The sequence below is a fragment of the Chrysemys picta genome, chromosome 22 (assembly GCF_011386835.1).
Source record: "Chrysemys picta bellii isolate R12L10 chromosome 22, ASM1138683v2, whole genome shotgun sequence".
In the NCBI taxonomy this organism is placed as follows: Eukaryota; Metazoa; Chordata; order Testudines; family Emydidae; genus Chrysemys; species Chrysemys picta.
In genome coordinates, this window is record NC_088812.1 from 3,854,533 (window position 1) to 3,909,545 (window position 55,013).

Sequence of the window (55,013 nt, forward strand, 5' to 3'; positions counted from 1 at the left end):
CCGTCACCCCGGGCGCTGCCAAGCCCTTGACTGAGATCGGGCCCACAGTGTACTGGGCGAGATCAGGGCCCCGTCACCCCGGGCGCTGCCAAGCCCCTACACCAGCTCGCCCTGGCTAGGAAACCTGCCGAGTCCAAAGGTTCTGGGCTCTGATGACAAGCGAGATCTTGTTCTCCAGGGATCAGACCTTTCTCTGCTCTCTCCCCCATCCTTCTCCTTCCCTGCCCCCCTCCCCTCGTTCGCTTTCAGCACCAAGGCCAGCTCCCCCGGTTCGCATTGTCCCAGGAAGCCATGATCCGCCCTAATAATTTCCACACACACACAGGCCCAGAACTCAGGATCGCCGAGCAGTGGCGGAGGCGACAGAAAATGGGGGTTCGAGGGTGGATTTGGGCAGGGCCCCAGATCTCCCCGCTGTCCTGGTATTTGGAGAGTCCAGCCCAGGCCGGGGGAGGGGGGGTTCTTTTAGGGGGTGGATAAACAAGTGGAAGCCTGCAACTTTTAGGGCAAGGCTAAGCATCCGAGATGCCTGGGGCCCGTGGCCCACGCCCGGGGCCATTTAAATGCTCTTTGATGGCTCATCTGTTCCCCCCCCCCAATCAACTGACGCAGTTCTTCGCAAAGGGTTTGGGGGGACTCCGGATCGGTGTCAGTCTGAACCCCAGGCCCCCTTCTGCCATGGGCTGGGGAGCAACTGACAAACTAGCGAGAAGAATAAAAACGGGACGGTTTTTGGATGGGGGGGTTACACATTTTTGCTCACTAAAAAAAGGGGGGGGCAGGAATCAACGAGAAAAGCCACAACGCAGAGAAGGGCGCAGCTAAGTGGGATGCAGTAACTGACTGTGAAAACGCAAGGGGAGGGTGGATTTTGCCAGAGAGGGGGGAACATTCTCGGAGATGCTTTGGAAAAGAAAACACCCTAAAAATAAAAAAGGACCAGAGCGGGCTCCCCAACCAGAAAATAACCCCGGGGCTTCATCTTCGTTCCGTGTGTCTGGCTGGGGAAGAGCCCACAAACCGGTGCTGGCGGGTTAGGAAAATGACACTTGAGGCTGGCTGGTCCCCACCCGCGGGAGTAGCAGTGTGGGCTGGAGACGCTGGGGTGGGAGAGGCGCTGCCCCTAGGGGCTGGGGCAGTGAGAGCAGAGGAGGGGCTGGAGGGGGGGGGAATGGGGCTCTGGCCCTAGGAAAGGATGGGGCGGAATGGAAGCATGGGTGGGGTGGGTGGAAAAAACCCAGTGGGGTTTTCTTAGCATGTTGCCCCACCTTAGCTGATCTCTCTCTCTCTCTCACACACACACTCACACACGCACACACACACTGATACACACACTAATTGACACTAACACACTCACTCACTAGCACTCTCACACACTAACACACACTGAAACACACTCACTAACACACACACTCATTGACACTAACGCACACACTCATCGACACATACACTCACTAACACACACACTGACACACACTCACTGACACACTCACTAGCATTCACACTCACTAGCACACACTCACTGACACACACTCACTGACTGACACACACACATTGACATTAACACACTCACTCACTAGCACTCACACTCACTAACACATTCACTGACACTAACACACTCACTGACACTAACACACACAGACACACACACATTGACATTAACACACTCACTCACTAGCACTCACACTCACTAACACACACGCTGACTAACACACACACACACTGACACTAACACACACACACCACCAAGCGGATCCGGTCCTGGGCACGCAAAGAAACAGCAAAAGGCTCCCGGGGGGCAGGGACGCGACCCGAGAGCCCGGGACTCACCCCGCTTTTGTCCGGCAGCTCCTGCGGGGGGGCGGTAGCGCGGAGGGGGGGGGGCAGCGGCTCGCCTCGCCTCGTGTCTGTCTGTCCGTCCTCAGCCCAGGCTCCTTCTCGATCTTTTCTCTCGGCGGAGGAAATCCCCGGATTTCTGGTGGAATTCCAGCCGGATGTGTCTTTAAAATCACGCCCCCCCCCCCAATTCCCTCTCTGCCCCCATCCCCGGATCGCCCCCCCCCAGTCCAGAAACCTCCATGGCTCCGGGAAAAGCAGCCCCCCCTCAGATCTCCACGCTGTAAACACGCCTGGGAAAAGGAAAGAGGCGAGGCGGGGGCTGGATTTGCCCCCCCCCCCCGCCGTCACTGCAGCCAGCCGCCCCCTCTGCCCCCCCCCCCAGGAGCGAAGGGGTCACGCGATGGGGGGAAGGAGCCGTGTGGCGAGCGCAGGACCCGCAGCAGGCCGGTGGATGCCAGCCACGCCCTGTGCCCCGGGCTGGGGGAAGCGCTGCCCGCCGGGGGGGCGGGGTGCCCGCTGCCTGCCCGGGGCGGGGAGGGGCAAAGCCCCGGCGTGGGGTGGGGCCTGCCCGCGGGTGACAGTCACGCGAGTGGGGTGGGACTGAGCGGGGCGGGGGATCGTGGTTGTAAAGGAGGCGACGCCCCGGTATGGGGGGGAGGGTCTGAAGAGAGGGGCCGGGAGGGGGAGCGGGGACTCTGGCGGGGGGAGCTGGGGAGGGCCCCGCCCCACTTGTGAAACTGACCCCCCCCCCCCGTGTGAGTGCGGGGCCCCCGCGCGGCTGGACCAGGGGTATGGGAGGCGCGGTTGGGAGGGGTTCAAAGAGGATGTGGGGGGGAGCAACACGCCGGTGCCGGACAGACAGACTCCCCCCGTCCCCCGCCCCAGAGCCAGGCTCGGTTCTGGCCCCCATGCCCCGATTCGCGCCTCACTGGGGCCTCCGGCTGCAGGGCGGGGCCTGGGGCTCTGCGGACACGTGTGTGTGTGTGTGTGGGGGGGTGTGGGGTGGGCACCAGCTGCATTTCCAGCCTCCCGCTGTGGGCTGCCCTGGGCCTAGCAGGGAGTCTGCCAAGCCCCAGCTGGGTTTGCCCTGGTGCCCCCCATTGCCCCCCCGCCCTGTGCCCACCACTGGTTCCCCCCCAGCCCTGTGCCCCCCATTGCCCCCCCCCAGCCCTGTGCCCACCACTGCCCCCCGCCCTGTGCCCCCCATTGCCCCCCCAGCCCTGTGCCTCCCAGCCCCCCCCCAGCCTTCTGCCCCCCACTGCCCCCCCAGCTCTGTGCCCACCACTGCCCCACCAGCACTGTGCCCACCACTGGCTCCCCCCCACAGCCCTGGTGCCCACCACTGCCCCCCCACAGCCTTGTGCCCCCCACTGGCTCCCCCACAGCCCTGTGCCCACCACTGGCTCAGCCCCGCCCCCACATGGCCCTGGTGCCTGGCACTGGCTCAGTCTCGCCCCCCCAGCCCTTTGCCCAGTGCCGACTCAGTCCCTCCCCTCGCCACATAGCCTTGGTGCCCAGGGCTGCTTCAGTCCCCTCGTGGCAGGACCCTGGTGCCTGGCGCTGGCTCAGTTCCCCCCCATGGCACAAGGCCCAGCTGAGAGCAAGACAGCCCATGCACCCTGTCGGGGTCTGACAGCTTCAGTGCCTCCCTCCCTGAGGCGGCCTGTCTCAGTGCCCCGGGGTCAGGGTCTGGGGCAAATTTCTCAGAGCCCCCTGAGCCCTCCAGGGAGCTGAGATCACTCAGCTGCCAGCCCTGCCCTGCCACCCCCATCACTCAAAGCCCCTCCCCCCACACCTCCAGACCTGGGACTGGGGGGGTGCGGGGGACAGCTGAAAGGCAGAGAATGACTGACAGGCCTCTCTCTCTCTCTCTCTCTCTCTCTCTCTCTCTCTCTCTCTCTCACACACACACACACACACGCGCGCGCTCCCTTGCAGCCCCGATCCCTGCTCTTCTTGTAGGCTTCACCCTGGGCCCCACCAGGCCCCTCATCCCACTGCTCCCCCCACTTCACTGACCCCTTCAGCCTCCCCCAGCTCCCCAACATGAAACACGGGTGCCAGTCTCATCGGGAGAGCCCCCCCCACTAACGGTGGGATTGGATCCTGGCCTGCCCCAGCCACCAACCCCAGCTAATGGGGGACATAGCTGATGGGAGGGAGAAACGCCCCCTCTTACAGCGAGGGGCTCAGGCTCTCTGCAGACTCAGGCAGCATTGCTGTGTCCGTCACACCCAGCCCTGAGGGCGGGAAGCATCTCTCTTGTTTCCAGCCAGAGCTGTGATCTGCCATGGGGGCAGAGCTGGGCCCCACTGGTTCTGTCTCAGGGGCTCAGACCCCCCGCCCCAGGGACGAGCTTGGCATAAATACACCCAGCCAGTGCAACGCCATGCCCCGCCTCTGTGCCTTCTGCCCAATAAGCTCAGAGCACCTCATGAATAGTCATTAAGCCATGCCCCAGATACCTTTCCTGGATCCCTGCAGGAAGGTAAACTGAGGCATGGGGGAGGGAGTGTGGCTGTAGTGAGGGTCAGGGCCAGGATGACAGAGCCCAGGACTCCCGGCCCTCAGCACCAGGCCTCATTGTGTGCGGCAGCTACAGAGTCAAGGGTCCATCGCGCCTGATGCTGGCGGCTTCAAGGCTCTGGTGTAGCACTGAAAGGGGCAATGCAGGAGATGGGGGGATGGGGCGTTTCCTCGTGGGAAAAGCACAAGCCTGGGATTCAGGTGAGCTGGGTGCTATTCCTGGCTCCATCGCTGGCCTGCTGGGTGTCCCACTCTCTGCCTCAGTTTCCCCTCTCACCCTTTGGCCATACAGACTATGACCTCTTAGGACTGTCTCTTGCTGGGGGTCTGCGCAGCGCCTGACATGATGGGTGCCTTGATTCTGGTCAGGGTCTGGCCAGCGCCCAGCACAACTGGGGCCCTGAGCTCAGCTCTACCAAAATTTACCTAAAAGTGAGTAGTGAAAAATAACCCACCGGGCACCTCCCCATAGCAGCGCCCAGCTAAACAGGTACGTGGCCCCTTTCGGCTGTTCTGTGCCATTCAGATGAAGCCCAAGGCACCAGTTGATGCTAAACCCAGATGGACAAACCGCACGCTGACGGACAGGTAGAGCAAAGAGTGACGTTTCTATAGTAACAAAGGCGTTCCCAGGTGGGCTGTCCGATAATGGAGTCCGCAGCCCGTCGATGGGGATGGGGAGCTGCCTGGGTGTAACCAACACAGTGACTTTGCCTGAGTCTGCCGAGAGCCTGAGTCTGTCGCTCCCAGCGGGAGGAGCTGCCTGGATGCTTCCCAATGAGGTGTTAACTCCCCTCTGCTCTGTGTCAGGTAGGAGGGGAGGGCACAGGGGGCTGAGACGCCCCAGCTGCTGAGACGCATACCGGGGTGTGTGTGTGTCCCTGCTGCCACCCATCTCTCGGCCAGCACGCCCAGGTCAGGGGCTCCCATGCTGCCTGGGAGGTGAGGGTCTTGCCTGCTATTGCCCACAGTGGTGACCATGTCCGGGTGCACCTGGCCCTGGGCACCTGATCCCAGGCCATTGGCACCCCTGGGAACTGGATCGGGGCCCTTAGCATCAGGGCTGGGATCCCCCAAGGGCATCCTGGATTACAGTGAGATTTGGGGCCCAGCGCCCCAGCCCCAGCTCTCCCATTCTGGATCCAAGAAGCTGGGAGAACCAGGAGTGGGGCAGCGGGGCAGGCAGGGGACGAGTGGGCTGAACAGTACAGCAATGAAGTACCAGGAAGGGAACTGCCCTCACCCGTCCGTCACGCCTGCCCCAAGCATTTATCAGGATGCAATAATGCCCATCCTAGACTGGGGTGACGTGCCAGTGATCACACAGACAGTCAGTGGCAGAGCTGATGATAGAACCCAGGAGTTCTGGCTCCCAGAGCCCCCTGCTCTAACCACTAGACCCCACTCTCCCCTGAGAGCTGGAAATCCTGACTTCCGGCTGTCATGGAGCCCCAGGCCTGGTGCTCCCACCCACACGGCTCTGGAACAGGTCCTGAGCAGACCCCTTTCGAATGTAGCCCCCTTAAGGTCACATGGTCTCGCTGGGCTAAGGGCCTCAGCTGCCCCACTTCCTGGGACCGAATCGTGGTGCCCTCAGCACCCCTGGGTCAAGCCGTGAGCTCCCCACCTGGGTTGGACCCAGGGGACGTTTTCACCCCCAAAGGGAGCCATGCCCCCCAACTTCCTGAGACTGGAGTGACTCCCAGCCGGCGGTATAAATAGGAGGGTTTATTGGAGTCTGGAACCGGCACAGCAGGTGCTGGGGTAGCCTAGAGACCAGAAAAGTTACAGCAAATTTGTTCTCATTCCCCGGCAAACCAGGTCACCTGGTCACCTGCCTTAGCGCTTTGTTCTCCCGCTGGCTTCCCGCAGAGCGGGGGCGGCCGGCCCAGGGCGTTAGATGTGAGGCACCAAATGTCCGGTCCATTGTCTTCTGGGTTCGTCACGGGCATGGGGCCCCTGGCAGCCAGGCATCGATCACACCTGGATCGCTACAAAGAATAACCTCCCTTGGTCCACCACCTAGTTAACCAGGCAGCGCAAAAGGGGAAACTGAGGCAGACACCGTATTCATAGAAAATATTAAGAACAATTCCCACTTTGTCACACCAGCCCCCTCCCCACTCTAACCACTAGACCCCACTCCCCTCCCAGAGCTGGGAATAGAACCACCGTGTCCTGGCTCCCAGCCCCTCCCAGCTCTAACCACTAGCCCATAATCCCCTAACCCCAGTTACAACCGGTTTTACGCTAGGTGCAATTGCAGTCACTCAGTGCCGCTGTTCGGGGGCCCTCTCCGGCTGGCAGGGGTACCTGGCCCCCGGTTTCCATTCTCTGTGAGACCAGCCCTGTGACAAAGTGGGGGATTTTCTTGTTTTTTCCTTGGTTTTCCAATGGTTTGCATGCCGAGAGAGTGGGACTCGGTGTTACTGGTTTGACGAGGTGAGGGGAGAGGGCGTTTGTTGGTACAAAGGACCGGAAAGGGAACTTGGGACCCCAGCCAATGGCCTGGAGGATGGACGCCCCAGCGACTGGTGACCTGGAGGCCCAGCCGATTCTGGCCAGTGGGAGGACAATGGGCTGTGAAGAGAGGACCCCGTGACCTAACCAGCCGGTTCCAGCCAGAGGGGCCGGAGGACAGAAGAGGGGAGAGGAGGCCCAGGTGACCCTGTTTCACTGGATCGAAGACAATGGACAGAGGCCGGGCTTGGGGCAGTGATCTCAGATGCCCAGCTAGGAAGCAGGGGGGCTCGGGGCTGGAGAGGGGGAGCAGGCAGAGCCCACCTGGATGCAGGGAGACTGGGATGTGCTGTGTTGAGGGAGGCCAGGCCTGAGGCCCTGAGAGTTTCCTGTGCTGTGTTCAACTCTCAATAACCCTCCTGTTTTACGCTGGCTGAGAGTCACTCCGGTTTAGAGAACAGGGCTGCATCGTCCCCTTCAGGGGGTGGAGGCCTGGGGGTCCAGAGCGAGGGCACCCCCTGGGGGGGACCCACGGCAGAGACAGACGTGCTAAGGCTCAGAGAGGTGCGGCTCCAGGAGGTGGAGGGGCCTGACCCCGGGAGAGAGAAGACCCCCAAGAAGGGCTGTCTCACTGAAAGGGGCACCCCCCATGGACCGCACAGGGCCACGAGTGGGCACGACTTGTGAGTCCGTGACAAGCCCCCACTTTGGAGTAAGGAGGTGTCTCCATGTTGCCCCAGCCCCCGGCCAAGGGGCCCCTTCGCAGGGCAAACGCAAACCAACCCCGAGCGGTTTGCTGCCAGGCGTGAGATTTTTCCACCGGAACCGTCACATGAGCCCCACAGGCCGGTGAGCTGGAGGGAGAGTTGAAAACGGCTCCGAGGTTTGTCCCCGTCTGGGATGTGGGGTGAGGGGGGTGCGCAGCAGGGGCCCCCTCCCAGGGCTGGATCTAGGCCCCATGGGCCTGGGCAGTGCATTTAGTGAATAGCTAAGGCCTCTGCATCCCCCCCATAGCCCCTGTGCACCCACCCCCACACTCAGCCGTACCCCCCCATCCCCACTGCAGCTCATGTCTCCTCCCGTCTCCTCCACTAGGCCATGCAGCTCCATGCACATGCTTTGCCTTCCTGGGGGCGGCTGCCCAGCCCACCAGTGCCCAACTCCGTGGAAGGGCAGGAGCGCAGCCTCACCTGGCCTCGTTAGCTGGAAGGCCGTTAATTAAGGGAGGAGACCCTGGGCCGACCACAAGCTCTGTTGCGGGGGGCTGAGCTGGGCAAATGGGGTAGCCGCTGGCACCTAGCAACGTTAGGATGGGTCAGGCCTGGCCACGGGAGGGCTTGGCTTTGTCTCCGCTGGGCCCTCGTTACGGAAGGGAAACTGAGGCAGGCCGTGCTCAGCCACAAGGAGGTGCTGGTGCCCCTTCTGCAGGCCCATCTATCCCGGCCTCCAGCTGGACCCTTCAAAGGTAGCTATGAGGACCCTGCCCCCCAAGTGGCTCCCAGGGGAGCCGCCCACCTACCCCTGCATCCCCTGCTGCACACCCCAGCTCCCGGCATCCCCCCCACCCCCCGAGGGTTGGTGGGGGCTGTTCTCTTGCTACTGTGAAGCCTCCAGATACTCCTGGGATGTGCCCCCCCCCCGTGATTGTGTTTCCATGGCAATGGAGAATAAACCACCGCAGCAGAAGAAGAGAGATTTGCCCCCAGGACATCGGGGTGGGGGCAGGGACTGCCCTGGCCACAGGGAATTCCAGGCCGCGGGGCCTTTCCCCTCTAGGGGGCGCTGGCTCCAATCCTGCCCCCAGGCAGGGGGCTGGCTGGCTCGGGGGTGGGGAATGGGACATGGGGTCTTTACATTCTAGGGTATGGGGGGTGGGGGTTCACCCTGACAATGAACTGGGCCTGAGACAGTCACTGGGGGAGAGTGTCCCACCCTGGGGGCGCAGGGGGAGGGGGATGCGATGAGCTCCCCCCTGTGAGCAACACGCCCTGTTTCATGCGGCTGATGGGGGGAGTTTGGCCAGGCAGCTGGGGAAGGAGGGTCATGGGGGAGCCCAGGGCTGGGCTAGCAGGGGGCTGCAGGTCGGGAGTGAGGGGCACCGGCAGAGCTGGGGGGGAAAATCCCAGGGCTGGGCTAGCAGGGGCTACGGGTCCAGATTGAGGGCCATCAGTTGCGCTATTTGCTCTGCCCCCCTCCCCACTCACAGTCGCACACACTCACTCTGGGGGGCTGCGACTCGGGGGGCTGCAGACTGACCACTCTCCAGGCCCCCAATGTCTGGTACAAACGTGATTTTTATTAAATCCTCACGGAAACATGTCGGATTTGGCCTGACACCCCCCCCCCCCCCCCGGCACCTGCCCCCCAGATCCCAGCAGGGCGGTTCTCCCCAGCCCTGGCCGGACGACCCAATGGGGAAGAAACGGGTGTGGGGTGTGTTTGATCCCCGCTGGCGGTCGGGGTGTCGCTGCAGCGGCTCCGCACCTCCCCGCTCCGGGGCTCCCCCCGCGCTCCTGGCTTGTGGCGATGGGAACGAGTCCGGCTCTAGGTGTGACAGTGGCGAGTCCGGCCCAGCCGCTCGCAGGCGTGTGAACGGCCCAAACACCCACATAGTTAACGAGTCCAGCCCGGGGCCGGGGGGCATGGATCAGCCATGGCTCGGTTGGTGCCACAAGTGGGGGGGACACTGGGCAACTCCTGTGGGTGGGGCTTGTGGGTGGGGCTTATTTTGTGGGTGGAGCTTGGATGAGCCCCTCCCTTTCCCCCATCTGAGCCCTATGGTTGGACAGCGATAATCTGTGATTGATGGGTGGGGCTGAGCAGCCCTCCAAGGGCTCAGGGTGCCCCTCCCCCACTTCTCTGGGCCCTGACAGCTTTGGGGGGGCGCCCTGGGACCCCCAAGGAGAAGGGGCCTGGCTGTAGGGAGGGGCCAGGCCCCGGGCTGCCAGGATGAATGGGCTCTAGAGACAGAAGCAGCCCCACCACGCCTGCCTCCCCCTGCCCTTGCCCACCCCCACCCCAGCCAGCCCCGCCCCCTCATACCCTTCCCCCGATCTTCTGCTCAATCCAGGCTCAGCAGTGCCCCCCCCCCCCCCCGCCACTTTGCTCCCCTTTTGCTGGTTTCTGCCTTGGCTTTAGCTCCGTCAAGGCCTTTGAAACCAGCCCTCATCCCCCCTCTGACCTTCATCCCCCCCATGGCCCCCAGTGCTCCCCCAGCCCCCCACCCAGCACTGCCCCCGTGTCAGTTTCTATCCCCAGCCCCCCCTCCCCCGCCCTTTGCCAGCTGGGTCTCTCGTTCAAGGGGACGGTTCAGCTCCCGCCCCCACCCCACCCCCAATCAGACTGACATACAACCCCCACGCCCCCATCCCGTCTCCCACCTGCCCAGCCTCAATAGAGGGGAGGCAGCCCTCAGCTGGGGGGCCCTTTGGGGCTCTCAGTGGGGGCCCCTAATTCTGTTCCCATCACCCCAACTTCAGCGGCTGCAGGATGGGCAGGGACTGAACCTCCCACTCATTGCCCTGGCAGCAGGATGGGGGCCATCCGGGGCCAGAGGGGGAGGGAGAAAGCTGGACCCTATAGAAAAGGAGGGTGAGGTTTTAGCCCCCCCACCCGGTGCCACACTTCCGAGTGTGTCATTACGAACCCCACACAAACCAGGGAGGAATTGGTTAAAGGGATGGTGCTGGTTGGGGGGGGGGGCAATAGGCAGAGGGGTGTCCTGGGTGTGGGGGGGCAGCCTCCCGCCTCCCCTCCCCAGGGGGCAGTGCCTCCGTCAGACCTCGCTGGTGACGGAGCGGGAGGGGATGAGCACGTCGGGGGTGGTGGGGAAGAGGCACAGCTGGGGGTCAGGTGATCGCTGGGAGCAGAGCTCTGTGATCCTGGAGGGGAGAGAAACGGGGGCAGAACTTTAAACGTGGCCCCAAAGTGCCTGAAAAAGTTACAGCCCCCCCCCACATTGATCCCACAACCTTTGGTACCAGAGCAGAGCTGAGCTGAGCCCTCTAGTGATACAGCTGAGGGAGCAATGCTGCAAGTGGTCAGCACTGGTAGGTTGTTATCCCCTCTGCAATCTGGCTCGGACAGCACTGGTAGGTTATTATCCCCTCTGCGGTCTGGCTCAGGCAGCGCTAGTAGGTTGTTATCCCCTCTGCAGTCTGGCTCGGACAGCGCTAGTAGGTTGTTATCCCCTCTGCGGTCTGGCTCGGACAGCGCTAGTAGGTTGTTATCCCCTCTGCAGTCTGGCTCGGGCAGCGCTAGTTGGTTGTTATCCCCTCTGCAGTCTGGCTCGGGCAGCGCTAGTTGGTTGTTATCCCCTCTGCAGTCTGGCTCGGGCAGCGCTAATAGGTTGTTATCCCCTCTGCAGTCTGGCTCGGGCAGCGCTAATAGGTTGTTATCCCCTCTGCAGTCTGGCCAGGCAGCGCTAGTAGGTTGTTATCCCCTCTGCAGTCTGGCTCGGGTAGCGCTAGTAGGTTGTTATCCCCTCTGCAGTCTGGCTCGGGCAGCGCTAGTTGGTTGTTATCCCCTCTGCAGTCTGGCTCGGGCAGCGCTAGTTGGTTGTTATCCCCTCTGCAGTCTGGCTCGGGCAGCGCTAGTTGGTTGTTATCCCCTCTGCAGTCTGGCTCGGGCAGCGCTAGTTGGTTGTTATCCCCTCTGCAGTCTGGCTCGGGCAGCGCTAGTTGGTTGTTATCCCCTCTGCAGTCTGGCTCGGGCAGCGCTAGTAGGTTGTTATCCCCTCTGCAGTCTGGCTCGGGCAGCGCTAGTTGGTTGTTATCCCCTCTGCAGTCTGGCTCGGGCAGCGCTAGTTGGTTGTTATCCCCTCTGCAGTTTGGCTCGGGCAGCGCTAGTTGGTTGTTATCCCCTCTGCAATCTGGCTCGGGCAGCACTGGTAGGTTGTTATCCCCTCTGCAGTCTGGCTCGGACAGCGCTAGAAGGTTGTTCCACTTCCAAATCCCCCCATTTTCTCTCCTTTCTCCCCCAAACTCCTGTTTCACTCCCCCCAAATCTGCATATTGTCCCAAAACACATTCCCATAATGCCCCCTCCCTATTCACCCCCTCTCCTGCCCCACATCCCCCCTCCCTGGCACTGGGCTGCACCTGCCTGGGGATGTGGGGAGGGAGCGCTCCCTCGGCAGGTCTCCAGCAGGGCGTGGGGGGGTGGCACTTACTCGTAGGGCCGAGCCGCCCCAGCGTGGCCCCCCGTGCGGAGGGAGCGAGCGAGCTGCCTCTCCAGGCCTCGGGTGAGCAGCGTGGAGAAATCCTGCTCTTCTGGGGGTTCCCTGACCCGCTAGGGCCCCCCCCAGGGAGAGCAGCGCCAGGCGGGGGAAGGGGGGAAATGGGGGGGGGGAGAAACGACAGAGAGATGGAAACAATGTTAGGCCTTTGCTCCTCACTCACCATGGGGGGGTCTTTGGGGTTCACACCGGGGGATCAGGGGGTCACTGGCCTTCACACTGGGGGACGGGGATTCACACCCAGGGCGGATCAGGGGGTCATTGGGGTTTAAACTGGGGGCATTGGGGGTCTCACAGGGGGGAGCCTGCACAGGGGGACTGAGGCTGCTATGGGGTGAGAAAGGGGCTTGGGGCTCATCTCTGGGGGGTCTGGGGGGCATGGAGAATGGGGGGGGGCGGAGGTGTGGGGAGAGAAGGAACCCAGGATGCAGGACTCGGGGTTTTTCCTTGCCCCCCACAGCCCCCACTGGGCCCCACTCCCCCCCCCCCACGTCCCAGCCAGACCCCCCCCCAGTTTGGCACACCACTCCCCCAGACTGGGGTTGGGTGAGAGCCACCCCCACCCTAGACCTAGCTGCGTGGGTGCTGGGGGCCAGACGCCTGGTGAAACATTCCCCCCCCCCCCGTGACACCCCCCCCTGCTCCCAGCATGGCCTGGGGGGCAGGTTGGAGGTGTCGAGGTGTCACGGGGGAGGGGCTATGGGTGGGGGTCTCGGGGGGAGGGGATTGGGGGGGTTATGAAGTTCCCAGCCCCACACGTTTGGGGCCAGGGGTTAAGGCCGCACTGTCCTGGCCCCACTGTCCCTCGTCCTGATCCCACCCCGAAGGGAACCCCCCCCCCCAACACCCGTCCCTAGAACCTGCCCCCCCCCCCGGCTCGCCGCCAGCTCAGAGTGCCAGGTGGGGGAGGGGATCGCAGTGAGGCCACGTGACCCCCACCCCTGGCAGCCCCTCAATCCCACCTGCAGCCCCCCCACCCCGCTCCACCCTGCATTTTCCTGGGGCTCGGGGGGGGGGTGCCCCTGTGGCTGAGCAAAGAGACCCCGGCCCCAGAGACTGCAGCCAGTCACTGCCCTGCGGCTGGCTGGCGGCTCCCCAGAGCTGGGCGCATCCCTGCCCCTCACCTGGGCTACGCTGAACTTCTCCAGGGGGCTCTCGACGCAGGGCAGCCCCACGCCGGGGACGCTGGCCAGGCTCTCGGGGGGCGCCGGCTTCGGGGCCGCGGGCGCCTTGCTCTGGAAGTTATTGACCACGCAGGTGACCTGGGGACGGGGACCAAAGTGAGGAAGGGTCCGGCCCCCCCCGGGAGCCCCTCCCTGCCCGGGTGGGGGGTTGTGTGTTGGGGACTGGGGGAGTTGGGGGTGAGGTGGGGTGTCCTGGGGGGTAGGGATGGGAGGCAGGTGGGTGCTGTGTGGCAGGGGGTGGGGGACTGCGGGGGGGGCTCAAGGGCCAGGTGAGGGGCTGTGGTGAGCTGTGGGGGGTAGGGGCTGGTGACACTTAGGGGAGGTGGGGGGCTGCAGGGGATTTGGGGGGCCAGGTGGGGGATTGGGAAGAGCCATGGGGGTGGGGGCCATGTGGTGCTGAGCTTGGGGGGACGGGGACTCAGGGGGAGGTGGGGGGAGGCAGGGGCGGCGGGGGGGAAAGTGGAGGGCTGTAGAGAGCCATGGGCAGTGGGAGCCATGTGACAGGGGGCACTCAGGGGAGGTGGGGGGGGCTGTGGGGAGCTCGGGGGGGTAGGTGGGGAGTTGGGGGGGCTGTGGAGAGCTGTGGGGGGTGGGGATGCTCAGGGGAGGTGGGGGGCTGTGGGGCGCTTGGGGGGGCAGGTCGGGGACTGGGGGGACTGTGGAGAGGCATGGGGGTGGGTGCCATGTGGCAGGGGGCGCTCAGGGGAGGTGGGGGGCCCTGGGGAGCTGTGGGGGGCAGGTGGGGGGCTGTGGGGCCCGGAGGCGCTCGGGGGTCTCACCAGGAAGGCGGCGATAGCGGCCCCAGTCAGGAAGCCAGCCAGCACGTCGGCCCAGTGGTTCCGGTGCTCGGCCACCCGCACCACCCCCACCAGGGCAGCCGGGCCGGCCAGTGCCAGGCAGAGCGTGGGCTTGGCCAGCCGGGACCCCCGCACCTCCAGCACCAGCGTCACGTACATCTGGGGGGGAGAGATGGTGTGAGGGGGGGCCCAGGAGCCATCAGAAGCCCTCCAAGCCCTGCCCTCCGCCCTCCCCTGCCTGCAGACTCCCTGCCTCCCTCCCCCTCCCTTGGGATGCCTTGCCCCATAGCCCCCTCTCCGCACTGCCTCCCCTCCCTCTGCCTCCCACTGCCGTCCTGCCCCACCTCCCTACCCCCGCCACTGCCCCCACCAGCCCCGCAGCCTCCCCTCCTCTGCCCCACAGCCCCATCAGCCTGGCCCTGCCCCCCCCCCACGGCCCCCGGCACGTACGGCGGTGTAGACCACGGCGTAGGCGCTGAGCGCGGCGTCCTTGGAGGGGAAGGCTTTGCGGGCTGCGGTGACCAGGGCGGGGTTGCCGGCGCAGGCCCCCCGGTCGGTGATGTACTGGGGGCCGGGCAGCTGGCACCCCAGCGCCGTGTAGTTGGGGCGGCACACGGAGAGGAAGTGGGGGGTCTGGTTGCCCGTGACGACCTGCCCGGCGTTTGCGAAGATGGTGGTGGTGAACAGGCCGAAGGAATAGACACCTGCGGGGGGTGGGGAGGAGAGCGATTAGTGCAGAGACAGGGGGCTGCGGGTCGGGAGTGAGGGGCACTGGCAGGGCTGGGGTAGGGGGCAACCCAGAGCTGGGCTAACAGGGGGTTGCTGATCAGGAGTGGGGGGCATCAACAGAACGGGGGAGCCCGGGGCAGGCGAGCAGGGGGCTGCGGGTTGGGAGTGAGGGGCACCGGCAGAGCTGGGGGGGCCCGGGGCAGGCGAGCAGGGGGCTGTGGGTCGGGAGTGAGGGGCACCGGCAGAGCTGGGGGGGCCCGGGGCAGGCGAGCAGGGGGCTGTGGGTCGGGAGTGAGGGGCACCGGCAGAGCTGGGGGTCCCGGGGCAGGGGAGCAGGGGGCTGTGGGTTGGGAGTGAGGGGCACCGGCAGAGCTGGGGGGGCCCGGGACAGGCGAGCAGGGGGCTGTGGGTCGGGAGTGAGGGGCACCGGCAGAGCTGGGGGTCCCGGGGCAGGGGAGCAGGGGGCTGTGGGTTGGGAGTGAGGGGCACCGGCAGAGCTGGGGGGGCCCGGGGCAGGCGAGCAGGGGGCTGTGGGTCGGGCCTGCCCCCCCCCCCACACTCACCCAGGAAGCGGACGATGCGTCTCAGCAGCGGGATAAAGTAGCAGCACTCCCCAGAGATGATGGTTTTCTCCTCATGCCGCCGTGGCCGGCAGAAGAACGCAGCCAGTTCCCCGACCAGGATCTGGTTGGGGGGGGGGGGGGGGGGGAGAATCACAGTTTGCGGCTCCATCAGCGCCCCCCACCTCAGGCCCAATCCCCACCTGGGCCCCATCTGCAGGAGCTGCCCCCTCCCACTCCTTGGGGAGCAGGACGGGGTCTAGGAGCCAACCAGGGCAGCCTTGGGGCTGCTCTAACTCATGGTCTGCCCCAGCACAGGCCTCGGGGGGGGGGGGGAGGGGGCAGGGGGCAGGCACAGCCCAGCGTGCTCCAGCTACGCCCCCCAAGCCAGGGCCCTAGGCCAGCCTGGGGGTCCTGGGACCAGGCAGGGGAGCCCCCACCTGAGAAGCACAAAGGGGCGTCACCATAACTGAGAATCCCACCCAGGGTGCAGGATCCGGCCCCCAAGAGCCTCCCATTAGTCTTCCCCTCCCCCAATACCCTGTCCCACCCCCAGGGGCGCCCAGCTGCCATCGGGACCCCAGACTGGATCCCAGCGCTGGCCCCTCTGCTCCAGGTGCTGGGGGATCCTTGGGGTGGGGGGGTGGGGGGTGAGGCAGCCTCATCTGTGCAAGGGGGAGTTGGGGATCTCTGTCCCCCTCTTCTAGCCCCTTCCCCTCCCCCCCACCAGCCCTCCCTGGGTCCCCCCCCAGCCGAGCAGACGGTGCAGCCACTAGGGGCAGGGGATTAGCCAACTGGAGCGGACGGAGCCCAGATGCGGGGGAGTGTGGGGGAAGGGGAGGGGGCTGGCTGGGAGCTCCCAGCTTCGAAGGGGGGGCGGGACTGTGGCTTCTCCCCTGCCTCAATTCCTCGTGGAGAGGGGATCGGGGAGGGCAGGGCGGGAGGGGGTGGTAGGCAGAGGGCAAAGACGGAGAAAGTGCGAATGGGAAAATGGGGCTGCGGGGGTGGGGGGGGACTGAGGGGCACCGGCAGAGCACTGGGGGGGCTGAGCCCCCTCCCATCTGTCTCCTGCCCCAAGGCCCCGTCCGTGCTCTGGGGGGTGGGGAGGGGGCTGTCCGTATCCAGCTGCTGGGGCCGGGGGTGGGGGGGAGCAGGGGCTTGGCCATACATGGAACCAGCCGCATTCAGGTTGCCAGCTTGGCATGGGGGGTGGGCACCAGGCCCCAGCTGCTCCCTGTTTCCTTTGCACAGATGAGCTACATGACTCCCCTGCTGGCCCCACCCACTCCACCAGCCCCCCCGAACCCCCAGCCCCCCCACTCCACCAGCCCCCCTGAACCCCCAGACCTGTCCTCCAGCCCCCACCCCACTCCACCAGGCCCCCCAAGCTCCCAGCCCTGCCCTCCAGCCCCCACCCCACTCCACCAGGCCCCCCAAGCTCCCAGCCCTGCCCTCCAGCCCCCAACCCACTCCACCAGCCCCCTAAACCCCCAGCCCGGCCCTCCAGCCCCCCCCCACTCCATGCAGAAGCAACGTCCGGTCCCTGCTCACCCAGGCCCAGATCCAGGACCCTGATGCCCGAGCTGGGGCTGAGGGGCCCCCAGAGGAGGCTCTGAGATCCCCAAGCAGCCCCCCCCCCCGAAGTCTATGCAGTATCCAGAGCGGGATCTGCAGGTGCCAGCGGGTCCCTGTGGGAGGGGGGGGTAGGGGGGGCCCTTGGTCACTGGCCCCAAATGGGGCACATGGGGGCTGGTGGGTGGGTGCCTTGTCAGCAGCCTCTGCTTGGGGGGGCACATTGCCCCAAAGCCCACGGGGTTGGCATGGGTCTGAAGGGTCAGAACCCAGGTGTGACCCTCATGGGCCCAATCCCACGGGGGTAGGTGGGGGGATGGGGACGGCTCCGAGATCCCAGCCACACCAGAACCCCTGGGCACCACCCTGCCCTCCCATACCCCCCCCGCCAGCCCCCGCCCAGGTGCCCCTCACCATGGCCGTGGGAACGGCGGTGACCAGGGAGTAGACCAGGACGGGCGGGGCGCGGCTGGCGTCCTCGGGCCCCGGGTAGGGCTTGGCGTAGGCGCTGTCGTGGCAGAAGAAGCCCTGGATGTGGACGGGGAAGGTGTCGGTGTATTCGAAGTGATATGCGAGCAGCACCGTGCCCGCCATGATCACCAGCTGGAAATAGAACATGGCAGCTCAGCGCCCGGCCCCGGCCCCGGCCCGGACTGAGCGCAGCGAGGGGGGCAGAGTCGCGGGGTGGGAGTGGGGGGAGCCCAGGAACCATCCGTCCCGCCCTCCCCTCCCCCCCCGGCTCCGTGCAAGCTCCCTCGTGCACTCCCGTTCACGCTTCGGTGCCTGCTGTAGCTCCACATCACATCACGGCTGAGGGCAGAGGCGCCCGCCTCAGCCAAACTGGGGCAGACGCCTGCTTCCCCCGCCCCTCGCCTCCCACCATGGCTTCCCCTCACCTGCCCCTCCTCCAGCCGGAGCACCCAAATAAATCAAACCCCCCCCCCACACACACACCACTCTGTGCCTTTTCAAGGCCCCCTCGCCCAGCGGTGAGATGCAGCCGTCTCTGGGGTGGGGTGCAGGGGCTGTTTATACAGGGACCCCTTGCTCGGTGCTGAGATGCAGCCACCTCTGGGGTGGGGCCTGGGGGCTGTTTGGAACAGGAAGGAAGTGATGAAGGATCCGGTAAGCAAGGGAGCGGGGGCTGGGGATTTGCCTCGAACCCCCCAGCCCCTCAAGGGGTCAGGGCCAGATGTTATGAAGCGAAGCAACAGATGGTAAATTTCATTTCTCTGACTCATGACCCTGGCTTTGTGCTCTGAGCTGGAGGGGCGTCATTTAGCCCCCCCTCCCCAGCACGACCTCCCCCCACACTTGCCGTTTAAGACAGGCAAAACCCCTGTGTCTAACCTCTGGAGGAGTCACAGCAGGAGGGGCTGGTGCTAGGGCATGAGGAAGGGGGATTGGTAGGGCACTGCTGCAGGGAAGCTCGCAGCACTGCCTTCCTCTCCCCCTGCCCCTGGCCTGGAGCACTATTGTGGGGAACTTGCAGTACCGGAGTCCCCTCCTCTCCCCAGGCTGGGCACTGCTGCAGAGAAGCTCGCAGCGCTGGAGTCCCCCTGGCCTGGGCACTGCCTGGGAGAAAGTGGGAATTTTTCCTAATGTTTTGTAGGAATACGGTGTGTACCTCAGTTTCCCCTATGTGCTGCATGGGGGTGGAGGTTGTTTACTCTTTGCAGAAGTCCAGGTGTGACTGACACCTGGACCCCAGGGCCCTGGAGACTCCCAGGGAACAAGGACCACGCCAAATGCCCGGACATTTGGTACCTAGCAACTGCGGAGCGTGGATGACGCAGCTGGACCAGGCTACAGCTTTCTGTTCTCTGTGGTAACCAAGGGATTGCGCTGCTGGGCTCCAGAAACTACTAAACCCTCCTGCTCGGAGGGTCGTCACTCTGGAGTCAGGAAGTCGGGGGGCAGGGCTCCCTTTGGGGGTGCAAGTCTCGTGGACTCGCCGCCGGGAGCTCACGGCGTGACCCAGGGGTGCTGACGGTTCAGAGGTTCAGTCCCAGGAGGCGGGGAAGCCGAGGGGCTGACCCCAGTGGGACCCTGAGGGGGCTGACACCCTGAAGGAGTCCTCCCAGGGCCGTGCGAGAGCACTAGGCCTATGGATCCGTGACACTGCCACAGGGAAGCTCACAGCGACAGGTCCCTGTTTTAAGGTATGTTGGTTAATTTTGGATTCTCTCACTGAGCTGAGTGGGGAACAGAACCCAAGAGTCCTGGCTTCCAGCCCCCTCTTTTCTAACCACTACATAGCCAGGGAGGGAACCCAGGCACCCAGCCCCACCGCCCTAAGGCCCAATGCCTTACCTCCACAAACACAAAGCAGGGGATGATGGAAACGCTTCTCTTCAGCTCCTGCTTCCCGCCAGCCATGATGCCCACTCCGGGCGTGGGAGAGAGGGGGTCCCTCCGTGGGGAGGGGGCACCTGACAAAGGAGACCCAAAGGCAGAGGGTTCAGTACATCCCTACATAGCCCCCTGCCCACGCATGGTGTGAACAGAGACCCCAGGTCCCTCCCCCAAGCAGCATCTAGCATGGTCCAACTGCCCCCCGCCCCCGATTCATCTTCCAGGCTGAGATCTTACTGCCCCCCCCCTCAGCTGAGGCCCCCCACGGTTCCTGATCCAGCTGCCATCCTGCCACTCGGCCTCCTGTCCCTGCTCCTTTGGGGCGTCGGGACAATCCGACAAATCGCCCTGAAGCGGGACGACAAGTCGAGATTTTGGAATGTTGGCGGAACGGAAAACGCCGGACGGTCGGGAGCAGCCAGACGCTCTGTTTCGATACGTTTGACGTGTTCGAACAGGACCGAAAACTTGAGCTAGGAGAGATCTCAGCATCCGACGGGAAAGCGAGAGGAATGTAAAACAGCAAAAACACAAGATCTGCTGCGGTGAATGAGAAACTGTTTAATAGAATCTAACCAGAGAAAATAGAATCTAATATCAAAGTGTCATCGATTCTTTTTCTCGGTTTAGATTCTCTTACACTTGCATAGAAGTACAATCTAAATAGAGAAAATATGCTCATAAAATAGAATCTAATATCAAAGTGTAATAGAACCTAAATATAGAAAAAATAATCGATTCTATTTTCTCTATTTAGATTATAGCTCTATCAAATGTAACATAATCTACAGTAGAATAAGAAGATCGAGGGTAATAGAATAATAAATCTTATAAGATCAGAGTATAATGGAATATAGAATGTAAATGTATCAGAGTGTAATATAGTGTGAAAGTTTAAGAGAATGAGAAATCGTGCGCAGCAGAAGGACTGGCTCCATTTTGATCAGTTTCCAAATTTTTCTGTCAAAAAGGAGGTGGAAATCCATCTTTCAGTTGTGTCAAAATGGCCTTTTCTGACAGGAAACACCACTGCCAAAATTCTGGCCACTGCACTGGGTGGGTTCTGGGCCCCATTCGGGGCCGCAGGCCGGGTGCTAGCTGGGTGGCACCTCCGCGGGCGACATACCGAAACGGGGGCACTACCAAGCGGCATCCTCCGTGCGGCATCTCCTCGCCACCCCGTACGTACCAGAGCAAGCCATCTGGAGGACGCTGTGTTGTAGAACTGGGGGGGCAGATGCATTCGGGGCTGGACAGAACCGTTAAACGGGCCGCCAGTTGGATCATCTGATCCCGTCTGCCCGTGCGAGAGATGGGGAAATCCTACCTTTGCGAGAGGCAATGAATTCCAGCCACGTGCATTGTGCAAGAGGGGGTGAGTCCCAGACACACTAGTGCAAGAGGGGGTGAGTCCCAGACACACTAGTGCGAGAGGGGGCGGGCACCAGACACACTAGTGCGAGAGGGGGCGGGCACCAGACACACTAGTGCGAGAGGGGGCGGGCACCAGACACACTTTCCGCCACACTTTCCGGGTTTTGTGCCACCAGACTTTCCCTGCGGGAAGCGCTTGGTCGCCCTTGAAATGGGGCATGTGATCCAAGCCACCGCGGGGGTGTGATGAGATCCAGGTGTGGATCAGCCGAGGTAGGAGCCTTTCTCCCACCCCACGGGGCGATCTCTGCTGCTCCAGTGATTTCTAGAAACTCCCCGTGATTTCTAGAAACTCTGGCTTACAAACATTTGTAAATAAGACTGGGTCTATTTTACGTATCCCTCCACCTGCAGGGTAAAGGTACTAAAACCTAAAGCCTGAAAGTAGTTCCGGCGGAGGTGGACAGGGGGGCACTGCTGGGTGAAGGAGATGCACTGGGAGGTGCTGATTGGTGGGGTGGTTGGAAGTAGTCCCAGCGGAGGTGGACAGCACATGGGTGAAGGGGCTGCATTGGGAGGTGCTGATTGGTGGGGTGGTTGGAAGTAGTCCCAGCAGAGGTGGACAGCACATGGGTAAAGGGGATACATTGGGAGGTGCTGATTGGTGGGGTGGCTAGAAGTAGTCCCAGCGGAGGTGGTCAGGGGGGCACTGCCTGGGTGAAGGGGCTGCATTGGGAGGTGCTGATTGGTGGGGTGGCTGGAAGTAGTCCTGGCGGAGGTAGACGGGTGGGCACTGCCTGGGTGAAGGGGCTGCACTGGGAGGTGCTGATTGGCTGGGAGGTTGGAAGTAGTCCCAGCGGAGGAGGACAGAGCACGGATGAGGCAGTAGCATGACATGTACAATCTACCCCCAGCCCACACACCCGAGAGAGGGCAACAGCCGCTGCTGAGTGACCCGTTCCCTCTCCCAAGAGCCAGCCTGGCAGTGCTGCCCCCAGCCGCCTACACCCAGCAAGCACCCACTCCTGGGGGCTGACTGGGACTCAGGACTCCTGGGTTCTGTTCCCTCTTCTGCCTCTGACCTGCTGGGTGACCTCACTGCCCCCTGTGTGCCTCAGTTTCCCCTCCCACTCTGTGTCTATGTAGCTTATAAGTCCCTTGGGGCAGGGACCGTCTCTCAGTGCGCAGCGCCCAGCACAACGGGGCCCTGATCGCGCTCGGGTGCGAGACCCTACCATAAATACAGTCAACAATGTGAATTCATCTCAACCTTTTTGCTCTCTGCCCCGTGTGTTTGGGGAAATGGGGGAGGGGTGTTGCTCCATTCCAGACTCCCCACCCCCCCCCACCCCTTCAGTTACCTTGAACTGAGACCCCGCTTCACCCAGTTCTTTTCCGGATGGGTGGGACCCCCCACCTCCTGGGAGGGGCGATCCCGAGGCGAATACCGCCCCCCCACTTATCCTGTCCATTTCACACCGCAGTTCGGCTGCCCTGGCCGCAGGCGGAGATCCATAGAGATTATTCCCCCCCCCCCCCCCAAACACACATGTATTTCCCAGCCCCCATGGATAACCCCACACGGTCCCTGCTACCGATCCAGCCCTCAACCCCAGCCCTGCTGTCCAGGTCCTCAGCTGGCATCACACCTGCCGAGCCCCCCCTTTTCTGCGCAGAGTCGGGCTCTGATCCGCCCCCCCCCGCCCGTCCAGCTCTGCCGGGACCACGGCTCCATTGCCCCTTCCTGAGTCGCCACCAGCCTGGTTCACTAGCAACACGCCCCTCGCTCTCATGAGTCACCCAGGAGCCTGGCTCCCGGGCCAGGGATCGCACCGGTACTGGCTACAGAGTGGCACCGAGACTGAGCCAGGCTGGGGGCTGTATATCTCTGTATACCACACGCCCCCTTTTATACAGCCCCCCCTCTATCCATCCCCATAGACCCCCCTTTATACAGCCCCCCCTCTATCCATCCCCATAGACCCCCTTTTATACAGCCCCCCCTCTATCCATCCCCATAGACCCCCTTTTATACAGCCCCCCCTCTATCCATCCCCATAGACCCCCTTTTATACAGCCCCCCTCCCCCTCTCTCTAGCCATCCCCATACACCCCCTTTTATACAGCCCCTCCCCCTCTCTCTATCCGTCCATATACACCCCCTTTTATACAGCCCCTCCCCCTATCCATTCCCATACACCCCCTTTTATATAGCCCCCCTCCCCCTCTCTCTAGCCATCCCCATACACCCCCTTTTATACAGCCCCTCCCACTCTCTCTATCCATCCAGATACACCCCCTTTTATACAGCCCCCCTCCCCCTCTCTCCATCCATCCAGATACACCCCCTTTTATACAGCCCCCTCCCCCTCTCTCTAGCCATCCCCATACACCCCTTTTATACAGCCCCTCCCCCCTCTCTATCCATCCATATACACCCCTCTATCCAGCCATCCCCATGTACCCCCTTTTATATACATCCCCACCCCCTCCTCCCTCTATCCATCCATCCCCATAAACACTCCCATCTATCTACCCATCCATCTCCACACACACCCCTCTATCCATCCAATCATCCCCATACGCCCCCTTTATACATCCCCACCCCCCCTCGCTGTCCATCCATATACACCCCACATCCATCCAGCCCCATATACCCCCTGTATACATCCCCATGCACGTCCCCCACTATCTATCCATCCATCCCCTTACAACCCCCTTTATACTGCCCCTCCCCCTCTATCCATCCATGTACACCCCTGTCTATCTCCATACACCCTCCTCTATCCATCCAATCATCCCCATGCACCCCCTTTATATATCCCCACCCCTCCCCCTCTATCATCCATATACACCCTCCTCTATCCACCCCCCATCCAGCCAGCCCCATACACCCCCTTTTATACAGCCCCTCCCCCTCTCTCTAGCCATCCCCATACACCCCCTTTTATACAGCCCCTCCCCCCTCTCTAGCCATCCCCATACACCCCCTTTTATACAGCCCCACCTCTATCAATCCATATACACCCCCTCTATCCAGCCATCCCCATGTACCCCCTTTTATATACATCCCCACCCCCTCCTCCCTCTATCTATCCATCCCCACAAACACCCCTGTCTATCTATCTATCCATCCATATACACCCTCCTCTATCCATCCCCCATCCAGCCAGCCCCATACACCCCCTTTCATACAGCCCCTCCCCTCTATCCATCCAGCCCCATGCACCCCAGTATATACAGCCCCTCCCCCTCTATCCATCCAGCCCCATACACCCCAGTATATACAGCCCCTCCCCCTCTATCCATCCAGCCCCATGCACCCCCTTTTATACAGCCCCTCCCCTCTATCCATCCAGCCCCATACACCCCAGTATATACAGCCCCTCCCCCTCTATCCAGCCAGCCCCATACACCCCCTTTTATACAGCCCCTCCCCCTCTCTCTAGCCATCCCCATACACCCCCTTTTATACAGCCCCTCCCCCCTCTCTAGCCATCCCCATACACCCCCTTTTATACAGCCCCTCCCCCCTCTCTAGCCATCCCCATACACCCCCTTTTATACAGCCCCACCTCTATCAATCCATATACACCCCCTCTATCCAGCCATCCCCATGTACCCCCTTTTATATACATCCCCATCCCTCCTTCCTCTATCCATCCATCCCCACAAACACCCCTGTCTATCTATCTATCCATCCATATACACCCTCCTCTATCCATCCCCCATCCATCCAGCCCCATACACCCCCTTTTATACAGCCCCTCCCCTCTATCCATCCAGCCCCATACACCCCAGTATATACCCCCCCCCTCTATCCATCCAGCCCCATACACCCCAGTATATACAGCCCCTCCCCTCTATCCATCCAGCCCCATACACCCCCTTTTATACAGCCCCTCCCCTCTATCCATCCAGCCCCATACACCCCCTTTTATACAGCCCCTCCCCTCTATCCATCCAGCCCCATGCACCCCAGTATATACAGCCCCTCCCCCTCTATCCATCCAGCTCCATACACCCCAGTATATACAGCCCCTCCCCCTCTATCCATCCAGCCCCATGCACCCCAGTATATACAGCCCCTCCCCCTCTATCCATCCAGCCCCATACACCCCAGTATATACAGCCCCTCCCCCTCTATCCATCCAGCCCCATGCACCCCAGTATATACAGCGCCTCCCCCTCTATCCATCCAGCCCCATACACCCCAGTATATACAGCTCCTCCCCCTCTATCTATCCAGCCCCATGCACCCCAGTATATACAGCCCCTCCCCCTCTATCCATCCAGCCCCATACACCCCAGTATATACAGCCCCTCCCCCTCTATCCATCCAGCCCCATACACCCCAGTATATACACCCCCCCATCCAGCCCCGACAAACGCATTTGTCCATCTAACCCCCCCAGCGCCTCTCGCTGGCCCCCGCTGCCTGGCGCAGGGGCCTGCCGAGCCCCCCGGCCCCTCTCACCGCCCCTCTCTAGGCAGCGGCCATCGCTGCCCCCCCAGCCAGGCCCCCGCGCCTCTTCGCCGGCCGGTCACTGCTCCGCCGGCCGCCGGCCCGGCTCCATCGCGCTGGATCGCCCGGTTCCGGAGCCGCTCCGCAGCTGCGGCTTCTCCGGAGCGAGGGGGCGGCGCAGGGGCGGGGGTGGGAGCGTGGGGGGGGGGGGGGGCTGATCAGCTGGCGTCATTAACATGAAGCATGTGCCCCCTGCGCGGGGGGGGGTCCAGGCTGGGAGAAATGGCCGTGCCTCCCCCCCCCTTTGTAGGTGGATTGTTCCTTTGCTTTGGGGGGTTTGCATTCCCCCCCCCCCGCTTAAGAGGGGCTGAAAAAAATTGTGTGTGGGTCGAACATAATCTGGGGGGAGCAGTTTGGGTGGGACAGGGCTTAAAGTGCCCCCCCAACTCCACACACACCACCGGGGGGGGTTATCTCCCTCTGGGGGGCTTTGCCCTAGTGACTGAGAGAGTCGGAGCAGGGCTAGAACCCAGGAGTCCTGACCCCCAACCCTGCTGCTCCAACCACTAGACCTCACTCCCCTCCTAGAGCTGGGAAGAGAACAGAATAATGGTGAAGGGCAGGGAGCCAGGACTCCTGGGTTCTCTTCCCAGCTCTGGGAGGGGAGTGGGGTCTAGTGGTTAGAGCGGGGGGGGGGGGGCAGGGAGGCAGGACTCCTGGGTTCTCTCCTGGCTCTGGGAGGGGAGTGGGGTCTAGTAGTCAGAGCTGGGAGCCAGGACTTCTGGGTTCTCTCCCCAGCTCTGGGAGGGGAGTGGGGTCTAGTGGTTAGAGCGCGGGGGCGGGGGGGGGGGGGCAGGGAGGCAGGACTCCTGGGATCTATCCCCAGCTCTCCCTAGAGAGTATCTAACAGACAGCCTCATTCGTTGCGTCTGAAGTGGCTTTTTTACCCAATCAAGCTTAGGCCCAAATAAACCTGTTAGTCTTTAAGGTGCCACCGGACTCCTCGTTGTGTTTGTGGATACAGACTAATACGGCTACCCCCCGATACTTGGCCCTTATTCATTGAGGGCTGGTATTGCTGCTGGGGGCGGGGGGGTGGATCTGCCGGCCGGGAGAGACCCTGGGTTTCTGTGGCCCACAGTCGGCCTGGCTGACTCTGGTCCTGGGGTGACCTTCCCTCTGGCTCGGTGGTTGTGCACACCCCACACACAGTGCAGACCGGGCTTTGGGCAGCTGCGTGAGCTGAGCGGGCGCATGGCTGGGGATCACTCTGCTAACCTCCCTGCCGAACCCCCCCGTTCTCTCCGGGCCTGAGGCTGTGTGTGTGCCGTCCCAGCCATCTTTCCTGGGTTCTAGTCGCACCGTCACCTCCTCCTCGGTCACTCCATGAGCATTGCCAGTTATGGCCTGGGGCACTGGGACGCCTGATTCTCAGCTCCCATTACTATTACCACTAGACCCCACTCCGCTGCCAGAACTGGGGATAGAACCCAGGCGTCCTTGCTCCCAGCTCCCCCACTCTAACCACTAGACCCCACTCCCCTCCCAGAGCTGGGGATAGAACCCAGGCGTCCTGGTTCCCAGCTCCCCCACTCTAACCACTAGACCCCACTCCCCTCCCAGAGCTGGTTATAGAACTCAGGAGTCCTGACTTCCAGCTCCCCCACTCTAACCACTAGACCCCACACCCCTCCCAGAGCCAAGAGAGAACCCAGGAGTCCTGACTCCCAGCCCCCCTGCTGTACCCACTCATTCAACTGGGGCACACCCAGTGTCTTGCACAAGCAGGGGTTGCAATGCTCGTGCCCCATCAAGAGCACTTTTGTGTGAGTGTGTCAGGGGAAGCGTGCCCCCCCCCCGCAGTGCCCCATATTGGCAACAGAGGGCCAGGACCCAGTTACGAGCCTATGCCCAGGGTCCGTGTTTGCCCAGTGAGCGCCCCCTTGACGCTGTTTCCACGAGCGTGGTCTCGGCTGAGAGCTGGTAGTCATGGTTATTGTGGGATAGGGCCTTCGGAAATGTTCTGGGGCGTGTAGAATAGCATGTTCCCACGCTGCCGGGGGTGAGACGGGCACCTGGGCAGGGCAGGTCGCAGAGCGTGAGAACAATTGATATCTTTCACCCCAGCCTAGTGGTGACTCCAGAGGCTCGGACCTTTACGGACCCCAAGTCAAACCCTTAGCTAGGGGCCCGTGTGACGAAGTGGGACTGTTCTTAATGTTTCCTCTGAATACTGTGTGGGTGCCTCAGTTTCCCCTATGCCTTTCTTAAGTCTCTAGGTGGTGGGATAAAGGCCAGTGTGCAAAAATCACTGGCACTCTGTCTCCCTGGCAACAAATGGCCGGGACCCTTCACCCCTGCAAGGAAATAGCTAAAGGTGAAGAAAGAGATCAGGTGACCTCCTGGCCCGGGGAAGAGACAAAGCCCAGAGAAGGAGGGGCTGGAGGGGGTTTTCAGTTGGGTGCTCGCTGGGGCCGGGGAGGGAGGCCAGACGGGTTGTCTGGCTCTCTGAACCCCAGAATGGACCCGGCTGAGGGGTCCTGTTCTCTGTACCTACAAGCTCTGTTTTAGACCATGTTCCGGTCATCTAATAAACCTGTTTTACTGGCTGGCTGAGAGTCATGTCTGACTGCAAAGTGGGGGTGCTTGCAGGACCCTCTGGCTTCCCCAGGACCCCTCCGGGGCGGACTCGCTGTGGGAAGCGCACGGGGGGGGCATATGCAAAATGCTCCGAGGTCAGACCCAGGAGGTGAAGCCGTGTGAGCGTCTTGCCCTGAAGACGGTCTGCTCCGAAGGAGAGGAGGCTCCCAGAGTCCTGACTGGCTTTGTGGGGAGCAGTTCCAGAGCATCGCCCGGGGACTCCGTGACAGCCCGTTGTGGCCGATTGCCGTGAATAAAACACCTTGGTTACGAAAAGGGACAAAAGCTCTGGAACTGTATAGGAGGCGCAAGAAAGGGACAAGATGGGGGGCCATTATGGAGGTGACACTCGGCCGGGACGGGGGGTCTCACGAAAAGAGGATCCCAGCTCTCGTGTGCGGACCAGGGCTGGGAGACTCACCATTGGGTGAGACGTCCAGTGTGGCCAACGCTCGTGAGTCTCATGATCATTGTTGGCTTCCTTAAAGCCCCAGGTTCTGGAGTCAGTGGATATGGGATGATTTCAGCCTTCGGTCTTAAAGCAAAAGGAAGTTTCTCACCCTCGTGGTTGTGGCGAAAGCTTCAAAATGGGCCCCCAGTGCACCCTTATTAGACAGTGCACCCTTATTTGTCAATCCCTAGAGGCGCCAGGCTGCAGGTTACATTTGTCTTTTAGCCGTAACCATGTTTCCAAGCCCTGTACCGCGGTGCTTGAGACAAAGTTGGGGGCTCTCAGTGTTTTGCATAACACTGTGTGGATCTCCGTTTCCCCGGGGTGCTGCATGTTTAACCTGGTGGTGCAGACAGTGTTTGTTGTTGCAGAGGCCCGGGGGTGACCGCACCTAGCAGCCGGGACCCCAGACAATGGATTGGAGATTGGGGACCCTAGCAACTGGTGACCGGGAGGCTCGCCCCGTCTTGGGAGCCAGCCGGCTCTGGCCAGTGGGAGGACAATGGGCTGAGGAGGACCCAGGTGACCTGACCAGCCAGTGTGGAAACAAAGGACGGAAGAGGGAGGGCCCAGTGTGCTTGGGACCGAAGACAAAGGAGGGAGAAGGGGCTGTAGGATGGAGGGGGCCTGGGAGCAGAGGGCAGCCTGAGTCCACCTGGATGTGGGATAGACCTAGATGAACTCGTCTGAGGGTTGCTCGGCCCGGGGCCCTGAGAACCCCTGTGCTGGGTCCAGACGTTCAATAAACCCTCTGTTATGCTGGCTGCCCTGAGAGTCGCTGCGGGCTAGAGATCAGGGTGGCGTTGGTCTCTCCGGGGTGGGGGCCTGGGGTCCGGAGCGAGCAGACTCCCTGACGGGGAGAGACAGGCCTAGGGGAAAGGTCCTAGGGGGCAGCGGGGCCAGAGGACTGAACCCCATGGAGAGACTGCAACCCTCCCGGGGGGCTGTCACACGGAAGGTCCCTCCCAGGGGCCGAGTGAGCCCGGGGCCTGTGTGTCCACGACACGGCTTCTGTCTGAATCTTCCCTTAAGCTGGGTCAAATAACCGTCTGGCGGGTTTAGACCAGGGGTGGGCAAACTACGGCCCGCAGGCCACATTCGGCCCATCGGACCATTTAATCCAGGCCTCAGCTCCCGCTGGGGAGCAGGGTCGGGGGCTTGCCCCATATCGTGCGGCTCCCAGGAAGTAGCCAGCATGACCCGCTTCCAGCTCCTATGTAGTATGTGGAGGCATGGCCAGGAGGCTCTGCGCGCTGCCCCGTCCGCAGGCACCGCCCCCAGGACTCCCATCCCGGTTCCCGGCCAATGGGAGCTGCAGGGGTGGCGCCTGCAGATGGGACAGCACGCAGAGCCGCCTGGCCCCACAGCGGGGACATACTTCTGGGAACTGCTTGTGGTAAGTGCCGCCCAGGGCCTGCACCCCTGAGCCCACCCTGTGCCCCAATCCCCTGCCACAGCCCTGATCCCCCTCCCGCCCTCCAAACCCCTCATCCTCAGCCCCCCCCCCGAGCCCACCCCCCACCCCAATCCGGAGCCCCCTCCCGCACGCTGACCCCCAATTTTGTGAGCATTCATGGCCCGCCATACAATTTCCATACCCCGACATGGCCCTCACGCCAAAAACTTTGCCCACCCCTGGTTTACACTCGTAGACTTTAAAGCCAGAAGGGACTATCACGATGATCTAGTCCAGAGGTAGGCAACCTATGGCACGCGTGCCGAAGGCGGCACGCGAGCTGATTTTCAGTGGCACTCACGCTGCCGGGGTCCTGGCCACCGATCCGGGGGACTCTGCATTTTAATTTAATTTTAAATGAAGCTTCTTAAACATTTTAAAAACCTTATTTACTTTACATACAACAATAGCTTAGTTAATATATTATAGACTTGTAGAAAGAGACCTTCTAAAAATGTTAAAATGTATTACTGGCACGCGAAACCTTAAATCAAAGTGAATACATGAAGACTCGGCACACCACTTCTGAAAGGTTGCCGACTCTTGATCTAGTCTGACCTCCTGCACATCCCAGGACCTCCCCTTCCCCTGCACCCCCGGAATATCCCCGTAACCTCTGAGGGAGTTACTGAAGTTCTCACATCATGATGTAACGACTATACACAGGGCTACGTGCGTGTTGAACGGGGGCGGGGGGGGGGGGTTGCTTCCAGAGAGGCAGCACATCCGCCTGTATTTCGGGTGTCCTGATGTTGAGGGACCGGGCTCTCGAGTGTAACGCAGCGGGGTGCATGGACAGGCTGGAGGGACCTGTGCTGCGGGCCATGGAGCTGGCCACAGATTATCTCTGCTCTGATCCAAGCACTCGCCTAGGGAGCCGGCAGAGGGGAAAAGCTGGGTTTGCGAAGCCATCGGCTCATAGTTTGGGGTGTTTCCCCCACTGGGTACAGACAAGGCAAGCTGTGAGCAGGCAGCTGTGATCACCCCGCACCCCTTGGGTAGCCCCGAAAGTGTCCCGGGGAGTGCACGGAGTGTTGTGAGGAAGGGCAGCTTTCTCTCAGGCAGGTGTGAGCTAACGGGGATCCAGGGAGGGAAGAACTGGGTGGAAAAAGCCAAGGAGAACAGAAAAGGACAACGTGAACGCTCGTGGGAACCAGTCCACTCCATTCACACGTGCTTGTGGAAATCACAACAGATACCATTCCCAAGTGCTTGTGCGAAACCGTCTGCTCCATTCCCACGTGTAAAACACAAGGGCGTCCATTCCCATGCACCTGTGCAAAATGCTGCAGGTTCCACTGCCGCACGCTGGGGAGAAACATGGCACGTTCCGTTCACAAGTGCTCGTGTGAAACGCAGCACGGTCCAGTGCGGCTTCCTGTGGAATAGCTGCTGTTTCTTGGATGCAGCCAAGCAGCTGGAAGGCCCAGCTCTGTGGATCCCGTGCCCCCCAGTTCAGCGCTAAATCCTCCATTGCATGAAGGGAACACAGAGGCTAACCCGCCCTCACGCTCCCTACAGCTGCCCCATGGAGGAGCGAACACCTGGGAACCTTCTCTGACCCCCAGCCCTGCTCCCAGGGATCTACAGCCCCACAGCGGCTGAGCAATTCCTCTCCCTCCCTATAGCAGGTCCAGGCTGGCAGGGGAAGCTCCTAGCAACAGACTGGTGGGACCTCCAACTCGGAGGGAAATGGAAGCTCCTTGTCCATGGCTTCTTGGCCTGAGCAGGCTTGCAAGTGTAGCAGGGTGGCCTTGGGCCTTAGGCGCTGGGCCAGGACGCCTGGGTCCAATTCCCAACTTTGCCACAGACTTGCTGGGCCTCAGTTTCCCCATCTGTGCAATGGGGCTAATGTTCCCTGCTGTGTCTCCTTTGATTGTGAGCTCTTTGGAGCTGTGTGCAGCCCCTGGCACGGGGGCCCTGATCTCAGCTGGGAGCAGGGACTGGCACAACAGGGTCCTGATCTCAGCTGGGGCTTCTAAAATAAAAATACTAATTAGCAAGAGGCTAGTTTGGATCTAGGCGTGCACGGGAAAAGGGAAGTGTGAGAGCCAATAAACCCCACCCCGAGAGGGAAAAATCCCAGCCCGGAGTCAGGAGAGCAGAAAATGCCCCCGTGAAACATCTCAAATGTCAAGAATATACCTGGGATCGTTTCGGGAGGTAGATTCCACTCAATAACTCCGCAGGATACGGGACGGAAACGGAGGACTGGGGAGATGAGCGATCACTATGAAATACCCAGGGACTAGCCAAGAGGCTTGCAAGGCAGCATGGTGAAATCTGTTGCGGCCGGGGCCGGGAATGGGTCACGCACGGGGGCTGAAGCGGTCCAGCACCCCTGGAAAATAGAGACCTCTCGTTCCGGCAGCCGGGAAGGTTTTGAACATTGATGGAGTCGTCGAGGCAATTGGGCCCTAAGGCGAGCCAGTTACTGGGGTTGCTGCGCCCCGTTCTGGGGTGCGCGCTTCCAAAAAGGCCACTGAGACGGCTTCACACGGGGGCTAGGAGAACGTGTCGCCCCCTTCGTGAGACTCAAGAAGCCGAGACAAGCGAAGGTTAAGCGGTGACTCAATCCCGGCTCCAGGTAGCTGCCTGGGGAGGAGATTTCGGATCCTCGCGGGCTCTGGGATCCAGCAGAAAAGGCTCCGGCGAGATCCAGCGGCTGGGAGCCAGAGCGAGACACGGACAGATGACAAATAAGGTGCCCGTTTTGAAGAGGGCGGGGAATGAACCATCCGAGACCTGACCCAGGGCAGTGGTGGAGTCTCACAACTTGGAGATCAGTGGAACTTTCTAAAAGCCGCTCCAACTCGGAGCTGGGTCCAGGAACCGGTGGACGCAATTCTCCGGCCCGGGATCCACAGGGCGGGGCAGGGGTGGAGGCGAGAGGGGCTGGAACGGCCACAGTAGGAACCCCCAGGACCCTCCTTCCCAGCCTGGAGCCGGCTTCACCCCATCCCCACCTCTCACCGCCTCCCCTCACTCCCCCTCCTATCCTCCCAGCCCTGTATGTGCAGGGTGTCCGTTCCCTCCACACTTGGGAGATCAGATTAGATCTGATGGACCCGTCTCGCATTCAACTCTGTTCATTCACTGCAGAAGGGCATCCCCGTCCGTCAAAGTGGACGGTATCAGCTGGCTCAGCAGGGGGCGCTCTCCCCTGGCAGTCAGTGCTGGCCCCATTGCCCCAGGGTGGCACTAGGGGGCGCTGTGCTGCAGGGAGAGGGTGGGGGCTCAGCAGGGGGCGCTCTCCCCTGGCAGTCAGTGCTGGCCCCATTGCCCCAGGGTGGCACTAGGGGGCGCTGTGATGCAGGGAGAGGGTGGGGGCTCAGCAGGGGGCGCTCTCCGGTAGCAGTCAGTGCTGACCCAGTGCAGGGCTAGGGGGCGCTGGGCTGCAGGGAGATAGTGGAGGCCCAGTAGGGGGCGCTGTCCCCTCACAGTCAGTGCTGTCCCCTAGTGGCTGCCAGGAGAGCCGCAGGGCTGGGACAGGCATCGGCTGCAGGGGCTTTCACACCCTCCTTTCTCCCAGCACGGCTGCAACCCTCACCTCTGAATCCTTTGGTCAGGAAACGGCAGCTGCCGAGAGCCACAAACTCTCCACACCCAGTTCATGGCGCTGGACGCACCTTCCGTACGGGGGTGGGGGGAAGGAGGGGTTTCTTCACACAGAACAAACTGCCCGGCCAGGATGCCTGGGTTCTCTCCCTGGCTCTGGCAGGGAAGTGGGGTCTGGTGATTCGAGCAGGAAGGCCTGGGAACTAGGACTCCTGGGTTCCCAGCTCCCTGAGAGGAATGGGGTCTAGTGGTTAGAGCAGGGGGGGCTGGGAGCCAGGACCCCGGGTTCACCCCCAGGGCTGTGAGAGAAGAGGAGGGGATTCCACCTCCACTGGGCATCACACAGGGAGGTTATGAACGGTGCCCACCAGGGACAGGGGATCCGGTGTCTGGCCAGGCAACCATCCCCTGGGTTGGGCCCCCGAGTTCCTCCGATCTGGCCGTAAGGACCTGGCATCATGGAAGGCCCCCAGGCCCAGTCACTCCCAAGCAGCTGTTTAATTCTGTCTCATCCATCGGCCAGGCCCCGGCAGGACCCAGGCACTCTCTGCTCTCAGCCTGGGGGAAAGAGAGGAGGGCAAATGAGCAACTGTCCCTCAGCCGCAGAGACCCAGGGGAGGGGGCAACAGCCTTGGAAGGCAGTGGCCGGAAGCCTGGGTTCTCAGCCTTCCCCCACAGTGGGAGAGGGGTTGCAGAGATTGGAAGGGGATGGCCGGACGCCTGGGTTCTCAGCCTTCCCCCACAGTGGAAGAGGGGTTGCAGAGATTGGAAGGGGATGGCCGGACGCCTGGGTTCTCGGCCTTCCCCCACAGTGGAAGAGGGGTTGCAGAGATTGGAAGGGGATGGCCGGACGCCTGGGTTCTCGGCCTTCCCCCACAGTGGAAGAGGGGTTGCAGAGATTGGAAGGGGATGGCCGGACACCTGGGTTCTCCGCCTTCCCCCACAGTGGAAGAGGGGTTGCAGAGATTGGAAGGGGATGGCCGGACGCCTGGGTTCTCAGCCTTCCCCCACAGTGGAAGAGGGGTTGCAGAGATTGGAAGGGGATGGCCGGATGCCTGGGTTCTCAGCCTTCCCCCACAGTGGGAGAGGGGTTGCAGAGATTGGGATTGGGTGGCCGGACGCCTGGGTTCTCAGCCATGGTCCGCTGCCCAGGGCCTCATCCCACGGGGGCTTCAGGCACAAGTCCCTGTGCAGGCGCGTTCCCGTGAGGGGTTTGGCCCGGTTGGCCCAGCAGAGCCCAGGACCGGCAGCAGGGAGGGCGGGGAAGAGGGGGTCTTACCGGCACGGCCCCCCCTAGGAGCAGGGGCCCTCGCAGGAGCTGTGGTCTGAGCTGCTCTCCTCCTGGCACAGGTGCAGGGCTGGCTCCGCGGCAGGGGCCGGCGGGCTGGCCGAGATGGACACATGGTGCCGACGGCTCCGACGGCCTGGCGGGGCAAGAGGGGCGGGGGGTGCTCAGTCCGGGGGGGGGCACTCAGGTGGGGGGCTCTGCCCAAGGGAGCTTTGACACAAAGGGGCCGGATCCCCAGCTGCTGAGAACTGACCCGCCTCGACTCCAGTGGAACTATGCGGATTTACCCCAGCCCCACACATACGCCCCCTGAAGCTCCCTACTACATCCCCAGTCCCCCACATCTCACACCCAGCCCCCTGCCCCTCCCCCATTTCACCCGTCCCCTCACACCGACTCCCCCCGCCCCTTCCCATCTCACACCCAGCCCCCTGCCCCTCCCCCATTTCACCCGTCCCCTCACACTGACTCCCCCCGCCCCTTCCCATCTCACACCCAGCCCCCTGCCCCTCCCCCATTTCACCCGTCCCCTCACACTGACTCCCCCCGCCCCTACCCATCTCACACCCAGCCCCCTGCCCCTCCCCCATTTCACCCCAGTCCCCTCACACCCAGCCCCTTCCACCTCTCTGCCCCCAATCCCACACCCTGCCCCCCGACCCTCCCCTCACACCCAGCCCGGTTCCCAGCCCGCTCACCTGCGACCCTCACCGTTGCCTGGCCGTCGCCCCGAAGGCTGCAGTGGGCCATGGAGTTCCGCAGGGTGTTGACGGCCGACCTGTACAGGGAGACACCGTTAACACATCCTCCCACTAGGCCGGGGGGTGCTGAGGTGATGGTGCAAACAGACTGCAAGGGCTGGGGATACCCCAGTTACGCAGGGACCCCGAGCCAAGGCTTCTCTTCAGCGCCTTCTAGTGACTGATGTGTGAAAGAACATAACCTACTACTGCTGCCGGCTCACAGAGCTGCTCCTTTAGCTCTGGCCTATAGCCCTGCAGGGCCCAGGGTTCAAATCTGGACACAGGCAGGGTGGTGCCACATTCACCTCAGCACTGGGCAAAGGGAGGCGATGCAGAGAATGCTAGGGGGCGCTGTGCTGCAGGGAGCGGGGCGGAAGCTCAGTAGGGGGCGCTCTCCCCTTGCAGTCAGTGCTGACCCCAGAGCCCTAGTGTGGCACTAGGGGGCGCTGTGCTGCAGGGAGCGGGGCGGAGGCTCAGTAGGGAGCGCTCTCCCTTGGCAGTCACTGCTGCCCCCTAGTGGCTGCAATGAGAGCCCAGAGAGGTGTGTGGGGGGGGCACAGGACAGATGGGGGGCTCCAGTACAGATCAGCATAGAGAGGGGCTGGGGGATGGGGAGCCCCTTCCCCAGCAGCAAACTCCGGCCTGGCCACCCTTACCATATATCATTCAGCTCCTTTTTGACCGGCCTGGCATCTCTGCCTCTGCCCACGGACTCCGGGGCACCCTCTGCGCCCGGCCCTTTGCCCTTCAGCTGCGACAGGATCTGGGGAGAGAGGGGGGCTGTTCTAGCGAACACTGGGGCACAGAGATCTGCTATGTGGCTTGGTGGGGGCTCAGCAGGGGGCGCTCTCCCCTCAGAGTCAGTGGTGACCCCAATGCCCCAGTGTGGCGCTAGGGGGCGCTGTCCTGCAGGAAGCAGGGTGGGGGGCTCAGTAGGCAGCGCTCTCCTCTGGCAGCCAGTGCTAGCCCCAGTGCGGCACTAGGGGGCGCTGTCCTGCAGGGAGTGCGGCAGGGGCTCGATAGGGGGCGCTCTCCCGTGGCAGCAGTGTGTGCCTGGGTGACGTACGATGCAAAGTGCCTGCTTTGTGAATGGACTGCCCAGGGGGAGGAGCATCGTGTAGCCCCACCCCCTTACCTCTTCCTCCCCTCCCCCACGTCTCACCTTCCTGCATTTCACTTGATTCTCGTGCATTTTCTTTATGCTGACGAGGTTCTTGGTTATATCGTCCTCCTGATCCTCTGCGGAAGAGAAAAACCGGAGACCCCAGTTCAGGGTTCCCCGCACCCCACCCAGACCCTCCCAGAACGGGCTTCACAGCTAACCAGATGCTCCTAGTGGCACATCTGGCCCTGCCGCCTGGAATCGCTGGAGCCCAGCGCTGCTCCCGCCCCTCGACTTGCAGTGGGGCCCTCAGCAGAGCGCTCGGCACCTCTGGGCCTCAGTTTTCCCACCTGGAAAACGGGGCTGATGACGCAGACCTGCCTCCCAGCAGGGCTACAAGGCAGAGAGGACAGGTGACCCCGGGGTTAAGGCATTGGGCCTGGGAGGCAGAGATCTGGGTTTGGTTCCTCGAGAGAGCGTGGTGTAATAGTTAGGATTGGGGAGGAGGGGTTGGACGAGGAGCCAGGACTCCTGGGTTCTATCCCCAGCTCTATCACAGGCTCATGGCCTGAACTTTGTGCCAGGCCCTCGGTTTCCCCTCCGGACAAGCTGACTCAGCTGGGAGATCCAGGGCCGGAGCGTGCTCTGGAGGGCGGATTGTGCCATGCACCCACCCGGGGGATTTTTACCCAGAGCCACCTGAGGGCTGGGGGCAAAGAAAGGGATATTCTGCTGGGTACCTACTCAATTTCTGATGGATCCTCCTCATCTCACCTTGCACTGCTTCCAGCTCCTCCCAGAGGAATTTCTTGCTACAGGAAGAGGAAAGTTGTCTGAAAGCCACAGGCTCCCGGCACCATTGCCCCAGGTCGGGCTGGGGAAATCCACAGAGCAGGGGGCTCCCACCACCACAGGGGCTTGGAGAAACTGCGTGGTCTGGGTACCCCCTTGGGTGATATCCTGGGCCCAGAGCAGTCAATCTGGGGGGAGGAGCTACTGAGGAGGGAGGGGCTACTTGGGGGAGGAGCTATTGAAGAGGGAGGGGCTACCATTGAAAATGTTCTTGGGGGAGATTTTTAAAGGCCACACAGGAATAAGATTTCACCCCTTTCTGCTCTGAAACCACCACCACCAGTTGCGGCTGGAAGCTCCGTGACGCTCAAGGTGGTCACATCACAGGGGGGGGCAGGCAGGCTCCAGCGACTTGGGACCCAGCCTGAAACTCTGGATGCCTGGGTTCTATTCCCAGCCCTGCAGCTGGGACCCTTCCGTGCCTCAGTTTCCCCTCCCAGCTTTTATCTAGTTAGTTTTGGGGCAAAGACTGTCTCTCACCAGGTGTCTGTGCCATGCCTGGCCCCACAGGGACCATGCACGGGCGGGCGATGGGTGCACGGGGGCTGCTGGGAGAGGGGCAGGTGCTGGCGGTTCGGGCCCTGGACTAGGACTCAGAAGATCCAGGTTCAACTCCCAGCTCTGCCACTGACTCCCTGTGTGACCTTGGGCGAGTCGCTGCCCCGCCCTGTGCCTCAGTTTCCCCATCTCTCCAATGGGGATAATGATCTTTCCTTTGTCTGTCGAGAGGGTACACTCTTCAGTGCGGGGCCTGTCTCTTGCTCTATGACTGCACAGGGCCCCGATCCAGTCGGGGGAGGGGTATTGGGATCCCGGGGCAGGAGATCTGGGAGCCCCCCCTTGCTGTGGAATCAGCCCCCCCATGCCCGGTCTAACCTCTCCAGGATGTCCAAGGACAGGTTCTCCAGCGAGTCCCCCCGCTGGATCATGCGGTGGTCGGGGCGCTCCAGCAGAGATTCCTGCAGCCCTTCCACCTCCTTGGCCATGGCAGCCCAGACCTCCAAGATCTTCCCGTCCACCAGCCGCTCGAACATCTCCCCCTGGGCTGGGCCGCAGGCGCGGCTCAACTCCTCTGTGGAGAGCAGAGGGGGGGCGCTTTACACCCACTCAAACATTACCATGTGGATTTGAGGGGAGGACCTATGGATGGGGGAGGAGCTATAGAGGAAGGAGGGGCTCTTGATGGGGGCGGGGCTATTTGGGGGAGGAGCTACGGAGAAGGGAAGAGCTAGAGCGGCTATCTGGGGAGGAGCTACTGAAAACGTTCTAGGCGGAGGTTTTAAAGGGGAATTAGGAGCCCAGCGGCCCTTGGTGCCTTTGACAATCCCAGCCCTTCTGGGAAATGATGCAGGCTGGGCCGGTGGTTCAGGCCCCAGGTTGGGACTCAGGAGTTCCAGGTTCTCGTCCCAGCTCTGCCACTGACTCCCTGTGTGAGCTACTGTCCCTCCCCGTGCCTCGGTTTCCCCATGTCTACAATGGAGACAACGCTTTTTCCTTTCTCTCTCTATGGTGAAATATTCAGTGCAGGACCTGTCGCTTGCTCTATGACTGGGCAGGGCCCCGTTCTCGGTCGGGAGCAGGGAACTGTGCAGCGCCTGGCGCCACGGAGGCCCCCGATCTCGGTCCGGGGGGTGTCTGTGCAGCGCCCAGCACAATGGAGACTGGAGATAATCCCCTGCTGGGAGAGCTGGCTCTGACGGGGACTGAGCAGTGTCTCACCTTCCAGCTGCTGTATCTTTCGCTGCTGCAGGCTGCTCTCCTGCTCCAGCAGGGAGACCGAGTGGCTCAGGGCTTCGAAGGCCTGTCACAGAGACACGCAACAGAGGGGTTCACGGACCGAGCCCTGACACCCAGCCCCGCCGCCTCTGGTTATTTCCCAGGGCCTCTGAGTGTAGATGGAAAGGGAGCTGGGCTGGAGAGGCAGTGGGGTTTAGCGCATGGGGCACCTGCCGGGTGGCCTTGAGCAAATTGTTTTGCACTATGTGCCTCAGTTTCCCTTCCCCCCTTTTGTGTGTTTACATTGTAAGCTGGAGCAGGGACTGGCTCTCATTAGGTGTCTGGGCAGCACCCGGGCCCTGATCCTGGTCGAGGTCTGTGCAGCCCAGTGGGGAACCCTAGGCACTACCATAATGCACGTAACAAATCCCCTCTCCCTGCTGCGGTTACCTTGGCCTGGGCATGGAGTTGGCTTTTGATGATCTCCAGCTCGTTTTTTAGGATCTTCTGGGAATCTGGGAGCATCGCCTGGATCATCCCTGCCACAGAGCAAAGGCGGCTGGGGGTGAGTGGGGAGCATGGGGATGGAGCCCGAGGAAGGACTTAAAAACATGCCGAGCCTGCTTCTCTGGGCCACCCTGGCTCTGCACTGGCCTAGGGGGCAGATTGGGGTACACTGCGCTGTGGTTGTTCTCTGCTCCCCAGGGGCCCATGGACGGGGCCAAGCACGAGTTAGACCTAACACCGGTGTCTTGACCAGGTCCCCCCTCAATCCCACACCGTGCCCTCCTCCCCACCCGGCTTGGGACACTGCCCCTCAGCCTGACCCAAACCCAAAGCCAGCTCATCTGCCCCCTTATGGGGTCCACCCTGGCTCCTCCTACCACCCCTCAATCAGGGCTAGGGAGGCAGGCCCACTCTCCAGAGGGCATCCCACCCCACTGCCTGCTGAGGAGGGGGTGTGTCTTGGCTGGCCACACCCACTCGCTGCCCTCCAGGTCTAGTGACTCTCATCCCCACAAAGGATCAGCCAGGTCTGGCCCCCGCCCCCACCACAGAGATGGGATCGTCTCTCACCATTTGTCTCAAAGGCCTCCGTCTCCAGCTGGTTCTGCAGGGAGGGGATCAGAGGGGGCCGTCAACCAGTACCCACAGCACTGCTCTTCCCGTTAGCCCCTGTGAGCTGGGGGGGGGGGGGGGCGGCAGGGATGATTGTCTAGGGGTCTGAGTGATGGACTCAGCCCATGGGAAGGAGGCTGGGAGTGGCTCAGGTATGTATGGGGTGAATCCTGTGTCCTTTGGGGGGGACGACAGGGACCCCATTCTCATTGACGCTCAAGCCCCTTAATAGGCGCTCTGGGAGCATAAAGGGGGTGGGAAGAGGCCCCCTGGACTATCCCTCTTGGCAAGGGGCCTCCCGGCTGGTGTGAAAGCAGAGTAAGGGGGACGGGATCGGGGGCAGGCCCAGAGCTTGGCCATTTCCCTGCTCCCTGGGCAGGGCACGAATTAGAGCAGCCTCGAGGCTGCTCTCGATGTCACTGGAGACAGGAAGAAGAACAGCGCAAAGAGGGTTTAGAGCCATCACCCTCTGTCTGAGCCCCAAACTAGGGAGTGGGGTGCTGGGGAGCACGATGGGGCAAGGACCAGGTTTCGCTTTCCGTCCCAAACAGCGCGGAGTCACTTACCAGCCCTGCATTGCTGCAGGCCCTGGATAAGTAGCAGCTGGGTGCATTACCCCTATTCTTGTCCTCCTTGGAGACCGTGATCAAAGTGGTCTCCTGGAAACAAAGGGGGAGAATTCAGCTACCCACATACCCCCGTCTGCCCCTCCCCCGGGAAAGGGGAGGGGTATCTGCTCGGTTTGGCAATGGAAAGGGGATGCTGTCTGGCAACCTGCCTTCCTGCAGTGACCTCTGCCTTGCAAAATCAACACACCATTATACAACCTGCCAAGGGCCTAGACTGGACTAGCAGGGGGCTGCAGGTCGGGAATGAGGGGTACCGGCAGAGCTGGTGAGCGGGATACCAGGGTCGATGGGTCCTGGTCTGACCTGGGGCTAGGAGATGGGATACTAGGGTCGATGGGCGCCCAGGGGGTGGGATATGGGGGTTGATGCTCCCCAGTGGGCAGGATACCAGGGTCAATGGGCCCCCAGGGGGTGGGATATGGGGGTTGATGCGCCCCCAGTGGGCGGGATACCAGGGTTGATGGGCCCCCAGGGGGTGGGATATTAGGGTCAATGTGTCCCTGGTGGGCAGGATACCAGGGTCGATGGGCCCCGCTCTGCTCCAGTGCAGCGATCCCGGCTCCCCCCGGATCTGGGCAGGGGTGGGTCTGAACCCCGGGTCTGTGCGAGGGCCGGCGGTGCCCGCCTGGGGCCGGGGTGATGGGCTGGGTCAGGGCTCAGCCCGGCTGCCCTGGTACCTTGGTGGTCAGGACCTGCCCCTTGAGCGCATCCATCGCCCCCGGGTCTCTGCCCCGCTGCCAGAGGCCCACGTGGACCCCAAAGCGCGGGGGAGGGACAAGGGGGGGCGGAGTTTGACCCACCGAGGCCGCCACACCCCCCCATGTAACAAAAACAATCACAAAGGCCAAGGGGCGTGGCTTTCTAGCCCCGCCCCCTGCATGATCTCATCCCCCCCTCAGTCCCTATTGGCCTGGAGCTCCCCTTGCGAGGTGATTGGGCAGGAGCCAGGAAGGGGGTGGAGCCTTGAGGGCAAGGGGGCGGGATCAGAACGCCACAACAGCTGAGCCCGGGCCGGAGCAGCCCGCGGGCGTGGGAGGTAGGGACCCGACCCCCAGCCCCGATCTGTGCAGGGGGCGGGAAAGGCAGGAGTGGGGCAAGGAGCACGTGTGGGGCCGGGGGAGCAGCCACGCAGAGGGGGGGCTCCCATAGGTCCCTGGCTTGCCGGGTTGGCTCTCGTGGGGCCCTGAGGCTGGGCAGGGACTTTGCCCCCCTCTCCCCCCACCCGGCGATCATGTGCAAGGCTGGGAACCTCCCGGTGCCCGACCCCACGCTCCCGGGCGCTGCTCCCAGCCCTGGCCGGAGGGGGGAGGGGGCCAGGACTCCTGGGTTCCCTGCCCAGCTCTGTGGCTGGCTCGCCAAGTGACCTTAGCCCTGGAGTCAGTGGCAGAGGTAGGAAGAGAACCCAGGCGTCCTGAGGCCCCCACCACGGGTCTCCATAGATCTGTCTATCGTGCTACGCCCCCGGCGATTCTAGGGGCAGGGCGGGGCAGCGTTTCTCTATCTGGGCCATTGGCTGTGGGAGCCATGATCCCACACCAGGCTTCTGCTCATCCCCCTACAGCCCTCCCCGCCCCGCCCCCTTATCTCCACTTGCCAGCCCCGGTGCTCTCATGTACTAGCGCTGAGTGATCCCGGCCTCCCTGTTGATCTAGCCCCTGGCTGCTCGGCCATCTTCACCCCCTCTCGGGTCGGTTTTGTAAGTCGTTTTTATTGCTCTGTGCCTCAGTTTCCCCACCTTTAAATTGGGTGTGATGACCTTGCTGGGAGGGGAGTGTGGTTTAGCAGCTAGTGCCCGGGACTGGGACGACCTGGGTTCCGTTCTCCCAGCAGACCAGTGGCAGAGCTGGGAACTTCCCTGCTCTGTGCCTCGGTTTCCCCATGTGGGATATGGGGATAATCGTGACGTGCTTTGAGATCTCTGGCTGGGAAGAGCTCAGGATTGTTTTATTACTTGTCTATTTAGACTGCGCTCTTAGGGGCAGGGATCATCTCTTGCGGTGTCTGTGCAGCGTCCGACACAACAGGGCCCTGATCTCAGCCAGGATACCGCACCTATGCCTGGTCTCGTTACTCCGCAGTGACCCAGAGAGCGCTGGCAGCGGCCGTCCCTGCCCCCCGGAGCTCATTGTGGGGTCTCCCCCACCTCTCTGCCTCCAGGTCTGTAAACGCAGCAGAGATGCCGATGGAAGGGGAGCCCAGCAGTCTGGCCAAAGTCGCTCAGCTCTTCATCCTGTCTCTGGCCTGGGGGATGCAGATGTGGGTCACCTTCATCTCAGGTGGGACGTGCTGCCTGGGTCTCTGGGAAGGGACCTCCTGGCTCTCAGAGCTGGGAATAGAACCCAGGAGTCTGACACCCAGCACCTCCCCTCCTGTAACCATTAGACTGTACTCCCTTAGAACCAGGAGTCCTGGCTCCCTGCTCTAACCACTAGACCCCACTCCCCTCCCAGAGCCAGGGATAGAACCCAGGAGTCCTGGCTCCCAGCTCCCCCGCTCTAACCACTAGACCCCACTCCCCTCCCAGAGCCAGGGATAGAACCCAGGAGTCCTGGCTCCCAGCTCCCCCGCTCTAACCACTAGACCCCACTCCCCTCCCAGAGCCGGGGTAGAACCCAGGCATCCTGGCTCCCAGCCCCATGGCCCTAATGCTCTCTGCGTGCCTTGATTTCCTCCTCTCTCCTTGGCTTAGGGTTTGTGCTGATCCGGAGCGTGAGCCGACACACCTTCGGCCTGGTCCAGAGCAAACTCTTCCCCTTCTACTTCTACACCCTGGTGGCCTGCGCCGTCCTCAACCTCTCCATCTTCGCCTGCTACCACCCCCGAGAGCTGCTGACCACCGGGGAGACCCTGCAGGTACCATTGAGGGGCCAGGCACAGCCCCGGCCCCTCGCGAGCCGGCCATCCCCGGGCGGGGGGGTCGCGCCCCTTCATGTCTGCTCCCTGCCATCGGTGACTTCCAGGGTTAGCTGAGAATGGGAAAGCGGTTAAAGTGCAGGATGCCTGGGCTCTGGGAGGGGAGTGGGGTCTAGTGGTTAGAACAGCAGGGGCTTGGTGTCAGGACGCCTGGGTTCTATTCCTGGTGTTACTGGCTTTGCCCGTTACTTTGGGGGGCGCTCATTTATTAGGGTCACTCTTCTGGGGCGGGGGGGTGTTCTGTACTTCTATCAATGTGCTGCTTGTGTCACTTGTGTTTTCATATGGAGCTCTACTTCTCCCTGCTGCAAGTCCCCTTCCAATGGAGCTATCCTGCAGGACCTCGGTTCCTTGGGTGACCAGACAGCAAGTGTGAAAAATCAGGAGAGGGGGTGGGGGGTAATAGGAGCCTATATAAGAAAAAGACCCAAAAATCGAGACTGTCCCTATAAAAGCAGGATATCTGGTCACCCTATCGGTTCCCCGGGGCTGGGTTCCTCCAGCCCCAGGATCAGACGAACACACATTAACAGAGCGTGTCGGAGAGGACCGGGTTAATCAGTACTTCCAAGCTGACCCCTTATATGTCCCTGAACTCAGTAGTCTGGGTCGAGCAGCACTTCCAAGCTGCCACCCTCGTATGTCCCAGGTTCAGCACGTCTCTATCCCCACTGTCACGTTACAATTATTCTGGTAGTAACCCGCTGGATGAGCAAACCCCACTGGATTTTGGGGCACTGCAGGGATCTTTTAGCTTAGGTACGAGGCGCGTCGCTGCAGAGCGAATGGGGAAACCAAAAAACACCCACGACGGGGGGAGAGAGAGAGAGAAGCAACCAGCTTAATCATGAAAGTTATTTATTGCCAGGTAATAACCACACGGGAGCCAAACAAACAAAACAGTGATGGTATTAAATCCAACTTAAACTTGATTGTCAACGTCCGCTTTAGAAACTGTAACTGGGGGTGGCCAACCTGAGCCTGAGAAGAAGCCAGAATTTGCCAATGTACATTGCCAAAGAGCCACAGTAATACGTCAGCAGCCCCCCATCAGCTCCCCCCCTGCTCCCAGCACCTCCCACCCACCAGCAGCCCCCCATCAGCTCCCCCCCGGCTCCCAGCTCCTCCCACCCACCAGCAGCCCCCCATCAGCTCCCCCCCTGCTCCCAGCTCCTCCCACCCACCAGCAGCCCCCCAGCAGCTCTCTCCCCGGCTCCCAGCTCCTCCCACCCACGGGCAGCCCCCCATCAGCTCTCTCCCCGGCTCCCAGCGCCTCCCACCCACGGGCAGCTCCGCCAATCAGCATCTCCCCCTCCCTCCCCACACCTCCTGATCAGCTGTTTCCTGGCGTGCAGGAGGTTGGGGGGGGGGGAAGAGGAGCGAGGGCACGGCAGGCTCAGAGGAGGGGGGGCGGAAGGGGTGGAGTGGGGGCAGGGCCTGTGGCAGAGCCAGGGGTTGAGCTGTGAGCCGCCCCCCCCCCCCCCGGTACATTGGAAAGTTGGTGCCTATACAAGGAGCTGCATATTAACTTCTGAAGAGCCCCATGTGGCTCCGGAACCACAGGCCACCCACCCCTGCTATAACTGATCACACAAGTCAGGGTCAGAAGGTTATACCTAGAGAGAGAGCTGCGGTCTCACCACTCCATGACGCTTGAATCGGTCGGGGGTCCCAGGTGGTACCTGAGGGTCTGGAGTGCTGGAGACAGGCAGAGCCCCCAGCACGGTCAGTCAGGAGAAGATGAAATCCCAGTGGAACTGGTGCAGAGTTTGGATCCAGGCATCAGAACACTTACGTGAGCGTGGGTGGGGGGTTTTGTAGGGAAACAGCCATGGTTCAAGGGAGAACACTAGATTTGTTTGTGTGTGGACAAGGGAGAATACCAAAGTTGCTTTGTTCAGGCTAGACATGGGAGCTGCTCATTCCTGGCTTTGGGCGGTGTTCCTTGGAGGGAGCTCACAGTGCAATTAAGGAGTTTCACTAGTTTGGATACCAATCAAAGATTCATTACTAGAATTGGTCTGATCACTGCTGAGCTGGGGGTGTGCAGGCGTGGGTCCATTAACATCTGGAGCAGAGATCCCCCATCATGCAGTGCTTCCCTGCTTTTCTGGTCCCAGAGTTCCCTGCGGTTCTTGCCCTGGAATCTCTGTTCTCCGTTCTGTATGCTCATGGAGGTGCCTCCTTGTCCCATCTTTGATGCAAATGACACTCCGGGACTTTCCTTAATCCTGTCCCCCTTATCCCAGGGGTTTAGGGGTGTCTCCCGCGGCCTTGTCAATGCTCTTTGTAAGTCTTTCTTCTGATGGGTTTTAGCTCAAGCAGAGGCTGGAAGGGGAAGGTCTTTCGTGAGTCAGACAGGCTGGGTACTGCACCCTGGTTCCCCAAGAACACAGAGCTGCTAGGTAACACTGGCTCTGGGAGGGGAGTGGGGTCTAGTGGTTAGAGTAGTGGGGGCTGGGTGTCAGGACGCCTGGGTTCTATCTCCAGCTTCATCCGTTCAGTCTGCCAGACCCCATTCTCCTCCCAGAGCTGGGGACAGAACCCAGGTGTCCTGCCACCCAGTGTCCCATGCCACCATCCCAACCATTTGTCTCTTCCCTCCCCCAGGGCGCTCTCTACTTCGTCTGCCTTCTCCTGGCCAGCGTTAACGCCCTGGGCTTGTCCCCGGCCACCACGGCGGCCATGTTCCGGTTGCAGGCCATCGAGCGGGAGCACGGCCTGGGCGGGGAGGTGGGGCTGGCGGCCCGGCGCGAGACGTACCAGCAGCTGCGGGAGAGGGACCCCAAGTACCAGGCCGCGCGGCAGACGTTCTTCAGACGCCACGGGCTGTCGTCCCTCTGCAACCTCGTCTGCCTCGCCTGCAACGGAGTCAACTTGCTGTGCATGGCGCTGCACCTCAGCAGCCTGTAGGAGGGGGCCCTGCCTGCGGGGAGGGGGCGGCGGCATTATCCTCGGGGGGGCCCACCCACTGGGTGGGACTTGATTGAGCGAGGGGCTTGGAAGTCATGCCCCCACCGGTGTCTGATTGGTGTCTATTTCTAAGCCTGTATCCCACTGCTGGCACCAGCTGGAAGTTTATGTGTTGGGCGGGGGGGTGGGACGGGATGCAACCGACTTGGTGACTCAGCAGTGCTTTTCCCTGGGTTCTATCCCCTGCTCTGGGAGGGGAGCGGGGTCTAGTGGTTAGAGCAGGTGGGGAGGGGGTGCGTGCTAGGGAGCAGGACTCTTGGGAGGGGAGTGGGGTCTAGTGGATTAGAGCAGTGGGGGGGCCGGAGCCAGGACTCCTGGGTACTATCCCCAGCTGTGGGAGGGGAGTGGGGTCTAGTGGGTTAGAGCAGTGTGGGGGGCTGGGAGCCAGGACTCCTGGGTTCTATCCCCAGCTGGGGGAGGGGAGTGGGGTCTAGTGGTTAGAGCAGGTGGGGAGGGGGTGCGTGCTAGGGAGCAGGACTCTTGGGAGGGGAGTGGGGTCTAGTGGATTAGAGCAGTGGGGGGGCCGGAGCCAGGACTCCTGGGTACTATCCCCAGCTGTGGGAGGGGAGTGGGGTCTAGTGGGTTAGAGCAGTGTGGGGGGCTGGGAGCCAGGACTCCTGGGTTCTATCCCCAGCTGGGGGAGGGGAGTGGGGTCTAGTGGTTAGAGCAGTGCTGCCTCTGCTCACATGTGCCATCGAACCAGCTGGGGACTGGAATTTGCCCTGTGCTGAGGTCCCCAGGCCTCATTCACACCAGGCTCTTTCAAAGGGCTCTGTGGGAGACGGATGCCCACTCTCTCTTAGAGCTCGTTGTTATTAGCTCTATGGCGGCGGCAGCAGCAGCCGTGTTGGGACCCTGTGGCACGGCAACTAGACCAGACCTTAGTTGAAAAAGGCAAAATATAGGAGGGGAAACTGAGGCACAGAGCGGGCATGTGACATGCCCAAGGTCGTCCAGCTGGCAGTGGCAGAGCCGGGGAATAGAACCCAGGTCTCCTGAGTCATGCTCGACAAGGCAACGCTGCCCCTTATCAGAACCTCTGTGGGATTTACTCGCAGTGCTTGGGCTGGCTCTACGGAGCGCTCCGCTCCGGCGTCCTCTTGTCTATTTCGTGCTTCCTGTTCTGTTCTCGCTGCCCCTCCGTTTCCTTGCTGAGCCTTGGCAGGCAGAGATTGAGAAGCACGTTCCAGTTTGTACCGATCAGGGGGGAAAAACTCCCAATGAAAGTCACCTTCCAGTGGGGTTCTTTGGGGGGAAATAAATCGCTCGTTTGTGTCTGTACAGCACCGTGCACCAAACGGTATTAGTCTATGACTGTGGCTCCTGGATGCTATTGCAATAGTAATAAAGAATCGTATTCTCTGAGCTGCTTTTCTGTTCTAAAGTTTTCCATTCAGCAAGGATGTGTTTACAAACTCACCGAAAGAAAGAGCGTCAAGATTCCTATTTTGTGACCTGGGCTAGAACTTTTCCAACGCTGCTCTGGGAATTTGGCTATTTCCCCTTTCAGCGAAGGGGGAGGAATTAGACCGGGGGGAAAAGAATTTATGTTTCATTGGATTTTTCTATATATTTTTTCCCTTTGTTTTTTCAAAGGTTGGGGGTTTTTTTACTGAAAGTCTTTCCCCAAACCACTGGCAGTTTTTGGAGTTGGTTTCAACCAAACGCCTGCAAAAGGTTGTTGGAAACTGACATTTGTGTGTTGACAAAACTAGCCATTTTTTGTCGGGGGGGTGGAAAGAAAGGTATGAACAAAAAAACCTGAGCCAGTCCTACTTAGATGATGAGCTCTCTGGGGGAGGGACCGTCTCTTTTCATGGTGCATGCGCAGCGCCTAGCACAATGGGGGCCCTGGGCCAAGCAAGCGGTGCCTAGGCATTGCTGTAATACAAATGATAAAAATCCAGGCCTGGACGGTGGATGCTGTGTGCCGTTGTGCAGTCTATATGGTTTTAGAAAAATATGGTAATGAGTGAATATCATGTAACTGGAATATGCTTCATGCAAAAGGTCTCTTGTATCATTACAAAGCTTATAATCTACTGAGTGCGGTCATCCTATTTGTATGAATGTACCACTCTTGTATCTGAAAGTAGGAATATGAAATATCACTCTGAGGGCCTATTGTAATTATGCAAAGTGTGGGCCATTAAGGGTGGTTTGGAATCTTGATGGCTCCCATCAACCAGGACAATTGAGTGTGGTCGGCTCTGTTTGCAGGCAGCCTTCCTGTGAGTCAGACTGGGAGGATTGAAGGCTTGGGGGTCTTACAGTGACATGTGAGCATGTCACGTGAACTGGAATCCATCTTTAACCTGCTGCTTTTCCAGTGAGGGGGGGTGGAAACCCAGAGAGAGACAAAGGGTTCCCACCTTATGCAAAAGATATATAAGTGGGTGGAACAGAGAGAAGGGACAGCCATCATGAAGAATCCCCTAGCTACCACCGGAGCTGGAACAAGAGCTGTACCAGGGGAAAGGATTGTGCCCAGGTAGGGTGACCAGGTGTCCTGATTTTATAGGGACAGTCCCGATTTTGGGGTCTTTTTCTTATATAGGTTCCTATTACCCCCCACCCTCATCCCGATTTTTCACATTTGCTGTCTGGTCACCCTATGGCCAGGCCTGGAAGGTGTCCAGTCTGAGGAAAAAACTTACTGAAGCATCTCTGAGGGTGAGATTATCTGTATTCAGTTTGATTAGACATAGATTTGCGCATTTTATTTTATTTTGCCTGGTGACTTACTTTGTTCTGTCTGTTACTACTTGGAACCACTTAAATCCTACTTTCTGTATTTAATAAAATCACTTTTTACTTATTAACTCAGAGTATGTGTTAATACCTGGGGGAGCAAACAGCTGTGCATATCTATCAGTGTTATAGAGGGCGAACAATTTATGAGTTTACCCTGCATAAGCTTTATACAGGGTAAAACGGATTTATCTGGGTTTAGACCCCATTGGCAGTTGGGCATCTGAGTGCTAAAGACAAGCACACTTCTGGGAGCTGTTTTCAGGTAAACCTGCAGCTTTGGGGCAAGTAATTCAGACCCTGGGTTTTTGTTAGAGCAGACGGGAGTGTCTGGCTCAGCAAAACAGGGTGCTGGAGTCCTGAGCTGGCAGGGAAAACAGGAGCGGAGGTAGTCTTGGCATATCAGTTGGCAGCTGCCAGGGGGGTTTCTGTGATCCAACCCGTCGCATCCTGAACCGGAGTTCTTTGGACCTCCAGGCTTCCTGCGAGCAGCCTTGCAAGCTGTCCATGTGTCTTCCCTGAACTGCAGCTGGCTATGGGGGGCAGCGTGTCACGGCGGCACACAGCAACACGACCGAACCTTGGTGCGTGGGGATCGAGGGGGGTAAGGTGTAACTTGAACTGGAATTTGGGGGGGACATCCTAGTTAAAATGTTCTGGGGTCTTTAATGATACACCAACCAGGGGGTATCTCCCCCTCCCCCCAATTGGTGTGGCAAACATTCTGGTGACAAGAACGTCTCCTATTCCCCTCCACTCCTGCAGGCCAGCCGATGGGCCAGCTTGGCACCTGCTAAGGGCAAGGGCTGTGCTCATTTGGCCACAAGGTGGCGTGGGTTGTCTGAGCATTACCCAGCCTGCTGGAAGTCTTCAAGAACTGAGCATGTGAAGAACCGGGGGCACCTGCATTGGACCTTGCTGGATTAATAGCAGGGCCCCACCACTTGTTTTCCCCTGCCCCGGCACCTCAAGGTGCAGCGCCCCCTGGTGCCGCTGAGACTGATTTTGGCTGCAGCAGCCTGGAGAACCGGCTCCGATTGGATCGCTGACGGCGGCCAAACCGTTGGGGTTTTGTTCTTCCCAGAAGGACTGACGGATTTTATGGCCGGAAGGGACAATCAGAAATCCAGTTATCCAAGAGGCCAGGCGCAGCACAGTGGTTCCTTCCGGCCTTATACGTGATCATCTAGGGTTGGTCGCTGCTTAAAAGTTTATACACGTCCAGGGTGTGGGGGAGGAAATCCACCATCGTTTCTGGCTGAGCTCAGGCATCTCATTGACAAAGAAGCACCCGGCCCCTAAAATATTGATCCGCAGTCCCTAGAGATGCTTGGAAAAGGGGCGCGAGAGGAATCGCTGGGTGGAAAAGGTGGGAAGTCGCGTTCTCGCGGGCGGTTCCCCAAAGGAAGGATTTTTCACGGAGGTGTTTCTCAGAGGGTTTGAGTTCTTCCCTTTCGTTGTTCAAAAACACAGGGGTGGGCTTGATAATGGGGGAGAGACTCGATTTTTTTTCTATCATCCAGTTTTTTTTTGGGGGGGGGGAAATTTCAAGGATGAGAAGAAATTTGTAGTGGGGGGAAAATATCCCCCTTTGATCTCCAGTGAGGAAGGGAGTGGCGCTAGTGCTTCGGTGTGCCGGGGCAACAGTCCTGCAATTGGTTGGGTGTGAGCCACGCTCATTCGGTGTGTGCCACGCCCACTTTGTGGTGCTCTGTCGCCCTCTAGTGGGGGCTGGAGGTTGAGGGCTAGCAGCAGGCTCTTTCAGCTCAGGCACTTTAAGAGGTGGCGCTCCCCGGTTCGATTCCCACGGCCGCCAAACCCCTCTGGGTGCCGTGTTCCCTCGGCTCCCTGCATGGATCCTGCTGCATGGCTGGGCTTTCAGCAGACTGGCTGCTGGGGCGTTGCAGCGGGTTGGAGCCGGCTAGGGCGGATGGACCTGCTGGCTTGCCTTGCTGGAGCCCAGGAGATCGCCGACGGGACTCACGCGGAGGGGGGAGCGTTCTGTGGCGCCCCCCTGGCTTTGCAGCGAGACACGTGCCCTGATCGCAGCAGGACCCTCGCTATTGCTGGAGAATCCAGCCTGGGTCTTGGTTACGCTCAGACCCCTTTGCGCTGCCTAAAGGAGCCTTAACCTGGATGGGACAGGGCCCCTAGACCCCCCCTCCCATGCACGGGGGGCTTAGCCAGCTGGTGTGGGGCTGGCTAAGGGCCCTGCCCTCCCCTTGGTCCCAGCCTCTGTCTGGGGGCAGATCAGGGGCATGGCTGGGGCTCCCCCCAGGGCCCACAGGGAAGGCAGAGAGCTGCACTTAAACCCCCTGTAGCTGGCTGGCCTGCGGCAGTAACCCTCTGCTGCCCAGGCCGCTGCCTTCCTGCACTGCCCCCTGCTGGAGGATTTCACTAAGCAGGACCTGCCTGCGGGAGCCTGGGTTACTACCACCAGGGACAGAGGCATCGAAGAGCCCAGCAAGAACGGAGACGCCCTGGGCGGTGCTTTGCCCAGGGGGCTGGGCTGTAGGTTGCCCAGAAGCACCAGGCCTGAGGCGCGTCCTGCGGCCCCGCCCCAGTGATAGCTGAGCATATGGGGATGTATCCTTGCCCCGCCCCTTCTCTGAGGCCCCGCCCCTTCTCTGAGGCCCCGCCCTGCCCCGCTCACTCCATCCCTCCTCCCTCCGTCGCTCGCTTCCCCCCACCCTCACTCACTCGCTCATGTTCACCCGGCTGGGGAGGGTCCCTTTTTGACTGGGTGTGCGGACACCTGGCAACTCTACGCCCGGTGAGGCCAAGTGGCATAGCTTGGAGCATCGCCCATTTCCACCCGCCGGGGGCCTGGCTCCGAGGACGGGGCTCTCATTCTGCCCCTGCCTCTGGGCAACCCAGGGCCTTGAGTTCTCCAGCACCCTGCCTTCAGGCAGCGCGAGGGCGAGCCGTGCCCGGGCTGCCAGGGCGTGGGAGTGGCTGCACTGCAGGGCTGGCGCAGAGAGACGGCTCAGCAATCCCTCATCCTCCCTGGCAGAGCTGCCGGCTGCTCGCGCCGGAGGAGAGACGCTGCAGAGGTTGAACCTGCTGTAAGCAGCGCTGGCAGCCTCAGTGGAGGGGCTGCGTGCTCGGAAAGCGGGGGCCCGATCCCCAGCTGGTGCAAAGGGGGTTGTGCTGTGGGGGCGTCACTGAGGCCAGATCTTGGGCACAGCTCCATTAGGGGTCACTGGGCTGGACCCCCAGCTGGCGTAACGCCGCGTGGCTGAGGGTGCTTATCCCCATTGTACGCACGGGGAAACTGAGGCACGGAGAGGCTAAGTGACTTGCCCAAGGTCACACAAGGAGTGAGGGGAGGAGCAGGGACTTGGACCCAGTTCTCCCAAGTCCCAGGTGAGTGCTCTAACCACTGGGCCATCCTTTCTCTCTGAAGCAGCCTCTCTGAGTCACCTTGGGCAAGTCACTTACTACTTATTATGGCAACACTGGAGAACAGGGCACGGCACAGACACGGACTGAGATCGGGGCCCCCGCTGGGCTGGGCGCTGCACAGGTGCCAGCTGAGATCGGGGCCCCACTGGGCCATCACACAGACAGAATGAGGGAAAGTCCCTGCCCAAGGGGACAAATAGACAAAGCAAGTATCATCCCTGTTTCACAAATGGGGAAACTGAGGCCCAGCACAATAACGTGACTCACCCAAGCCATCAGGGGCATGAACCCACGGCTCCTTTCCAATTCACTGGGGACCTCTGCAGAAACAGGATGCGGAAGCTGCCCCTGGGGAAGGCGGTTACGAAGGAGGAACTCACTCACGCATAGCCCCTTCCCCTCCTTCCTTGCAACGGTGCTGGGGGAGGGCCCATTAGCTGGCACATGTACACAAGCGTGTGAGCCAAGCGTCGGTGAAACGTGCCAGGCAAACAACCCTGCTGCCGAGAGGCAGCATGGAGCAGTGACACAGCAGTCAGATCTCCTGGGTTCTGTGGGAGGAGAGGGGGGTCTGGTGATTAGTGCAGAGCTCATGGGTGCCAGGACTGTTGGGTTCTCACCCCAGCTCTGGGAGGGAAGTTGGAGCCAGTGAAGGGGGGATTGGACTGGGAGACCTAATTCTCCCCTAACTGCTCCCCGTGTTTGGGACATGCCCAGAAGTGGTTGGAGGCAGCCGTAGCGTTGAGCCACCTTGCTGTTATCTGTGTGCTGGGTCCTGTCTGATCCGTGTTCAGCAACAGCAGCCTTGGGGCTGCTCTAACTTCTGCTCTCCACTCCCATAACCCCCAGGAACTGACAACTGTAGCTCAGTGTGCTTTGGCCACCCCACAAGCCAGTTCCACACCAGCTGGGGAGGGCTCCTGCACAGGCCGCAGAAGTGTGTGGGGCGTTGGAAAGGGGCCTATCCATCATTTGGTGTTGGTCCCGGAGACGTCCCTACCAGTCAGCCGGAGCAGAGGGGCTGGGCTGGAAAGAGATTTCCTGTCTTGCAAACACTTTCACGAGAGCGGATCATTTTCCCGTCCCAAATCAGGACCAAAAGCTTAAAGCTCCAAAAGTTTCACGGAAGCTGGGAAGGAAAATTGCGTGGGGCCCATCCGCCAGTTTCACGCGGATCGTTTCACAGCACTTTGACGTTGACCGTTTTCATTTCTTTGTACCCTGTCAAATCCAGCCGTCGTTCTCAACCAGGAAACCAGAATTCTTGGGGGGAAAATGCCCCAACAGGGTGTTTTGCCCGTTTCAAAGCGTTGTTTTCCTCCAAACTTTGTCAATCCCCAAAACGCATCCGTTTCCTGCAAGAAGTTTCGGTGAACTTGAATTGGGGACAAACTTTTGTGGAAAAACTCCCGCTTGCCTCCGCTGAGCAGCTGTTCCCCGCCCTCCAGGACTTAGACACGCCATGCAATTCATGGAGCATCTGGGGACCCGCGGACTGGATCCATTAGCGCGTTCTGCCTCTGGGGTGAGAATTTCTCCTCCCAGGATCCAGTTGAACTGAGGAACAGGCAGGAGGCTGGCCAGCCCTTTAGAATAGCTGGAAGGAAGTTAGAAGTAGGGTGGGTCATTGGCAGGGTTTTGCAGGGATTGGGAGCTGGGGAGATCCAGGGGAGAGAGGGCAGCTTGCCAACTACATGGCCAATAAGGCCCCTGCGTTCTAGCTTTGCGCTCGCTCGCTTCTTTGCATTGTGCAAGGTCAGTTCTGATGCAAGGGTCTGTAATTCCTCATTGCTTGTTCCGAGAGCAAGCCTCTCTTCCCCCTTCATTGCACGTTGTTGACGCAAGAGCTCCTTTTGCTGAGGCTAATAACTGCAGTGCATTGAAACAGGTTTCAAATGGTAAGCTAGCACTTTCAATTTGGGAGTGGGGGGCTTCCTGGTCCTGCTGGCAGACTGGGGCTCTGTAGGGAAGCGTGGAATTTTGGTCGTAGCTGTCAGTCTGCAGAGATCCGGTTTAGAGTAAGGGGTAAGCGGGGCTGCAGGGAGCAGCCTGTTTTGTCTCTCTCTTTTTTTTGGTTCTTGTGTGTTGTCATTCTGAACGCTGAGAAATAAAGCCGTGTTCTATTGCAACAGCCCTGCGAGAGGATTTTATGCTTTTGTCTAACTTCTCTATCTGTACGCCAGGAACATAACAATCACCATCAGAGCCGGTGGGAAAAAAGTTGGTTCAAAACTTTTTTTAAAAATGTATTTAGAGGGAAAATGACTTTTTTCCCCCAAAGCGGATCAGAACTCAGGATCTTCGGCTGGAAATCCAGGTG

General features: G+C 61.0%; 3 protein-coding genes across 10 annotated transcripts; 1 reads left to right on the forward strand and 2 right to left on the reverse strand.

The window, feature by feature from the left end:
* Positions 1-10,152: 10,152 nt before the first annotated feature.
* PLPPR2 (phospholipid phosphatase related 2) lies at positions 10,153-25,304 on the reverse strand. Of its 3 annotated transcripts, none has more exons than XM_065575804.1 (9): positions 25,110-25,304; positions 19,217-19,335; positions 17,318-17,431; positions 15,335-15,455; positions 14,493-14,746; positions 14,025-14,201; positions 13,186-13,323; positions 11,996-12,114; positions 10,153-10,706 (listed from the first exon to the last, which is right to left on the reverse strand). In XM_065575804.1, the coding sequence occupies exons 2-9, from the start codon at positions 19,280-19,282 to the stop codon at positions 10,601-10,603; spliced, it is 1,095 nt and encodes a 364-aa protein (XP_065431876.1). In that variant the 5' UTR covers positions 19,283-19,335; positions 25,110-25,304; the 3' UTR covers positions 10,153-10,600. The 3 variants fall into 3 exon arrangements, with proteins under 3 accessions (XP_065431876.1, XP_065431877.1, XP_065431875.1); XM_065575803.1 differs by having other exon boundaries at positions 10,154-10,706; positions 17,318-17,506; XM_065575805.1 differs by lacking the exon at positions 11,996-12,114 and having other exon boundaries at positions 17,318-17,506.
* Positions 25,305-29,970: 4,666 nt separating this feature from the next.
* On the reverse strand, positions 29,971-41,487 carry CCDC159 (coiled-coil domain containing 159). Of its 2 annotated transcripts, none has more exons than XM_065575809.1 (12): positions 41,329-41,487; positions 40,589-40,681; positions 39,981-40,014; positions 39,354-39,442; positions 38,907-38,988; positions 38,064-38,259; positions 37,110-37,147; positions 36,396-36,472; positions 35,890-35,996; positions 35,189-35,268; positions 34,482-34,626; positions 29,971-33,760 (listed from the first exon to the last, which is right to left on the reverse strand). In XM_065575809.1, exons 1-11 carry the CDS (start codon positions 41,362-41,364, stop codon positions 34,496-34,498), a joined length of 963 nt encoding a protein of 320 aa, XP_065431881.1. In that variant the 5' UTR covers positions 41,365-41,487; the 3' UTR covers positions 29,971-33,760; positions 34,482-34,495. The 2 variants fall into 2 exon arrangements, with proteins under 2 accessions (XP_065431881.1, XP_065431880.1); XM_065575808.1 differs by having other exon boundaries at positions 37,080-37,147.
* A 95-nt stretch (positions 41,488-41,582) lies between these two features.
* On the forward strand, positions 41,583-47,902 carry TMEM205 (transmembrane protein 205). 5 transcript variants are annotated; one of them, XM_005310150.4, is made up of 4 exons: positions 41,583-41,687; positions 42,809-42,927; positions 43,341-43,504; positions 46,175-47,902. In XM_005310150.4, exons 2-4 carry the CDS (start codon positions 42,828-42,830, stop codon positions 46,475-46,477), a joined length of 567 nt encoding a protein of 188 aa, XP_005310207.1. In that variant the 5' UTR covers positions 41,583-41,687; positions 42,809-42,827; the 3' UTR covers positions 46,478-47,902. The 5 variants fall into 5 exon arrangements, with proteins under 5 accessions (XP_005310207.1, XP_008172982.1, XP_023967082.1 ...); XM_008174760.4 differs by having other exon boundaries at positions 41,592-41,687; positions 42,730-42,927; XM_024111314.3 differs by lacking the exon at positions 41,583-41,687 and adding an exon at positions 42,194-42,347.
* The last annotated feature ends 7,111 nt before the right edge of the window (positions 47,903-55,013 follow it).

What these genes read in the sequence shown, in the direction of transcription:
- CCDC159 (XM_065575808.1), bottom strand. Translation starts at nt 41,364, where the DNA reads ATGGATGCGCTCAAGGGGCAGGTCCTGACCACCAAG. An exon ending in GGAGGCCTTTGAGACAAATG is followed by an intron (nt 39,443 to 39,980) that starts GTGAGAGACGAT and finishes GCTCTGTGGCAG; the next exon opens with GGATGATCCAGGCGATGCTC. An exon ending in GGCAACGGTGAGGGTCGCAG is followed by an intron (nt 34,627 to 35,188) that starts GTGAGCGGGCTG and finishes TTGCCCCGCCAG; the next exon opens with GCCGTCGGAGCCGTCGGCAC.
- PLPPR2 (XM_065575803.1), bottom strand. Translation starts at nt 19,282, where the DNA reads ATGGCTGGCGGGAAGCAGGAGCTGAAGAGAAGCGTTTCCATCATCCCC. An exon ending in CCGCTATCGCCGCCTTCCTG is followed by an intron (nt 13,324 to 14,024) that starts GTGAGACCCCCG and finishes CCCCGTCCCCAG; the next exon opens with GTCACCTGCGTGGTCAATAA. An exon ending in AGAAGTTCAGCGTAGCCCAG is followed by an intron (nt 12,115 to 13,185) that starts GTGAGGGGCAGG and finishes GGGGGGCCCTAG; the next exon opens with CGGGTCAGGGAACCCCCAGA.
- TMEM205 (XM_005310150.4), top strand. Translation starts at nt 42,828, where the DNA reads ATGCCGATGGAAGGGGAGCCCAGCAGTCTGGCCAAAGTCGCTCAGCTC. An exon ending in GTGGGTCACCTTCATCTCAG is followed by an intron (nt 42,928 to 43,340) that starts GTGGGACGTGCT and finishes TCCTTGGCTTAG; the next exon opens with GGTTTGTGCTGATCCGGAGC. An exon ending in CCACCGGGGAGACCCTGCAG is followed by an intron (nt 43,505 to 46,174) that starts GTACCATTGAGG and finishes TCCCTCCCCCAG; the next exon opens with GGCGCTCTCTACTTCGTCTG.